Here is a 72,089-nt window from a genome sequence, read left to right on the forward strand (position 1 = left end):
AATACTCAGGAACCATCTCATACCCTCCTCATGCGCGCAATAACATCTCACTCTGGTATACCCATTCTGAAAGATCTTCCGCGAATCCGAAACTATTTCTCCCATTTTTCTAATAGTGCCCCGCAGACTCGATGATAACATAGAAAATTCCCCCAAGTATTCTTCACACTTTGCTGCAAAATCCTGGTCCCCAGCCACATAACGAACTCATTAGAACCACTGTTTAGAGTCACCCACTCTGACTTGGTCCCGAATATAAGACAAACTCTAGTGCGTTGTCGGCACATGAACACTCCCAAAGAAGCAACCGGATGAATTATTTTCCTTATACATCACATCCACAAAAAGCATAAACTCTGAGTCTTCCCAAAACCTACGCAAGATTCGATAAAGCAAAATATGGCACACATTCATCAAGTCCTTTGCTCGAATTACCCCTGACGTTTTCTTTTCTTAGTCATAAATAATCAACCAATGCACCGATAACCAGAAGCTTCACAAGCAGACAACCACGCGATCCAATCGTAGACGGTGGGCTCCCCCACTTAACTTTAAGCTACAATTACACAAATCTAAAACCCACAAAGATTCCTCCTTCTCAATCACCATAATCTCGCATCGTTAACCCGCCAAATTCTCGAAACCTCTTATTAAACTTTTCATTAAACATCCCGAATTATTAGCGATAATTGCCGATTCAGCATCCCGCTGGATAGTAAGTAGAACTCCTTGTAGAAGCTTCATCAGAAATCATGCAACCGCTGACCTGCTCACAGGAGATAGCCCACTTGTGAAATTCCATACCGACATCTTCCAACGACGCTGCATTGGGTGCAACTACCACGAAATCAGTAAACCCTCCTGAGCCCATGCTCGTCCACCAACTGTAAGAGTCTATTCATTCCCCATTAACATTAACCAAAAGTCTTACAATATATTCCAAAATCGAAGTCACATCGCATCCCATAACGATAATAAAGCTTTTACAACCCTAAACACCCCAAGTAAACTTCTCTCCGTCATGTTCAACCTCCTCAGCACAGTGGACACCATTCCAAATAAAATATGTAGACCTAGTCACTGCCCACCATGATTCCCAAATTGCTCTAAACTCTTCTCAAGGCGCGTGGCTCTCCTACCACAGAATCCGTATGCTACTCTGCCACTCCCACTTTGGTTAAACCATCTCCTTAAGAACCTTCTTGGCCTCTGCTATTCATAATTGACATGCTAGCGATTCAATCACTGCGAGACATCTCCCACCATGTCCTTCCTCATCCTTCGCTGCCCAAAATACTATCTCAAATCATAATCCATCTTTGTATCACCCAAACGGGTAAATTGCCACCAACTCTGAAACTCCATAAAGATCCTCCATCTCGAGCCATCAACGTTAGAAACATCGATTCGACTCTGAAGCCGCATTGCATCACTATCTCTGGTAATCGCTACTTAGGCACCATTCCACAACAACAACGCATGATAACAAAGCACGAACATCATAACAATCTGCGCACAACCTCAAAATCATAGGCAGTACTGATACAATGCTGAAATGAGAGAACACACTTCCGCAAGGCAATGATAATAGCGTGTCCGAATACACAGGGAGAAACATCATGCACCATGTCTGCAGTACCATTACAACTCCTCGATGTCAAATTGAAACGAGCATTCAACATCTTATAATAATGAGTAGGAAGGGAATGGAGGCATAAGCTTCAATGGAAATTAAATCGCACGACGAGGAATCAAGAAGGGAAGTGCTCCTAACAGCCATGTAGCCTCTCGAAGATAAGTACAGACATCTCTGTACCGATCCGCAAGACTCTACTAGACTTGCTCATGACTCGTGAGACCCAAGTGAACCTAGAGCTCTGATATAAAGCTGTCACGACCCAAAATCCACTATAGGTCGTGATGGCGCCTAACGCCACCGTCAGGAAAGCCAATAGTGATTAATCAAGTTAGTTACTCATTTTATTATTTTCGAAATCATGAATCCCATTAAATAAGTAGAGTAAAATCTAGTACTCGTAGAAAACCCATGATTTTATATTCTAATTTCCATATAAAATATAAATTACAAGGTGAAATGATAATGATTACATAGACTACAATAATGAACATCCAGTAGGAACCCCCAAAACCTGGTGTCACAAGTGCATGGGCATCTACATGGAATGCAGCTCACTGTAAAGTCCCCGCAACATATATATATATATATATATATATATATATATATATATATATATATATATATATATATATATATATATATATATATATATATATATATATATATATATATATATATATATATATATATATATATATATATATATATATATATATAATAAGTGCAGAAAGTGTAGCATGAGTACGTAAATCAACGCGTACCTAGTAAGTATCTAGTCTAACCCCGGAGAAGTAGTGACGAGGGGTCGGTGTCGACACTTACTAGAGGTCCAATAAAATAGTATGTTAAATCCTAAAAAGATATGAAATACAACAGTAATAGTAGGATGAAACGGTAGCCAGCATAATCTTCCAAAATTTCTTTTAGCGATATAAACTTCTCAATCTCGTATCCTATCTCAACAGCTCGGGAAATATCAAGTGCCAATATCAAATGACTAAGAAACACCATATAAAGTGCAAGACATCAGTGGAACAAAAATCTCGTGAATATTCGGACCGCTAGCGATATTATGCATGATTATGCCGAGGTCGTACGACCCTACCTCATAAGGAATATGATACTGCCGAGGTGAACGGTCCGATCTCATAATAATGTGTACACTGCAGAGGGTCGAGCGGCACAAACCATAGATGCATCTATTCTAGTGCCGAGGCAAATGACCCCCTCCCATAAGAGTGTGGTGCAAAATCCGGCCAAGGCGAACGGTCGGATCCCATTAGAACAAGAAACTTTAACGGTTCCTTGACCCCACTCATGAATATATGTGTGAGTTATGAAATTTAGGGAAAACTTTGCAATTAGTATGCACAACGCGGGAGAAATTCATAAGGGATGCACAAATTATTCCACGGATTATCAATTAGCTCGTCACATCTCTACAATAGCGAGTATATCACCCTATGCAAGTCTAATCTCAAGTCGTAATGCGAAATAAAGGAATTAAACAAGCAAAGATGACTCAAATAGTACAATTATATCATGGCGTGAACCTAAGTCTACCCGGACATAATCAAGAATTCTAGCATACGCACGAACACTCGTCACCTCATACGTGCATAGCTCCCACAACATGTAGCACATAAGAATATAACACCTACGTGGTAAATTTTCCCTCACAGGGTTATACATGAGACTTACCTCTCTTTGAAGTTCTATAATCGGCTCCAATGCCACTCTAACACCTCAAACCGACACCCGTCGCTCTAAAACTAGTCAAACAATGTGCAAATCAATTAAAAAAAACTCTAATACTCGTCATAAATCAATTTATAAAAATTTCCAACTCCGCTCGAAAAGTTAATAAAGTCAACTCCCGAGCTCACGTGCCCAGAACCTCACAAAACTCACAAAATCCGACAACCCATTCAATTACGAGTCAAACCGTACTAGTTTCACTCAAATTCGACTCCGAATCGGCGTTCAAAACTCAAAATTTTACTCTATGAAACTTTAGACAAAACCCCCAATTACTCTTTTTAAATCATCAACCAAATGCCAAAAATAAGGATAGATTCATGAAATATAATCAAAACCGAGTAGAGAACACTTACCCCAATCCATATGGCGAAAATCACTTCAATCTGAGCTCCATAGCTCCAAATATGATAAAATGGCCGGAAATATAGCTTCCGCCCAGGTATTTACCCTTTGTGATCGCGGAAAATGCTTCACAATCAAAAAGCACAACTTTTCTCAGCTCAAAATTGCCCTTCGCGATCGCGGAAAACAAATCGCGGTCGCGAAGAACAAGCTGCCCAACTCCTCCAGACATCCTCTAGTATAATTCTCATAACCTTTGGTACAAAACCCCAAATGAAAAATGGTTCACCTTTCCAAAAACTAGACACCAAGGGCTAAAACTTTCATTTTTGGCTCATCTCCAAATTCCTTAGTTGCAAGATATGAGCTTCCAAATTCAGCCCTATGCAACAGAAATTTCTTCTTCGCGAACGTGAATTTGTCTCCGTGAACGCGATTCACAGACCCCTTTCTCCCATTTTGCACTTCGCAAACGCGATCCAATGTCCACGATCGCGATGCACACTGCTGTAGCCAAAAACCAACAAGTACAAACCAACAAGCACATATCGATTACAAATAGCCTAGAAATGGTCCGAAACCACCCCGAAACTCATCTGAGCCCCTTGGGACCCCATCCGAACATACCAACACGTCCCAATACCTTATACAAACTTATCGAAAGGCTTGAAATGCCACAAATATCATAGAAATCATGAATCAACGATAACAATCTTTCTTTTAACTTTCAAACTTCCAATCTTCGATGAATGCATCCGAATCATATCAAAACATTCCGGAATGACGCCAAACTTTATGCACAAGTCACAAATCATGATACGAACCTAGTCCAAGGCTCGGAACCCCAAATAGACATAGATATCACCAAAGTCTACCTCAAACCAAACTTAGAAAATTCTAAAACCTTCAAAATGCCAACTTTCCACAATAGCGCTGAAATGCTCCCAGGTGACTCTATACGCAACCCGAACATACACCCAAGTCCGAAATCATCATACGAACCTATTGGAGCCTTCAAATCCTGATTCCAAGTTCGTTTACTCAAAAGTCAAACCTTAATCAATTCTTCCAACTTGAAGCTTCTGAAATTAAAATTTTCCATCCGAATCAACTCTGAACTTCCCAAAATTTGATTCCAACTACGCGTATAAGTCATAAAATATGAAGTGAAGCTACCCAAGGCCTCAAACTGCTGAGCAATGCGCTAGAGCTCAAAATGACCGATCAGATCGTTACATAGAAGTTTCTAACCGGGAGATAAATAGTATCTTATCCAAAACGGTGAATGATAATCGTACATATTGGTCCAAGAAGCTTGATGATGCATTATAGGATTATTGGATGGCTTACAAAACACCTATCAGAATGTTGACATACCGGTTGGTGTTCGGAAAATCTTGTCATCTTCCGATGGAACTAGAGCACAGGGTCATGTGGGCTCTAAAGAAGTTGAATCTTGATTGGGATGTAGCCGCTAACTTTGAGGGTTGCATATTTGAATGCATTGGATGAGTTCTGGTACCATGCTTACGCAAGTTCATCCTTGTACAAAGGGAAGATGAAAAATCTTCATGACAAATACATTTGAAACAAAGAGTTCAAGGTGGGCGATCTTGTATTATTGTTTAACTCAAGGTTGAGGATGTTTTCCGGGAAGCTAAAATTTAAATGGAGTGGTCCTTTTGAAATTGTGGGTGTGACACCTTTTGGTGCATTAGACTTGAAGAACAAAAATAATGAAGTATTCTAAGACAATGGTAACAGGGTGAAGCACTATTTGGGAAAGGTTGGAGATAGCCATGTCATGGCGGTCATTCATTTGAATTGATAGTATTATGCGTCGTGTCGTGACGTTAAATCGGGTGCTTCTTGGGAGGCAACCCATGTTTCTTTTCCTTTACTCTTTTGTAGTTAGGTGCTATTTTTTTGCTAACTTTATTTGAAGTGTGCTACAGGGCTGAGTGTGACTTATAAGAATTGTGGACAGAAATCTGGCTAAGTGTTGCAAGAATTGCGGACCGCAGTTGACTGTGCGGAGCGCATATTTATGGTTGCTACAGCAAAAGTGCAATGCAGCCGCACAATTATCTTGCGGACCGAATGAATGAAAGGTTGAAAATGTCAACTCTCTGAAGTTTAGTATATCAGAGAAAAGGTCAATGTGCGACCGCAAAAGGAAATCTGCGGCTGCAACATGAAATTAGCGGCCGCACACAAAGTTGTGCGGACCGCATATGAGACATTGAGTAATGGTCACCAGGTAACAGAGTGCGGACCGCACATGAAATTGTGCGGCCACACTCGCTCCTCCTTCCTTTAGACATCTAACTCGTATAAATAGATGAACATGGGCATTTATCACGTTTTCACTCTTTGAGCATAGAAATAGTGCCCTCTTGAAATTTCTTGATGATTCCATCTGTCCACACACACAACATCCTTGATCAGTCACTCATTACACTCATTCATCTGGTATGCTTAAATTTCGTGTTAATCATTTTCTTTTAATTTGTAGATTTTTAGTTATTTTTAGGCCATTTGTCATTAGAATTCAACTGTGCATCCATGTGGTGGTAAATCTGTAATGGGTTAATTTATACATGCTCTATGGGGATTGGGTTAACATATTTGCATGCTTCTATGATGTTGCCATGTCAAATTATGCACAAAACTGAAAAACCTAGAATGAAACAACTGAACTATATGTAGTTTTTGACTTCTGCGGCCGCACCTGAATTTGTACGGTCCGCAGAAACGGATTTTAGGGTAACATTAGTGAAGAAGGGATCTACGGCCGCAAGGTAAAATGTGCGGACCGCAGAATTCCCATTGCGGCCGTAGAAATGCACTTTTACTATCATTAGAGAGTCCATACTTTGAGACTCTAATGTGCGGCTACAAGTTTAATTGTGTGGACCACAAAAAATGTGATGCGGCCGCACATAAGCCAATTCCATGTCATCAGAGAGTTGGCATTTGTTGGGTCTCATAGGTGCATCCACAAGTGGAATTGTGTGGACCGCTCTCGACTTTTGAGGCTGCAGAAAAAAATTATGTGGTCTGCAAGTCATCATTTGTGACTGCAAGAAAATTGTGCGGACCACAAATCAGGTTTCCTGCAAGTATTCTTTGACTGTGTACCCTCGTGGTGTCTTCTGGTTTATAACCTACTTGCATATCTCCTTTGAATATCTGAACATTGAATTGCAACTAACAATCGATTTTGCTTGATACAGACAATGGTTCGATGTAGAGGATGCAGCGACACATCTAAAGGGAGAGGTGAACCTTCTCGGGGTCGAGGCAAGAGTACCTTACCCCTTGGACAACAAAAGACAATTACAAAGAAAGCTACAGCCAATAGATGGAGAGGTGCAGATCTCTCCGAGACGAGCTCATATGTCCCGTCTAGGGAAGCATCAGAGGGTAACTCAGCCTCTGTTCAAGAGCAGTCGGCCGTACAGTCGAGGCTGCAAGGGTGATACCAACTCAGGGATGAGCCGACCTTATCTCATAACACTTCCGAGGATTCAGAAACTGCTAGTCAGTCTTCTAATCCATCAGCTACACCTGTCCCTAAGGCACATGATACACTAGTTCAAGATATCCTCGATGATGGTAGAGGGGGAGATGCTACAGCTGCCGTCCTTGAATGGTCGAAGAAGAAAGAGGTTTGGGAGAACCAATTTGTCAGCTTGGCTTCCTTCACCAGCCTTCGTACATGGTGTCCAGTGAGGTCACTAACTCTCGAGCGACACTTTCTATTGAAAGATTTGGAGAGGTATAACCCAACAGTGTTAAGGCAGTTCAGGGAACGCAAGGGGTGGATGTGGTTCACTCAAAGTGTAGTAGACGCCAAAGAGTACCTGGTCCATGAATTCAATGCAAATGTGGCTCTTATAAAAGAAGGGACAAAAGTGACTAAAGTATATAATCTAAAAGTGAGATTTGATCAGCATACACTCAACACGTACTTGGGCTTCGAAGATGTTGAGCCAAAGGAATATTCGAAGAAGTATGCATTGGGAGACTCATCCTGATCTTGGTTAGCAGGGGTTCTAGCAGCACCAGGGACACCACCACCATGGATTGCCGCAAGGTTTCATATCCACCGGAGCACTCTGAGTTTCGAGGAGAAGGGGTGGGAAACCTTTGTCTGCAGCAGACTGGATTCGAGCCAAAATGAGACTTACCTTCCGATTCCTCGGGCTTCTATTATGGCCGGATACCCTATCAATGTGGGTGCCGTGGTGTCGGCCAACATCTCAGTGATTGCTCGGCAAGATGACTCGTCCTACCCGTATCCCAACACTATTAAAGAATATCTCACAGATGCAAGGGTAGAGCCGAGGGATTATGACACAAATGTGAGGCGGAAGAATCCTTTTACTTGGTATTCACTGATGGATGCGAACAATCCAAATAAGAAAGTTCAGCCTCCTACTATCGGGGGCCAGTCTGATGAGCCAGCTATGGTAGCTGAGGTAGTTGATGTTCCATCCACTTCAGCTGAGCCTTCCTCCAGTGCCTCAGCTATGCCTCTGCCTTCCTACACAACCCCTACTGCAGCTCCTACCACAGCTCCCACCTCGGATTTGAAGCCAGTGCCTATGCCTACTGCCCCACTTTCTGCGCGGCGAGTCTGCCAGACATTGGTGAGCCTCAACAACTAGATGCAGACAGCCACTGGAAAGATGTCTGACTTATCCAGTACTGTTGCAGTGTAGTCTTCTATTCAGGCACCTCAGTTTTCCCTGACAGTTGAAGAGACATTGAAGAAGCTCCTGGAGAACCAAAACACTATTATGGCTCCCTTGGTACAACATGTGTCAGTGATCGAAGAGCTGGGAAAAGAAGTAAGGAATATGAGAAAGTCCTAGGCCATCAAGAAGTCAGTGGACAAGCTCCGGAGACAGGTGATCAGGCTTGCTACAATCGTAGATATTCCCTTTGACATGCTGCTTGACCCAGACCATTTCATCCCAGATCCTATATCACCATCTGCACAGGCGGCACCAGGTGGCTAGTCTGAAGAGCCAGACGTTGCTGCCAACACTGTTGAGGCAGTGCGTCAGATGTTCGCCAACCCAGCCACACCCAGAGTTGAGGATGATGAGATTTTGTTGGCTGAGCCTGAGGGCGATGACACTTCTGGGGACACAGATATGTCCAAGGAGCCATAGGGAGTTTTCTTCACTCTTTCCCTCTTTTACTCTTATTTTTCTAAGCATTGGGGACAATGCTTATTTTTATTTAGGGGTGGAGTTTTTTTGACACATTTATTATATTTGATACATTCTGAGACATTTGGATTGTAATAACTTGATACATTTGGAGTTTATATATATATATATTCTCTCTCTTTCTCTCATAATGTATATTCATTCTATCTTCAGTAGTTTTTACTTATTAGCTTATTAATTTTTGTTTCTTTATTTGATTTAGTAGCTCCGTTGTTTGATTTAGTAGCTTCTTTTTATGTTTAAGTAGATAATAAGCCTTTGGTTTTCTTAATGCCACGGTTCTTTCCAAAGGTAGTTATTGTATGAACCAGGTGACTCGTCCCAATGATGGATGGCGTGACAACCATCTTAAGGGAATGAGTCAGTTTTTTGTGTGTTTAGGTAACAATAGTAGTAGTAATGAATAAAAAGACCTAATTAATTCATGCTCGAAGAGTCAACCATGCTTCAATTGGCACCAACACACTTAACTACTTGCTTATGGTTAGAAACAAGGTTTTTGAAAGAAATAACTCTAGTTAGTGACTTTGTTACTCTTGTGTTGAATTTGGCAATCATCGAGTGGTTTAATTGGACCGTAGTGATCTTTAAACTTAAATGTGGTCATTGTGGGCCCTCAACTCTGTCCTCTTTTACAATTCGGTTGCCTGAGGGGTGAGGTGAATTGTTGCTAGTCCAAGTATCCGTGCGAAGGATCGAGAACTTGCCCCGAATGTGTTTCAAGGCGAAATCCTAAGTTTTGCTTGGTTTGAGAAGTGATTGTAGGCTCTCCTTGGCCCGTTTGAGTTATCTATTTCCAACCAATGTCATTATCCCTAGTCAACCCCTTTGAGCCTCTAGCCTTTATTGTTTGATAACCATGTTACAAGCCTTTACTCGTTTGGTCGTGACCCTCTCTTGGCACCCGAGCTTTCCTTAAAACTATTGTGAAACAAATGGCTTAAAACATAAGTTTGGGGGAGAGATGAGGAACTTGAAAAAGGTATCAAGGCACACTAAGAGAAAATAAATAATCTCTATGAGAAGAAAAGACAAGAAAAGAAAAGAACAAAAAGAAAGATGCAAAAAGTGAATAAGTGGAAGGGTTAAAGGGATTCAACAAGAGGTAATGATCCCAAACATTGGAAAATCAAAAAGGGAGAAAACGAATGAAATGATCAAGAAAGAGTGATGGTAAGTCTCTCTGGTCCCTAATGAAAAGCAAGTGCCTTTAAGAATTGGCTAAATGTGACCCGAGAAATGAAAGATGGAGTGATTAAGGAAAGGTGTAAGCACTTACCCATACGTTATACTACCCTAACCCAAAAGAAGTCCTACTTGATTTCAAACTGAGTGAGCTTATGTTAGTGGCGACCTATATGAGGGGCAAACCTATGGTACTTGAGGTTGTACTTGTGACATTCTCTTGAGAGAGATGAGTGAACCATTCATAAATCTTTGGATTGAGTGCTAAATTTCTTAATTGAGCCAAGCGAATGGAAAGTAGAGGAGGAAGAGTTTGGGGTCCACCATGACCTACATGATAGAGAAAGAATCCTTGATGAGTAAAGTCAATGGCTGAAGCTCAAATGTCACATTAGAACTACATGTGCATGGATGTTTAACTTGTCGCATTATTGATAATACATGAGTAGTGTGGGTAATTGTAGGTTCCAACTGATGTGCGGATGGCTCACCTTTGCCTCGCTGAAATGACCCTTAACTTTTGGAGGTGGGAACTAATTTATTTGCTTGAGATAAGAAAAGACTTAAGTTTGGGGGAGTTGATAACTGGGGATTTTTACTGCTTATTAGCACCTTTTAGCTTTGGTTTTAGTCCAAAAGTATTGAATTGTGTTCCGGAAACTAATGAAATTGTGAAAATTGCTGGAATGCTGGAAGTTTGGTCTCCCGAGATGAAATCCGACTAAAAAAGGAGTGTTCCGAAGCATAAGAAAATAAAGGGCGCAGAAGCATAATTGTGCGATCCACAGAAGAAATTGTGGACCGCAAAATTCTATCTGCGGCCGCAAACCAAGAAGAAATTCCCAACAAGACTTTCAGCAATGTGCGGACCGCATATGAATTGTGCGGCCGCAGAACTGGGAGTATGCAAAAAGACCAAGTCTAGGAGCGTTTGTGAAGTGCAGACCATACAAGAATTGTACGGCCATAGAAGATTGCCTCGCAGCCATAGAAGATTGCCTCACAGTCGCAATCCATAAATTTATGGCCGCAGAACTCACCTTCTTGCCAACTGAAGAAATTTGTGGACCGCACATGGAATTGTGCTGCCGCAAAACCTCCCGAGGGACATTTGTGTCCATGATTTTGAGCCCTGTATAAATAGATGAGTTTCACAAAATAAGGTCAAGTTTGAACATACACAGTTGTTGTAGCCATTTTTCTTTGCTATTTTAGGAAGATTTAGCTTATTTGAGTATTTTTAACGTTAGAGTTCACCATTTTAATCTTCCATTAAGATTTAATTAGCTCTTCATCTTTATTTTCTTCAAATCCCATTATGAGAAGCTAGATTTTTACTAGAGTTGTGTCCCAACCCTAGTATGTAAACCTTATGGGTGATTAATTTTATGCTTGTTTATGATTGTGTGTTGATTATTTAGCTTAGTTCATGCTTCAATTTTAGAATTAATGGTTGCAAACATTGATTCATGCCCATTTGACTTAGTCTCTACTTAAGAAAAAGGAACTTAATCTAAGATAACTTAGCTAACAAGGAATTGGGTTAATTAAAAGATTGATTAACCTAATTAAAGGGTTCAAACTAGAGATAGTAAGAACCCGATTTGAGCTCTTATCAATTGTTTTGATTGATACTCATTTGGACTTGAGAAAATCAATTTGGGCAAAATCACTCTCTGACCGAGAGGTATTGAGTGGATAACATAGAGTTGAGAGCTATAATACACCCCAATCAATCAAACGAGTATAAACATCTTTATCCCATTAGGCAAACACCTAGGTTATGGTCACAACCCTATGCCTTTAATCCAATTGGAAAAACCTCAAAAACATTTATCTATAATCTGTTTTCTTTAGCTTATATTCATTAGAGTAACAATAGAAATAGAAACAAAACCTTGTTGTGGAAGTGCAATCTTAGATTATTGATGGTAGGCTATAATCTTGTGTTTTAGTCGCTTATTGTACTTTAATTTACTGCACTTTATTCGTGTTGAGCCTAAATTGATAGTGTTTTGCACTAATTGCGTGTTTTATGCCTTGTAGGAGTGATTCCAAGCTATGTAGATGTTATAGAATGAATTCGATCTATTTGGAGCTTTGAAGTCTGAGTAAAATCCCAAGAGATTAAGCCGGGATCGTGTTCGGGGGTCAAGAACCACATCTGGATATCAAAAAGTCAAGAAAAATCCGTACTCTGAGAAAGCAACACATCCGCGGCGCGTGCCGTGCCGCGCCTTCACAATAGTCTTGCTGCATGTCAGAAACAACTCTTTGGATTTCTCCACCAATGCCCTGCATGGTGCGTCGCCCCATGCGACATGCCTGTGTAATGTTTGCTCTACAGAGCAATTGTCCTATTTCGCGTAGGAAAATGTGTTTTTGTTTGAACCCGATCCTACTTGGTATAAATACATGGAAAAATGTTATTTCCTGGAATTTTGATACATCTAAGACCTAAGGAGGGTAAGGAGGAGTTGGAGAAGCAAAAGCATAAGGAGTTCATCAATCCTCACTCAAGACATGAGTTTCGATCGTTTTATGTTGTCCTTTACTTTAAACATATTTGTGATGAATTCCATATTTATGGAGTAGTTCCCTTTAGGGCTTGATGGATTTGGTGTATTGATATTTGTTTGTGAATTAGAACTCTAGTTTTTTTGTATTGATTTGTTTTGGATGTTTTAATCGGTGCATCTATATTTACCTGTTCATGTAATCGAGAGAGGCATAACCTGTGATATATTTGCATTATATTTTATTGGTTGAATTCATTAAATCTTCTTAGTAATCGAAAGAGGCTAGTTGAATTATTGATTAAACTTAGTTAGGAGGATAGTCGAAAGAGGTTCTCTTAAATATCAGTCCACTACGAATTCTTACATATCTTCATCTAGCTTAACTTAGTTCATCTTGTGAGGTTGAGACTTAATCGAGAGAGGAGTTTCTACTAAGCGTTTGAACTAATAATTGAGTGAATTTGAGAGACCCATTTGAACGTTAGAAGTGAAATAATAAGAGTTAAATCCCAGACATTTATCTTGCGCCTATCCAATCAATCCCTATTTTCTCTCATTCATATCTTCCTTGCTTACTTTTGTTTCGATTTTCATTCGTCAATTAGCTTTAGATTCTTAGTTAATTTTAGTTTTTAATCACATAATTCTAAACGGTTGATTATCTTGGATAGCAATCTAGCTACAAACTATGATAATACTATTTAACTCCAATCCATGTGGATACAATATTATATTATACTATATTCGACTAGCGAGCATATTTATGTGTATGTTTTTTGCTCGTTAAATTTTGGCGTTGTTGCCAGGGATTGGCAATCAATAGCGCTTGAAGTTGTTTGTACTGCTAATTTAGGAATTTTTCTTTTTTTATTTTATTTTATTTTTCCTTTTTTATGGTTGGAGTTCTTTAACTATGTGCAAGCTACAGGTTAGATTGGTGCATGACTCGATTTTTTGGGAAGGAAGTGCTACCATACGAACAAGAGATAGAAAAACAACTGCGACAGCTGAGGAAGGAAAGAAATTTCCCCGAGAATATAGAGAATGTTGGGCAATCTTCAACCAAAGAAATTATGGATGGAGATGATGATAATGTGGATTTATCTGCAAGAGAGGCAGCCCAACAATGAGAAACAGTTGCACGAGATGCTGAGGAAGCAGATATTCGAAATGCACAACTTGTCTATGAATAGGAGAGGGCTCGGAGAGTTGCTTAGAATCAACCCTTGGGTGTAGACCAGTTCAGAATAATACCTCACGGGACTGGGAGACCACCTGGTGATTATGCTAGACCGGTTTACAACCAAGGATTATCAAGTATTAGACCACCTCTAGTTGCAACTAACAATTTCGAGTTAAAGCAAGGGTTACTCCAAACCCTTCAAAATTGTTGTGTCTTCATAGGGAAGATGCACAAATATCCAAACACAATCTGATGGACTTCAAGGAGATTATGAACACTTTTTAATATAATGATGTGTCACAAGATGCGGTGTACTTAAGGGCATTCCCCTTCACACTGAAAGATGATGCTAAGCAGTGGCTTCGGAGCTTGCCAACAGGATCAATTAGAACAAGGGAGAAAAATGACTAGAAAATTTCTTGATAAATATTTCTGCTCAGCTAAGACGGGAAAGTTTAGAAGAGAAATCCATAAATTTTGTCAGAAAGATACTGAAATTGTGATTGAAGCTTGGGAGAGGTTTAAGAAATTAGTTCGAAAGTGTCAACATAGCGGAATTGAACTCTGAATGCAACTCTAGGATTTTTGGGATGGATTGACACCGACCTCACGTAGAACATTGAGTAATGCAGCTGGAGGCCCATTGATGAAGAAGACTCCAGAGGAGATAGTCACAATTCTAGATGAGTTGTCCAAAGATACAAACCAGTGGCCTTCTGAAAGTGTTGAAAGAAGAAGATCAATTGGTGTTCACCAAGTTTATGCTAATACATCTATGCAGGTATAGCTTGATGCAATGGCAAAAGAAATATGGAGGCTGACCTTAGCTTCGATACAGAGTGAACCTCATGCAGCATGTGATATTTGTGTAATAGGACACCCTACTCATGAGTGTCAAGCCTCATCTGAGGAAATAAATATTGTGGGAACCTATAATTTCAATGCAATGGCCAAGAAGTACCCCGGTGTTTCATTGAGTTCACCTGGGGGTACTACAAATACATGGCAACAAAACAACCCTAGATTTCAGAGACAAAGAGCTCCAGGCTTCCAAAATCAGCAAAGGCAGCTGTTTCAGCCTCAACAATCCAATCAGCCTGGTCAAGAAGATATGATGAAAGCCTTCATTGTCAAGACAGATGAGAGTTTATATGTTCATGGGGCAACAATTCGAAATCTAGAGAAGTAAGTGGGACAAATTGCAACTATATTGTCTGAGAGAATTCCAGGAACTCTCCCAGTTAATACTGAGAGAAATCCCAAAGAAACAGTGAATGATGTGACCTTGAGAAGCGGGAAAGTGTTGAAAGATCCCACTCCAATCCAAAAAGAGGTGATATCTGAAAGAGAAAGTGGGGAGCAACTGAAATTTGAAGTTGATAAGAAGAAGAAAGGCAAGAAGGCAACTGAGAAAAAGAAGAAGGAAAAGAATTCGAGAAGGGAGAAAGTAGAAGAGAGCAAGCACATGCCTGCTTTACCTTTTCCCTAAAAGCTGTATAGAGAAAAGCTGGACAAGCAATTTGAGAGGTTTCTGGATATGCTGAAATAGGTTAATGTAAATGTGCCATTCACAAAAGTGCTCTCCCAAATGCCAGCTTATACCAAATTCTTGAAGGAGATAGAAGAGACCTCAGTAGTCAAGCTCACAGAGCATTGCAGTGCAATCTTGCGAAACAAACTCCCACAAAAGTGTGGAGATCCAGGGAGTTTTACTATACCTTTCTCTTTAGGCTCTATCGGTTTTGACAAATTATTATGTGATTCTGGTGCATCAATTAATCTAATGCCTCTATCTATTTACAGAAAATTTAAGAAGGAGATTGGAGAGGTAAGGTCGGTGCCAATATCTTTGCAGCTGGCAGACCAAATGACTCTGATACCCGAGGGGATAGTGGAAGATGTTTTAGTTTGGGTAGATAAGTTTATATTTCCTATAGACTTTATAGTGGTGAATATAGAGGAGAACACGGAGGTCCCCCTTATCTTAGGAAGACCATTCTTATCAACGGGTAGAGCAATCTTAGATATACATGAGAGAAGACTCATGCTTAGAGTGGGTGAGGAGACTGTAACTTTCGAGATGAATGTAGAAACAGGGGTTAAAAAGGATAAGACATATGCAAGTGTTGAGTGGAAAGTGAAGAGTTCGAAAGAGAAGGTTACGAAGAGTGGGGAAGATAAGTGTGGGGTGAACTCCAAGAAGGCTGAGAAGAGGCTGTCGGCGTGGATGTGCGCATTGGTTCGAAGGCATGGAATGGATCCCGACTTCGACTCAGACCCCGACTAGATGTTCGAGAAAGTTTTCTTTACCTTATGCTTTTTAATTGTGTGTCATGGGGACATGCCACAACTTAAAATGTGGGGTGGGGGATATTTGTATGTATGTATATTAGTCGTAGTTTTCGTTTGTTAGTTTTAGTAGGTTGATAGAACAAGAATTGAAAAAACCATAAAAAAATTTAAATTTTAAATTTTTTGATTGTTCCCGATGATGGATATCATTCGACGGGTTTCTTAAGGGATTAAAATCGAAAGAAAAATACAAAAAGATTTTCTTTTATTAGGTAGTCTAATAATTTCCCCTTGGTTTTTCTTTGTGCCGCGGTTCTTTTCCAAGGGTTTTGTTGGAACCTGGTATAGTTAGTTTTTATTTTTGTTAGGAGTAGGAAACCTTGTACTATGATTTGAATTGAAAGAAATATCTCTTTATTCTATTATCTCTTGAGAATAGTGAGTGCTTTAGTTGTGACGCTTAAACTTAGTTTTTGACTCTTGTATAAGTTCTTTAAATTGTATGATTTGAACTTTGCTTAACTACTTTGACTAGAGTGTCTTGATAATCCAATATGGAGTGAGTTATGTTCCATGTGAAAGTGAGGTTTTGTATTATTCTGCGCATAGCATTTGATGTCTAGAAATTTCCCTGTGTATTTGCAAAGTGAAATAGTAGTTTTATTCAGTCTTGGAAGTGATATAGACATTTATTTGTTGAGCCAGATATATGTGTTTACCCAGCTAATGTTATGTATCTTAGTTAACCGTATTGAGCCTATAATCTTGTTTCTTTGACAACCACATTACGAACCTTACCCATTTATTCAAATTGACCATCTATTTGAACCTTGTACCTCTAGTGAACACTTGAATTTGGTATGAACTTTGTAAAGGTTGAAGTGTGAGGTGGTTGATTTGGGTTTTTAGTGGAACTAATGAAATAAGGAGAAAGGTGCACTATATTAAAAAAGTGAGAGCCACTTGAATTGAAAGAGAAAAGAAAAAAATTGTTGTATTGTTGTGCAAAATATTTCTTGATAGTGGTAACTCTTGAGGTAATTGTGCTTAAAGAAGTAGGGACTTAATGTATATTGATGTGAAGGTGGAGTTATGGTTTGACATAAGTGTGGGGTTTTGAATTGTTAATGTGTAGGTATTAAAGTACTTAGGGAGGTGTAGTCACTATATCCAAATGTATCCTACCCGTCCCGCATCCTGCATTACAACCAATGAAAGTCCTACTTGATCCTTGACTGAATGAGCTCAATTAGTAGAGTAGTACACTACGGACGAGCCTATGGTGCATCTTTTGTGGAATATGAATGTTATTTCTGAGAGGGAGTGAATTCTTTCTATCTTAAGTTCGTAATTGCTCTTAAATTTTATTGTGTGAGGAACTACTCTTTATTGTGGTGTGAGGGCACTTGATTCATGAAGGAAAAGTAATATCGTTGACCTCTATGTTAGAGTAAGTGAGTGGGTTATAAATAATGCATTGTGCTTTTGAGTCAAATCATGAGGCACTGATGTTACACTATTGTGTTTAGTCTATTTTAAATATTCTTGGTGTGATGAGTTAGGAGAGTTGTTTAAAAAGGTCGTGTCTATAAAAAGTGTAGTTTGATTGATCGAGGAAGAGCAATGGTTTAAGTGTGGGGTGTTGATGGTATGCTATAATCCCGTGTTTTAGTTTCTTGTTGTACTCTAATTTACTGCACTTTATTCGTGTTGAGCCTAAATTGATAGTGTTTTGCACTAATTGCGTGTTTTATGCCTTGTCGAAGTGATTCCGAGCTATGTAGATATTATAGAATGACTTAGAGCTATTTGGAGCTTTGAAGTCTGAGTAAAAGCACAAGGGATTAAGCCGGGATAGTATTCGGGAGTCGAGAACCACATCTGGATATCAAAAAGTCAAGAAATATCCGTACGTAGAGAAAACAACACACCTGCAGCGCATGGGGCGGCGCATGGCGCGCCACGCCTGTACAAAACTCCTGCTGACTATCAGAAACAACTCTCTGGATTTTCCCACTAATGTCCCGCATGGCACGTCGCCCCATGCGGCGCGCCTGTGTAAATTTACAGAGCAATTGTCCAATTTCGCGTAGGAAAAGGTATTTTCGTTTGGGCCTGACCTTACTTGGTATAAATACATGGAAAAATATTATTTCCTGGACTTTTGACACATAAGACCTAAGGAGGCTAAGGAGGAGTTGGAGAAGCAAAAGCACAAGGAGTTCATCATTCAATCCTCGCTCAAGACACGAGTTTGGATTGTTTTATGTTTTTCTTTACTTTAAACATATTTGTGATGAATTACTCCATATCTATGGAGTAGTTCCCTTTAGGGTTTGATGGATTTGGTGTATTGATATTTGTTTGTGGATTACAACTCTAGTTTTTATGTATTGATTTGCTTTAAATGTTTTAATCGGTGCATCTATATTCCCTTGTTCATGTAATCAAGAGAGGCATAACCTGTGATATCTTTGCATTATATTTTATTGGTTGAATTCATTAATTTTTCTTAGTAATCGAAAGAGGCTATTTGAATTGTTGATTAAACCTAGTTAGGAGGATAATCAAAAGAGGTTCTCCTAAAGACCAATCCACTACGAATTATTGCATATGTTCAACGAGCTTAACTTAGTTCACCTTGTGAGGGTGAGACTTAATCGAGAGAGGAGTTTCTACTAAATGTTTGAACTAATAATTGAGTGAATTCGAGTGACTCACTTTAACATTAGAAGTTAATTAATTAGAGTTAAATCCCAGACATTTATCTTGCACCTATCTAATCAATCCTTATGTTCTCCCATTGATATCTTCCTTGCTTACTTTTGTTTCGATTGTCATGCATTCATTAGCTTTAGATTCTTAGTTAATTTTAGTTTTTAATCACATAATTATAAACTGTTGATTATCTTGGATAGCAATCTACCTACAAACTATGATAATACTGTTTAACTCCAATCCATGTAGATATAATATTATATTATACTATATTCGACTAGCGAGCATATTTATGTGTGTGTTTTGCGCTCGTCAATAATCCATTTTCTTGCTTCAAATATATACTCCTAACACCCCCATAACTCCCAATGGAAATCAACCCCGACTCTTGTTGGGTAATTATTATTACATACAACCGTATCATATCTCCTATAGAGGTGTGTTGTGGACGTCATCAATTTTTAGCGTCGTTTTCGAAGCCGATGAGGTCTGATCCCAGCTAGAGGGATCCTAATTTGTGGTGCGAATACCACAGGACGAACGGCCACCAGACTGGGGACTGCCGACATATGCGTGAAGAGGTGGCGACACTACTGAAAAATGGCCATCTCAGGGAATTCTTAAGTGACCGAGGCCAAAAACAATTACGGTCGCAACCGTGATAACACGGAGCCCTCAAAAGCAGGAGAAGATCCCTCGTGCCAGATGATCAACATGATTTTCAGGGAGAACGAGATTAACGGGATTATCTTTTCGGCAGCAAAAAATACGAATGTAACAAGTAACCCACAGCAAGAGGCTCCGAGAAGTCACTGAAGTCGACATCACTTTCACGAAGGAAGATGCAGACGGATTGTTGCTACCGCATAACGACGCATTGGTAATTTCTTTAAATATATTAGATTTTAAAATCAAACGTGTTCTGGTGGATCTAGAGAGTTCGGCCAACATTAAACAATAGAGTGTATTGGAACAAGCCAAACTTACCGGAAGCATTATTACGGCCACCAAACTCCTCGCCGGGTTCAACCTCGCAAGCGTGACAACCCGAGGAGAGATCCTGCTACCCACAAATACCGAGGTGGGTGATGAAGATGACCATTTTCGAGGTTGTGGACGGTGATATGTGTTACAACATTATCCTGGGAAGACCGTGGTTGCACGAGATGAAAGTTGCATCATCGAGGTATCATCAACTGCTGTAATTCCTTACTCCCGAGGGGATTAAACAGATAAAAGGCAACCAACCAGTGACAAGGGAGATGAATGTGATTTCGGTCTCCAGTTGGAAAGGGAAGAAGAATGCGGCATTGCAATTATAGGAACCGGCGCCTTCTCCCGAATTAAGTGAAGTCAACCAGGGGGAAGAGGCATCGGAATCTTATTAGGTGCCAAGCTATTTCCAGGTACCAGAAGAGACGAATGCAACGAAATCCATGACGGAAGATCTTGAACAAGTCGCACTGTTTGAAAAGTTCTTGGAGAGGAAATTCCACTTGGGGACATGACTGCACCCCGAGCTCAGGTTTGGATTTATTGAATTTCTTAAATTTAATGTCGATTGTTTTGCATGGTTGCATGCGGATATGACATGTATCTCGACGGAAATGGCCATACACAAGCTAAGCTTGGATCCCAACATCCCTCCAGTAAGACAAAAGAAATGCCATATTATTGAGACCAGAAATAAATTCGTCAAAGAAGAGGTAAATCTCCTACTTGATATTGGTATGATCCGAGAGGTAAAATATTCGGACTGGCTAGCTAACGTAGCAGTAGTTCCTAAGAAGAACAATAAATTTCGCATGTGCGTAGACTATAAGGACTTGAATAAGGCGTGCCCAAAGGACTCGTTCGCACTGTCAAACATCGATCAAATGATTGATGCAACGGCCAGGCACGGATTAATGAGTTTCCTCGATGCTTATTCCTGGTACAACCAAATTAAGATGAACCCGGAGGATCAGGAAAAAACTTTGTTCATAACGAATTTTGGCACATATTGCTATAATGTGATGCCCTTCAGGCTAAAGAATGTCGGAGCCACTTATCAGCGGCTCGTAAACAAGATGTTTGAAAAACAGATAAGGAAAACCATGTAAGTTTATATAGACGATATGCTAGTTAAGTGTTTGAACACAGGTGACCATCTTAAGCACTTGCAAGAAACTTTTGACATCCTAAGGAAGCATAACATGAAGCTTAACCCCGAGAAATGTGCATTTGGGGTCAGCTCCGGCAAATTCCTAGGATTTCTGGTGTCACAAAGGGGGATTAAGGTAAACCCCGATAAAATCAAAGCCATCAAAGACATCTCGGACTAGTTATCAAGCGTAAAAGAGGTTCAAAGGCTCACATGGAGATTGGCCGCTTTGAGCAGGTTCATTTCCTGGTCATCAGAGAAATTCACCGTTTCTTCATGCTACTCAAAAAGAAGAACGACTTCGAATGGACCTCGGAATGCCAATAGGCTTTGAGGGATTTGAAGAGGTACTTGTCAAGCCCTATATTACTATCGAAGTCGGAGGAAGGCGAAAAATTATTAATCTACCTAGCAGTCTCGGAAGTAGCGATAAGCGCCATTTTAGTCTGTGAAGATGAAGGTACGCAATCTCTCATCTATTACGTTAGTAGAATTTTAACAGGAGCAGAAACTCGCTACCCACATTTGGAGAAGCTGTCCTTAGCTCTCGTAGTCGCCGCTCGATAGTCACCCGATAGCTATGGTGACCACATTTCCCCTGCGGAATATCCTTCATTATCCCGAATGTTTGGGTAGGCTGGCCAAATGGGCCGTCAAAATGAGTGAATTTGACATAGAATATAAACGTAGGACTGCAATTAAGTCACAGGTTTTGGCCGACTTTGTGACCAATTTTAGTCTGATATTGCTGCCTCTGGCAACCGAAGAAGCAGTGATGGTGTCAGAATCGACATCAGGAGTTTGGACCCTATTTATTGATGGAGCTTCCAATGTAAAAGAGTTCGGGCTTGGAATAGTATTAACCACGCCTTCAGCCTGATGGCTTCAGGAGAAACCCTAAGGCATGCCATAAGAACGGTCCATTTGACTAACAACGAAGGAAAGTATGAAGCTTTGATTGCAGGACTCGAATTAGCCCAGGGACTAGATTCTAAGGTCATAGAAATCAAATCCAACTCCCAGATGGTGGTAAATTAGATCTACGAGATCTTTAAAGCCAAAGAGGAGCGCACGCAACAATAAGTAGTGAAGGTTCAGGCTCTGGTTGATCGATTTTGGGAGTGGTCAATTACGCACATCCCGAGGGAAGAAAACTCAGAAGCGGACGCATTAGCTAACCTCGGATCATCAACCGAAATGAAGGGATTAGATTCCGACACGGTAGTACAGCTGATGCACTCAGTTCTGGATGTAGATATCTATTATGAGGTGAATATGACTAATTTGGTCTGGGACTGGAGGAATGAGATCATTGATTATCTCGAACACAGGAAGTTGTCCGAAGACCCAAGGCATCCTGGACTCTACGCGCAAAATCAACACGATATAGCTTTAAAGGAGGCCACTTGTACAAGAAAGCTTTCCATGGCCCGTTGGCTCGATGCGTGGGAGCCTCCGAAGCTAATTATTTTATGCGAGAAGTCCACGAAGGGATATGTGGAAATCATTCGGGCGCAGACTCCTTAGTATTAAAATTGGTAAGGGCAGGATACTATTGGTCCTGAATGGAACAAGACGCCAAATACAAAAAATGCAATAAATGCCAATGCTACACATTACTGGACTACTGGTACATCAACCAGTAGAACTATTACACTCAATTTTGTCTCAATGGCCGTTCATGAAGTGGGGAATGGATACCGTCGGACTACCGCCGCCGACCCCTAGTAAGGTAAATTTTATTTTAATTTTAACTGACTATTTTTCTAAGCAGGTTGAAGCAAGTCATTATCAGAAGATAGGCGAACGTGAAGTGGTAGATTTCTTGTGGGAGAACATAACTTGCAGATTTGGAATGCCAAAAGAGATAGCCTGCGATAATGGGCCACAGTTTATAGGCGTAAAGGTTACAAAGTTCCTTGAAGACTTGAAAATCAAACGGATCACCTTTTCGCCCAATCGTCCGAGCGCAAATGGTCAAGAAAAATCAACAAACAAAGTGATTATACAAAATATCAAAAAGAGATTGGAAACATCTAAAGGTTAATGGCCCGAGGAACTGCCTGGAGTACTATGGGCATACCGAACAATGGCCAAATCGAGCACATGAGAGACTCTTTTCTCCCTTGTGTACGGAGCAGAAGCCTTGATCCCAGTGGAAGTAGAGGAACCTACCTTGAGATATTTCCAGGCAAATGAAGAGGTAAATAACGAAGCAATGTTAGTCAATTTGAAGCTACTCGATGAGTGCAGGGACTTGGCGCATATAAGGATGGTAGCTAAAAAGCAAAGAATAGAAATATATTATAATCGAAGAGCCAACCTCCGTTATTTCAAAGTGAGAGACTTAGTTCTAAGGAAAGTAATTCAAAATACCCGGGAACTCAACGCAGAGAAGTTAGGTCCCACATAGGAAGGCCCCTACCGGGTTTCAGCCGTCACCGGGAAAGGTTCACACGAATTGGAGAATCAATATGGAGAGAAGTTGCCAAGAAACTGGAATGTGACAAACCTCAAGAGATACTATTGCTGAAGAACATCACCTGTACTGAAAGTATGTGCTGCACTCTCTTTCCCTTCGTCCAGTTTTTGTCCCAATTGGTTTTTTCTGGCAAGGTTTATTAACGAGGCATCAACGGAGAGCATACTACGAAGAAGGTTTCAATAATCTTTTGCTCGGTAGCAAAGTTCCCACCGTGAAGTTAAGTTTGCTAATGAACAAAGGTTACCCGACCGTTCACAAGTGCAGACCACTAGGGAATTGTTAGATAGTATTTGGCTCGATAGCATAAATTCCTAAGAGGAAGTGAAGTTTGTTACCGAACTGAAGATTATCTAGCAATTCATTAGTGGAGTCCTCGAAGGTGCAAACTTCTAGTGTTCAAATTCGCATTCTTCGCATTCGATCCATGGGGGGAATGATATGAGGATACGACAACAATAACTGCCATGTCAACCGAAATACGAAAATCGAAAACATATCATGGGGACCGGGGACTGCGCGACCAACCCCGTAGAAATAATTTGTATAAGTTAGCCACAAGAAATGACAATTTCTTTTTAGCATAACGAATGCTTATGTACTTTTTGAAAATGGAAGGAATAAAGTAAAGTCCTTTTATTTCTATCTTGTGTCTTGTCTGAACGATGAATTGATTTTGTCATTTGAAAGTTAAACAAGTACTTCAAATGCTAGTGCCGTAATGAACAACATACGTCCTCTTCAAGAGCACCGTAAATATAAGAAGGATCTCTTTTTTAAAAATCCTCACGATAAACGGTTGATTTCGGAAGAATTTGTGCCCAAAATCAAAATGCATTCAGGGGAAAATACACCCAAAGCCTTGCATAATCAGATGCAAATAGTAAAACTTGCGCAAAATACTTAAGCAAGAAAGAAAGCAAAGATTAAAACTTGTGTAAATGTTCAAACAAAAGAACATAGAAAGACTCACACAATACTTGAGCAAAAGATGTTTCTATTCACAATAAATGTGCCAAAACAGCACAAGTACAAAAGTTGAGAAAAGAAATGAAAAGCTAATCTGGTGCATCTCCGGAACCCGGAGGAAAAAAAGCATCCGTGCCCCCAGGGGAAGTGGATAGATCCGCCGCCGGCTCGATATCTTGACCCTCATCATTTTGGCCCTCAACATCTTCGCCTTTCCATTCCTCTTCAGCTCCCGTGGATTCAGAACTGGAACCAGAAGAAGAAGAAGCATCAGGCCTGGTCGGGAGACCCTTTTTAGCAGTTGACTCGAGTTCACGGGCTTTAGCGATTTAGGCATCAAAGTCAATGACACACGCATTAGCCTCCTCCAAGATTTTTCTTCTCATGCTGTACATAACATATGTTTTCTCAACAATGAGGGAATCCGCTTGGCACTTGAGTTCTTCTTTAAGCAGGTCAACTTCGGCATAAAGATTTTCCCCGGCGGATCTAACCGACTTGAGACTAACGTCGAGTTTGCGGATAGTAGAGCTGAAAAGTCTATTGTGCTCAATGGTCTTCTTATACTTCTCTTTCAATTGGGTATATTTTGCCCCGGAAGTAGCAAGCTCTTCACTTTTGGAGTTCAAGGATGCCTCCAAATTATTTAATATTTCAGCGGAGGCAGCCTCGCGATCGGATGCAGCAAGAACGACATTATGGACTTCAGCCCATTTGGCCCTAGCCTCTTCAAATTGAACCCTCACCAGGGCGATCTCTTGGCTAAGGGTCTCTACTTCTTGCTCACTCTACTGCAAATGAGACTCCAACACAACAACCTTAGTAGTTTTGGCTTCCAGTTCTAAGAGGTGAACAATAGTTTGGTCTCGCTCGGCCAAAAGTTAATCCTGCTCGGAGGTAAGTTCCTCCTTTTTCCGAATCAACCTTTGGAGTCCTTCGGAAGCAAGGAAATTGGCCTGCAAAATAAGAAAGGCAAACTCAAAATACTACTAAATCAAAGAGAGAATAAATGACAAAGGAAATGAAGAGTACACTATTGCGGTGTTGTGCATAGCATTGTTCAACAAGCACTCTACCGAGAGAGCTTGAATCTTTTCCCAATCTTTTTCTGAAGCCAAAGGCTTCAGATAGTTAGCAAGTTCCACCGGCCGGGATAACAAATTGCATCCGAAAGAGACCGAGAGAGTAACACTCCTCCTCCTTTGCGGGTCTTGTGAGGGGGTAACATAATTTTTCTCCAAATTCCCATGAACTAGGGATTGGTGGAGAGAAACATCCTCTTCTAGGACAGATCCGGTCGGTGGAGATGATGTAGCAGTTGCTAGGGGAAGATTTGGTGAAGAAGGAGATTAAGTTGATGGCGTTGAAGGGTGAGAAGTAGCTGCAGCAAATGCAGTGCTGGTTGTTGGTTGCTTGTCAAACGAAGATGGCAAGGACCCGGTACTCAGCCCCACAATATCGGGTGTAGCGACTGGGATCCGAAAACGGGAGTTGGCATTTTCCACCATCTCAAACTCCCCCCCAGATCGTCGAGGCATCATCCTTGGTTGGTGTAATTAACATAATATACTAAGCAGTCTGTTGAGTTGAGGAAGGTCGTCGTCTTCTGTGTAGAGAAGCCTCCTCCTCGCTGGCTTCTCTATCATCGTCAATTATCACAGTATCGATGGCCGTCCCGGGCGGAGGGATCATCACCACGACTTTCGGAGATGACTCAAGGGCAGCATTCTTCGCCCTCTTATTCTTTCCCCCAGCTGCGTAAGAACGCCTTCTTTTTGGTTGGTTGTTCTTCGGCCGGGGAATCCGAGAAGAAGCACTCGCACCAGAAGCAGGCCCGGAGATATCTGTCGGTGAAAAAGCCTTCTGTAGCAGCCTCGCCGCATCATCCAAAACATCTTCCTCGGGGACAACAACCGCGTCCTGGGGTAGAATTGAATTCAATAAAGAGAGAAAGGATTAATTAACTTCCTCACACAAAAAGCAAAGACAGACGAGTCTAAGTTACCATGATTTTTGGCCTTCCACCCGTATTTAAGGGCCAGTTCTTTCCACGTGCGGGTTTCGGATGTAGTGACGTCCAAGATTTTCTATACCCACCAGTCCAATCCCTCAACCCTGGGTCGTACCCATCGAGTTGCTAAAATAGGCAAAAGGAGTGGGGTCAATAATGATATGAGATGATCTCTAATGAAAGAAAGATTAAACAAGGAACTTACGAGTTCGGTTCCCTGATTCCGGAAAGGATGAAGCCGTTGTCGGAATGATATCATTGGGGGCAATTGCAACAAACAGTTCCATCCATCCATGGTCATTGTCATCATCCATGCTAGATAGTCGAGCATGGTGGCCATGTTTGCTGAAGATTACCATTCCCCCGCGGAAGATCTTGGGGGAATAGAGGTTCATCACGTGAGCTAGGGATAGATCCTCTACCGTTTCTTGGCACAGGCACCGAAGACAAGCAATCATCCTCCACACGGAAGGACTTACTTGTGCCAAACACACCTGGTAGCGGAGGCAGAACTCCAAAATGACGGAATCAAGCTCACTACTATGAGAAAATGCCCCCAAAGTGAAGGGATACATATAGAAGTTCGTAAAACCCTTCTTGGGTAAGGTTACCCGCTCCGCCAGATCAAGAGCAATAATGTCTAAATCCTGGCGATGAAAATCTTCCTTCATAGCAGGAATACTGAAAGGACGGATGGACGAAGAGTATCTGCCAACGGCCCATGTACGAGGGTTAGCAGAAGAACATTTCTCTTCGAAGTCTTTAGTTGTGACGAGACTTCTGGGATGATGGTGTTCGCTGTAGGAGGATGAGTTTCATCGTCTTTGCTTTTTTTCTTTGAGGAACTAAGGTTTTTAGAAGAAGAAGCAATTTTATGTTAGAGAAGAAGGAAAAGCTTCTCTATTATGAAGAAAATTAAAGAAAGGTTGAGTTTGAGAGAGTTTGGAGAATTATGAGGTGTGAATAAAGAGGTTGATGCGTATAAGTAAAGGTTTAGGCAGCTAAACTCATGGCCATAATTACCTCGATAGACGGCAAAAATTATGCTGAATCGTGGGATGATGCGTGTTCGGTGCATTAAATGCGGAGAGATATGCGTTTAATCAACCGTCAGAAGCTTTTCAGAGGGAGTCAATATAATTCCCGCCAAAAAGAATATTTCTACCAACTTTCCGATGACACAAAGTTATGCCACCGGAGAGCAGGGGGACTATCTGTATAGGGTAAAATATGTTATATTAAATGATCGCGTAAGAAAGTGGCACGTGGAGCCGAAGGCAGAGGATAGCTGAAACCGAAGGCAACTATTTCGTCTGTTACCGGAAAAAATGATACTCATAAAGATGAAATAAATGTCTGCCACCCGGTAGCATTTAATGAAGAATATTCTATAGTATTTAGTACGCTGCCCATGACAAAGAATATGACATTCATGCCCGTCGTTACACATTCTTTAATGGCCCACATAATTGACAATAAAAGAAGAGCTTGATCCTAGGACCTTGTTCCCTAGGTGTAGCTATAAATAGTGAGCTTTATTATCATTGTAAAGGGTACGAATTTTCTGGCAAACTTACGCTACACTCTATTCAAAACATAATATAATTTTATCTTCTTGCTTTTTGATTTCATTACTGTTGTGTCCGGAAGCCCTGCTCTCGTAACTACTATTTCTGCTATTTCGTCTCCATCTCAAGGTTAACTATTTCATATTTATCTAATTTTTCTATTATTTCATGATCAAATTAATTCACTTGTATAGAAATCATGTATAAATTCAATTTTACCGTTTTAAGGGTAGACAATTTCCTCACTCAACCAAATATAGACAGCCAATTATTGATTTTCGTACCTTATATATATACTTTTTCCAAACAAGAACGTCAATTTTGAAAACAAAATTCAATGACGAAGCATTGAGAGATATGTTGTTAACTTTTTACCTGTAAAGGAAAATGACCAAATACCTGTAAAGGAAAATATATCAAATCGGGCTTCCAAATTTACCGGATTACAGTTTAATTATTTCACTAGTCAATATATTCTATATCAACACTTTTACTAACCACAATCATTATAGGATTATTGTTCAAAAAGATTAAACGACATTGCTTTTACGGATGTGATTATTTCTTAGTTAATGCATAGATAATAATGCTCATTTAATAAATTATAACCGACTTACATATAAAGGTAGAGCAACTGGCTTTGTTAGGTCACCAGGAGTACTCCTTGTTGGGAGGAATAAGGGCCGATGATCTTAGAACGGCGTTTGGACAAACTACTTGAGATTGGATTGTGTAATCTTGATACTGATAGCCTGTTTACTACTATCAGTATTCAGCTTCATCCAGTTACGGTAAATAAGGCTAATAATCACTGATAAATGATGAAAAGTATATGTTTTTGAGTATGTTGGCATATCATTTTGCATGTGAGTTACGGAAGATTACATGCTTATAAACATAAAATGTGTTCATTACATATTTATTGTGTGTAGGAATGAGTTTGGATGGAACTTGGTAAAAATCGGATGATTTGATACAAAAAGAAGTTGAGAGGCAAGAGCTGGGAGCGTGCCACAATTGGTGCATTGCATGAAGGTAAGCGTGAAATGGCCTAGGAAGTGAATCAAAACCAGTGAAATATGACACTTTGGCACTGGACCAGGCACGCGACTCAACTTCTCCTATTCGAGATAGGAGAGATCAAGGCCGCCCCATACAAACCCTAATCGATATAAATACATAAAAAAAATGTCCTTTCGAAGAGGGAGACAATACTTTAGGGTTAGACAATATTCGGGTAGGCAAGAACACGCTAGGAGCAAGGTGGAGAATTCTTCTATGAGTTTTTAACTTTCTTCTTCCTATTTCCATTATTGGTTGTCAATTCTAATATTGTAGTTTGCTTACTATTATGAATAGCTAATTTTCTATCTAGAGTTTTGATGGAACTTCTTGTAGGATGAATTCTTGTTATGTTTTAATATAATTTAACCTTTGGATTTATCTTCGTGTTCAACTATGTGCTTATTTCAGTTGATTGAATGGTCATCGATTGACTGTGCCTATTTATTATGTGTTGCTTGAGAAAGAATACATATTTAGGTGGTTGTTGAACAATGTCACTCCTATTGTATATGAGAGATCAATACGGCGAGTTTAAAAGCGGGATTAGAGATAACGAAGTTTTGACGTGATCCTAGTGAGCGGTGAAGAAGTGCGAGCTAGCGTAATTCGAAAGAATATGATTAGTACATTATTGTAGTTGCTCGAGAGAGAATTACGATAAGTCGAGTGCTTATAGAAAATAATTAGGCAAAATTATAGAAGACATAGCGGGAAAGATTTCGATAACCGGGAAAATCATAACCGTAGACCTCCTTAATTTATTCTCCAACCCTTAATATCTTTATTTTTTAATTTACTACTTTAATTTGTTAGTTAATTAGTTAGACATAAGAATCTTAACCTTTATAACTTTGAAATTGTTCGAGCTTGTCTTCTTAGAGATAGTGAACAGTTGTAGCTAAACCTTAGTTCTCTATGGGATTCGACTCCAGACCCTTAGACCGGATTATATTTGCAGCGACCACTTATCCTTGTTAGAACTAGAGTTAGGCATGATCAAATTTTGGTACCGTTGTTGGGGAACTAACAGTGTAATTGTAGTTGTATATATTGCTACATATTAAGTTTGAACTTCTATTTTGTTTTATTTTATTTTATTTTATTTTATTCTACTTGTTGATTTGAGAAACACGACAACTTGAAAATATGAGAGTTTAGGTGTTGCTAATTCTACTGTTGATCCTCATACATATTGTGAAGAAAATCACCCGTGGTAAAATTATCAAAACATTTTCGAGAGCGAGTTATATGCACCAACTCAAACTTATTTGTGGAATATGTGTGATATGTGTGGTGGTCAAGATGATTACTTTCATGGTTGTACTTATATTTGTTATCCTCCCCCAACTCCTTACTATGATGGTTTTACTTTTTCTTGTAAATTTAATAGGAACAAAGAACCTGAGGATGATGGCCTGAAAGAGATCAAAGATATGCTAAGACACCTTGTGGGAAATAATAATGAGACACAACTGCAGATACAAAGGTAAGAGGAAACTATTCGCAACTTGGAGGCACAAGTGAGTCAACTAGTTGAAACTTTTAGTGCTCAACAAGTTAATCTTATGGATAGAGCCAGGAGCAGTGTGCATTAGAGACATAAATTGAGGTGCCAATGGAGGAGTCCAGAGTAGAACACCAACACTCTAACCAGCTAGAATTTGATGATGTCAATGTTGATGAAATGATACTAGAGTCAGGCAAGGACATTGATGATACAAATTTAGCTGACTCTAGTATAATTTGTATCGAGGAGGATGAAAATCTTAAATTTCAATTATTTGAGTGTGTTCGACCTCATTCCAAACACTTATCTACATTATGTTCGGATGGTGAAATGATAATTGATCCTTATGAATACAAAAAGGAGTCAAGAGAAAAGGTACATGGGCCTTATATTTTGAAATTTTCAAGGCCGTTTAGGCAAAGTGACACTCCTCGGCCGAGATCTAAAAAGTGCATGAGAATTTATTTAATTTTTGGCTCACAAGAATTTGTACCGCCCCAAGAGCATAATCATAAGCTTGAATCAAAACTTGGGGTTTAATTCGTAAGCTCGAGGTAGAGACAGAAAGTAATTCACGTCATGCCGCAACATTAAATCAGGCGTTTGTTTGGAGGCAACCCGACTTTACAGCTTTCATTTATTTTTAATTTTTTTATTTTTTATTTTCTAGGAGAATGGGAGGCAAAGCTATTGGAAGGAAGCAAAAGCAAGTAAGATGGTTAGAACTAAGTGGTGGGTGCTCGCACAAAGAATCAAGTCGGGAGAAGTTTGAGTATCCCATGAGTAGCTAATGTTTCGACATTTGGCCTAACGGGGAGTTTCTTTTAATCTCTTGTATTTGTGAGTGTGCATTGGAAACAATGCATAATTTTAAATATATGGTGAAGAGACAGTTTGAGTGATTTTCTATGCTATATTATGTGTGTTGAAATAAAAAATAATTAGGTATGAATTATTCCTCTTGGTTTTTCATATGGCCACAGTTCTTTTCCAAGGGATGACTACTCTTTGAACTGGGTAGTAGTTTTTTGTAGGTAAAATTTTTAAAAACGCTAAGGACTTTTTGAGACGATGGACTTGCTAGGCAGATTTCTTAACGGTTTAAAGTCTACAGAAAAATACAAAATAATTTTTTTTTCTTTTTCTTTTTAACGGATAATAAAATGGGAAGAACTTGACTATCTATTCTTTTTGACATATTTTATATCGTGGCTTAGAGCTGTAGCATTTACACTAAGTACTTTCTTCTTGATTCCTCTGACTATATGCCTTGAGAATATATATGACTTTCTTTTGACGCTTGGGCTCGTCTGCTGACTCATGTTGTTACTTCCTAGTGTTTGGATTATATGATGATTGTGCTAGTTGCTTTAACTTTAGAGTCAGGTCTGAACTGTTCTAAGCGAATCATGTGCATTGTGAGGTGAGATTTTGATTGTACTTTGTGCCATCCCTTATTAGTCTAGAACTTACCCTGTATGTGAGTCGAAGAGAAATGATTAAATCTTGTGAGTTTAGGAAATGATGTAGGCATTTCTTTGATTTACCCTTCAGCCTATTTGCCTATTAGTGATAACATTATTCGTAATTAGCCCTTTTGAGCCTGTAGACCTTTTTCTTTGGCACCAACATTACGAGTCAATCCCTATTTTGTTCTAAATTATATCTTGTTTATCCTTTACCTCCAAAAGTACTTAAGTCGCTGAAAGAGTAAAGAAAGAGATTGGGTAGCTTTTGAGTGGGACCATAAAAGGGCCGGCAAGGTGCATTTGTGGGTAGAAGTCTTGCTAGCTGGAAATACTAAATAAAGGAGAGTATGAAAAAAAAAGAAAATAAAATAAAATAAAACAATGATAACACCTCCCATATTTTTGTTTGGGCTAGTGAGTATCTATATGTTGATGTGCTTAATGAAGAAGGGCTTAATTGTGTATGGTTTCACGACAAAATATTGAATTGGTCATGATAAGAATGTTCTTGAAAGTATGGTATATTAAAGTGCTTAGGAGGGTTAATCACTATTTTCCTATATATATATATATATATATATATATATATATATATATATACACACACACACACACACACACACCCGTACCTTAGCCTACATTACAACCTATAAAGTCCTACCTTATCCTAGACTTTGCAAGCTTAAATTAGTCGAGTCTTACACTACAGGCAAGCTTATGCTACGAGCTTGGGTGGAATAAGAGTTTCTTCGTGAGAGTGAGCAAATTCTTTCAATATTTTAGTCTTAGACTATACTTGAACTTATATTTGAGTGTGTGGACTATTTTCTCTATGTGATTTGCTGGTAAAGGCACATGATTTGCAAAGGATTGGCGGAGTCCTTGGTTTTTGAGTTGGCACAAGAAGCAAGTCATAGTATGGAATGTATTGGTGTCAATTTTTAAGGCTATGATGTTAGAAGAGTCATACAAATATTTTAAATAGTTTTGGCATTGGTCTAATAATGAGAAAAAGTATGAAGAGTGCATATGTTGGGTTATAAGCATTGATATAAACCATTGTCATTGATATGATGCTTGAGTATGTTTTGGAATTGTGTTACTCGCCGATGTGCTTAATTTTAAGTTGCTCGAGGATGAGCAAGAGTTTAAGTGTGGGGTAGTGATAAATGATGAAAAGTGTATATTTTTAAGTATGTTTGCATATCATTTTGTTTGTGAGTTGCGGGAGATTACATGCTTATAAACATAAAATATGCTCATTACATGTTTATTGTGTGTAAGAATGAGTTTGGATGGAAGTTGGTGAAAATCGGATGATTTGATGCAAAAAGAAGTTGAGAGGCAAGAGCTGGGAGCGTGCCACATTTGGTGCATTGCGTGAAGGTAGGCGCGAAATGGCCTAGGAAGTGAATCAAAACTAGTGAAGTATGGCACTTTGGCACTGGACCTGGCACGAGACTCAATCTCCTTTTCGAGATAGGAGAGCTCAATGCCGCCCTATACAAACCCTAATTGATATAAATACATCATAAAATGTCCTTTTGAAGGGGAGACACTACTTTAGGGTTAGACAATACCCGGGGAGGCAAGAATATGCTAGGAGCAAGGTGCAGAATTCTTTTACGAGATTTCTACTTTCTTCTTCCTTTTTTCATGATTGGTTAGGAATTCTAGAATTGTAGTTTTGCACACTATTATGAATAGCTAATTTGTTATCTCGACTTTTGATGGAACCTCTTGGAGGATGAATTCTTATTATGTTTTAATATAATTTAACCTTGGGATTTATCTACTTGTTCAACTACGTGCTTATTTCAGTTGATTAATTGGTCATCGATTGAATGTGCTTATTTATTATGTGTTATTTGAGAAAGGATATATATTTAGGTGGTTGTTGAACAACGTCACTCCTAAGATATATGAGTGATCAATACTGCGGGTTTAAAAGCGGAATTAGAGATAACGAAGTTTTGATGTGATCTTAGTGAGCGGTGAAGAATTGCGAGCTAGCGTAATTTGAGAAAATTTGACTAGTACATTATTGTGGTTGCTCGAGAGAGAATTACGATAAGTCGAGTGCTCATGATCAATAGAAAATAATTAAGCGAAGTTATAGAATACATAGCGAGAAAGATTCTGACAATTGGGGAAATCATAGCTCTAGACCTCCATAATTTTGTCTCTAACCCTTAGTATCTTTATTTGTTAACTTACCACTTTAATTTGTTAGTTAATTAGTTAGACATAAGAATCTTAATCTTTATAACTTATGAATTATTCGAGCTTGTCTTCTTAGTGATAGTGAACAATTGTATCTAAACCTTAGTTCTCTATGGGATTCGACTCCAGACTCTTAGAGCGGATTATTTTTGCAGCGACCACTTATCATTTTTAGGACTAGAGTTGGGCGTGATCAAATTTTGGCACCGTTCCGGGAGAACTAACGGTGTAGTTGTAGCTGTATATATTGCTAGGTTTCATGTTTGAACTTCTATTTTGTTCTATTTTGTTTTATTTTTTTAATTTTATTTTATTCTACTTGTTGATTTGAGAAACATAACATCTTGGAATTATGAGAGTTTAGGTGTTGCTAATTCTACTTTTGATTCTCATACATATTGTGAAGGAAATAACCCGTGGAAAAATTATCAAAATATTTCCGAGAGCGAGTTATGTGCACCAACTCAATATTATTTGTGTAATGTGTGTGATATGTGTGGTGGTCAAGATGGTTACTTTCATGGTTGTCCTTATATTTCTTATCCTCCTCCAACCCCTTACTATGATGGTATTACTTTTTTTTGTGAAGTTAATTGGAATAAAGAACCGGGGATGATGACCTGAAAGAGATTAAGGATATGCTAAGGCACCTTGTGGGAAATAATAATGAGACACAACTACAGATACAAATGCAAGAGGTAATTATTTGTAACTTGGAGACTCAAGTGAGTCAACTAGTTGAAGCTTTTAGTACTCATCAAGTTAATATTATGGATAGAGCCGAGAGCAGTGTGCATTAGAGACAAAAATTGAGGTGTCAATGGAGGGGTCCAGAGTAGAACACTAACACTCTAACCAGATAGAATTTGATGATGTCAATGTTGAAGAAATGATACTAGAGTCAGGCAAGGACATTGAGGATACAAATTTAGCTAGCTCTAGTATAATTTATATCGAGGAGGCTGAAAATCTTAAATTTCAAATATTTGAGTGTGTTGGACCTCATTCCAAAGACTTCTCTACATTATTTTAGGATGGTGAAATGAGAATTGATTCTTATGAGCACAAAAAGGAGTCAAGGGAAGAGGTAGATGAGCCTTATATGCTGAAATTTTCAAGGCCGTCTAGGCAAGGTGACACTCTTCGGCCGAGATCTAAAAAGTGCATGAGAATTTATTTAATTTTTGGCTCGCAAGAATTTGTACCGCCCCAAGAACATAATCATAAGCTTGAATCAAAACTTGGGGTTCAATTCATAAGCTCGAGGTGGAGGCAGAAAGTAATTCACGTCATGCCGCGACATTAAATCAGGCATTTGTTGGGAGATAACCCGACTTTACAACTTTATTTTATTTTTAATTTCCTTTTAATTTTCTTATTGTATTATTTTTGTAGTATCATTTTTTATTTTCTAGGAGCATGGTAAGCAAAGCTATTGGAAGGAAGAAAAAGCAAGTAAGATTGTTAGAACTAAGTGGCGGGTTCCCGCACAAAGAATCAAGTCGGGAGAAGTCTGAGTACCCCATGAGCTGCAAATGCATCGGCCTTTGGCTTACTGGGGAGTTTATTTTAATCTCTTATATTTATGAGTGTGCTTTGGGAACAATGCACAATTTGAAATGTGGGGTAAAGAGACTATTTGGGTGATTTTCTATGCTATTTTAGTTGTGCTATATTCTGTGTGTTGAAATAAAAAAATAATTAGGTAGGAATAATTCCTCTTGGTTTTTATTATGGCCACGGTTCTTTTCCAAAGAATGACTCTTTTAAGTGGGTAGTAGTTTTTTTGTAGGTAAAGTTTTCAAAAAAGTCTTGGACTTTTCCCGACGAGGGACTTTCTAGACAGTTTTCTTGACGGTTTAAAGTCTATAGAAAAATACAAAATGATTGTTTTTTTTAACAGATAATAAAATGGGAAGAACTTGAGTATCTATTCCTTTTGACATGTTTTATATCAGGGCTTAGAGTTGTAGCATTTACGCTGACTACTTTCTTCTTGATTCTTGTGACTATATGACTTGAGAATATATGTGACTTTCTTTTGACGTTTGGGCTCATTTGTTGACTCCTGTTGATACTTCCTAGTGTTTGGATTATATGATGATTGTGCTAGTTGCTTTAACTTGAAAGTGGATTCCAAACCGTCATAAGTGAGTCATGTGCATTGTGAGGTGAGATTTTGATTGTACTCTGTGCCATCCCTTATTCGTCTAGAACTTTCCCCGTGTGTAAGTCGAAGCGAAATGATCAAGTCTTGTGAGTTTAGAAAATGATATAAGCGTTTCTTTGATTGACCCTTCAACCTATTTGCCTATCAGTGATAACATTATCCGTAGTCAGCCCTTTTGAGCCTATAGACCTTTTTCTTTGGCACCCACATTACGAGCCAACCCCTATTTTGTTCTAAATGATATCTTGTTCACCTTTTACCTCCAAAAGCACTTAAGTCGCTGAAAGAGTAAAGAAAGAGATTGGGTAACTTTTGAGCGGAACCATAAAAAGGCAGGCAATGTGCAATTGTGGGTAGAAGTTTTGCTAGCCGGAAGTACTAAACCTTAGTTCTATGTGGGATTCGACTCAGGGCTCTTAGATTGGATTATATATGCAGCGACCGCTTATCCTTTTTAGGACTAGAATTAGGCATAATCAATCACATACAAAAAATATAGTCCGGTGCATGAAGTATCCGTCGTTCATGCAGGATTGAGGAAAAGACCGCACCCTAGGGAGTGTCATATAGGCAGCCTACCCTATATAAGCATCAGTGACTGATATAGTGCCAATCACATGTGAAAGAAAAATGTTTTCTCCCTCATACTTTGCTAATGACAAAGATTTGTACTCTACTTGTGCCAAAATTTATATTTTTTCACAAAAAATGGTTATGCATCTACTCTAAATTATCTTTTCTTTTTGCATCAAAATAGATGTATCTCTATATATATATAGATAAAGTAATTTTTTTTTTATTTTCTATTTCCGGTGGATTGCGTTTTTAAGGCTTGATATGTAGTTGGGAGATCACTTGGAAAAAGATGTAATAATTATTCGAAAGAGGACCACATTATTACAATATCTCACACGATTATATTATGGAAAATATTTAGTAAATATGCAGCCAAACACTCTAAGCCTATCACGACCCTAACTTCCCTCCGTAGGATATCGTGATGGCATGTAGTCTCTAAGACTAGGTAAGCCTGAAAACATGCGAATAACTGAAATAACAACTTTAAATATCGAAGCATCAACTGAATAAAATGAAAACTACAACTCAATATAGATACAACTCCCAAATCCCGATAAGAAATAAGTCACACTCTCTATCCATAATATAAGAAACAAGGAAAAGACGGAATAGAAGGAGACTCCGAGGCCTACGGACGCGGGCAGGTGTACCTTGAAGTCTCCAATAAGCAAGGCACTCCACACACTAACACCGAGGCTGATAAAATATACCTGGTTCTGCACAAAAACATGTGCAGAAGCATAGTATAAGTATACCACAACGATACCCAGTAAGTGCCAAACCTAACCTCAGTAGAGTAGTGACGAGGTCAGGTCAGGGCCCTACTGGAAATAATAAGAAACAAAGCAGAAGATATAATGATATAATAAAATGACAGGGAAGTGAAACAATAAGAGTTTACGGAAAGTAACAACACGGAATAAAAGAAGGCAATTACAACATGAAAGGAAGTAAGAATCTTACAAGTTAAGGAAGAACAACAACAACAAACTATACAACAAATAGAAAAAATCAACAGGGGCAGTCCCGAGGTACCGCCTCGTAGTCCCAAAAGTAAATATCTCACAATATTTCCTTATACCACCCATACATATCAATAATCACAACGGCACGGTAGAAACCTCGTGCAAACAATAACAACTGCATGGCAGAAACCTCGTGCAATAATAACAACCGCACGGCAGAAACCTCATACCACAATAACAACCATACGGCAAAATCCTCGTGTCACAATAACAACCGCACGACAGAAACCTTATACCACAATAACAACCAATCACCTCGACAAAAATCACAAAAACCAAAACTTAACAACTGAAACAATGATATTTCAAAGATAGCAATTTCAAGTAAAGAATCCTACGTTTCAATAATGATTACGAAATCAAAAAAAACAGGAAATTCAACTAAGCATGTAGTACAAGATGAAAATAAGAGGTAAGGCAAATAGACATGTGAATTTAGGCTAAACATGATAACTCTACATGCTAAGGTAACTCAGTTAAGGTATAAAAAGGAAACTACTTAGCTAAAATTGAAATTTCATCATTTAGCCCGTGTACGCACTCGTCACCTCGCATACACGGCCTTCACATATCACAAATTGTCATAACAATACGAAATCCTAAGGGGATTTCTCCCACACAAGTTTAGACAAGTCACTTACCTCAAACCACACTCAATCTATCAATTAGAAGGCCTTTCCCTCGATTTTCCAACTCCGAACGGCTCGAATCTAGCCAAAATAATTTCATAATATAAATATAACTTTAGGAAACTAATTTCAATGATGAAATAATGATTTTAGCTAAGAATTGAAAATCGCTCCAAAAAGTCAACTCGGGCCCATGTCTCGGAACCCAACAAAAGTTATAAAGTCTGGAAGACCATTCAACCACGAGTCCAACCATACCTAATTTACCAAAATCCGACACCAAATCATTACTCAAATCCCCAATTTAAACTCTCCACATCCCTAGCTTCAAACTCCAAAATTACACTTCAAAACCGCACAATCTAGGTGGAAAATTAATGGGGAAACATAATTATTGAGTAAATTTAATCACAAGTGACTTACCTCAGGAATTCCTTCAAACTCCCTCTCAAAATTCGCCTAATCCCGAGCTTGAAATGTCCAAAATCAAGGAAATCACAAACCCCTCGAACTTAATATTCTGCCCAGCACTTTCGCACTTGCGACTCATGTAGTAGCACTTGCGGTCTCGCAGGTGCGATATATCTTCCGCTTCTGCGGGTTGCCCAAGGCTCCACTACCTTCGCTTGTGCGAGCATAGGGCCGCACCTGCGCGTTCGCGCCTGCGAAAAATGTTTCGCACATGCGACCTTCGTCGTTCCTGCGCATATCCTCACCGAAGCGATTCTGCGGGACTTTGTCCGCATCTACAAGCCCTTGCTTGGGTTTCCTTCACCGCTTCTGCATTCCCTTAAGCGCACGCGCGAGTCCACACATGCGGTTATAACCTCTGCATGTGCGATTACACGAGAAGCTGGGAGCTTCAGCATTTGCACAAGTCCAACAATTGATCCCATATCGATCTGAATCACACCCGGGCTCCCCAGGACCCCGTCCGAATATACCAACTAGTTGGAAAACACATAACGGACTTACTCCAGGACAAAAATCACATCAAACAATGCTAAAAACACGGATTACACCTGGATTCAAGCATAATGAACCTTTGAACTTCTAACTTCCACATCTGGTGCCGAAACCTATCAAATCACGCCCGGTTAACCCCAAATCTTACACACAAGTGACAAATGACACCACGAACCTATTCCAACTCCTGGAACCCCAATCCGAGCCCGGTATACACAAAATCCACTCTCGATAAAACTTCTAAATTTCCAACTTTTGCCATTTCAAGCCTAATTCAACTACAGACCTCCAATTCACAATCCGGATGCTCTCCTAAATCCAAAATCACCTAATGGAGCTAACAGAACCATCAAAACTTCATTCTGGAGTCGTCTATACATAAGTTAATATCCGATCAACCTTTTCAACTTAAACTTCCATTTTAGGGACTATGTGTCACATCTCACTCCAAAACTCACCCGAACCCGACACCAAGCGCCTCAGCAAGTCACATAATCACAAAATGAAGTAAAGGGAGCAATAAATAAGGGATCGGGGATAATACTCTCAAAACGATCGGCAAGGTCGTTACATCCTCCCCATCTTAAAATAAACGTTCGTCCTCGAACGAGTATAGAGACATACCTGAAGTGGTGAAAAGATGAGGATAATGGCTGTGCATATCATGCTAGGTCTCCCAAGTCGCCTCCTCGACTGATGACCCTCCACTGGACCTTAACTGACGCAATGTTCTTCGACCTCAACTTTTGGACTTGCCTGTCCAAAATGGCTACCGGCTCCTCAACATAAGATAGATCCTTGTCCAACTGAACTGAGTTGAAGTCTAACATATAAGACGGATCGCCGTGATACTTCTAGAGCCTAGAAACATGCAATACTGGATGAACTGCAGCTAGACTGGGTGGTAGTGCAAGTCTGTAGGCCACCTCTCCAACCCTCTCAAGAATTTCAAAAGGTCCGATATACTTAGGGCTCAGCTTGCCCTTCTTCCCGAACCTCAAAATACCCTTCATGGGCGAAACCCGGAGCAAGACCAGCTCCCCAACCATGAATTCAACGTCACGAACCTTCCGATCCACATAAATATTCTGTCTAGATTGGGTTGTACGAAATCGATCCTGAATCAATTTAATCTTTTCCAAAGCATCCTGAAGCAAGAGCCTCACCCGGCTCAAACCAACCCACTGGGGACCGACATCGTCTACCATACAAAGCCTCATACAGGCCATCTGAATGCTCGACTGGTAGCTGTTGTTGTATGCAAACTCCGCAAGCGGTAAGAACTGATCCCAAGAACCCCCAAACTCCATCACACACGCATGAAGTATATCCTCCAATATCTGAATAGTGCGCTCGGACTATCTGTCCGTCTGAGGGTGAAATGCTGTGCTCAAATCCACCCGAGTACCCAACTCGTGATGTACGACCCTCTAGAACTTCGATGTAAACTGCGTACCACAGTCGGAGATGATAGATACAGGCACGCCATGAAGCCTGACAATCTCGCGAATGTAAATCTGAGCCAACTGCTCTGAAGAGTAATTGGTCACCACTGAAATGAAATGAGCCAACGTGGTCAGCTTATCCACAATCACCCATACTGCATCGAACTTCCTATGAGTCCGTGGGAGCAAAACAACAAAATCCATAGTAATCCACTCCCGTTTCCACTCCAGAATCTCTAGCTTCTGAAGCAATCCACCTAGCCACTGATGCTCATACTTTACCTACTGACAGATTAGGCACCGAGCTACATATTCCACTATGTTCTTCTTCATCCGCCTCCAACAATAGTGTTGCCTCAAGTCTTGATACATTTTCATGTCACCTAAATAAATGGAGTACTGCAAACTGTGAGCCTCCTAGAGAATTAACTCACGCAAGCTATCTACATTGGGCAAACATAGCATGACCTGCATCCGTAATACACTGCCATCTCTAATAGTGACCTCCTTGGCATCGTCGTGATGAACAATGTCCTTGAGGACGAGCAGATGGGGGTCATTATACTGACGCTCTCTGATATGATCATAAAGAGAAGACCGAGAAACCACTCAAGCCAAAACTCGGCTCGGATTAGAAATATCCAATCTAACAAACTGGCTGGCCAATGCGTGAACATCCAAGGCTAGTGGCCTCTCTGCTACCGGTAGATATGCTAAGATGCCCAAACTCTACGCCTTGCGACTTGACGCATCGACCACCATATTGGCCTTCTCGGGATGATATAGAATGGTGATATCATAGTCCTGAAGAAACTCCAACCACCTCCGTTTTCGCAATTTAAGATCCTTCTGTTTGAACAGATGTTGTAGACTCCAGTGATCGGTGTAGACCTCACAAGGGACACCGTACAAATAGTGTTGCCAGATCATCAAGGCATGAACAATAGCTGCTAACTCGAGGTCATGGACAAGATAGTTCTTCTCATGCACCTTCAGTTGTCTAGACACGTAGGCAATCACCCTACAGTTCTGCATCAACACCGCGCGAAGACCAATGCGTGACACATCACAATACACCGTATAAAACCCCGAACCAGTAGGCAGTACCAACACTAGGGTTGTAGTCAAGGCAGTCTTGAGATTTTGAAATCTCTCCTCACACTCCTCGTTCCACATGAACGGAGCACCCTTCCGGGTTAGCTTGGTCATAGGTGCTGCAATAGACGAGAAACCCTCCACAAATCAACGGTAATATCCCGCCAAACCAAGAAAACTCTGGATCTCCTTAGCTGAGGACAGTCTAGGCCAACTTTGCACTGCTTCAATCTTCTTTGGATCTACCTTGATCCCCTCACTCGATACTACATGACCCAAAAATGCCATTAAATCTAACCAGAATTCACACTTCAAAAAATTTGCATATAACTTCTTTTCTCTCAAGGTTTGAAGCACAGTCCTCAGGTGCTGCTCATGATCCTCCCGGCTCCGGGAGTACACCAGAATGTCGTCAATACACACAATGATGAACGAGTCAAGAGAGGGCTGAAATACACTATTCATCAAGTGCATGAATGTTGGTGGGGCATTGGTCAGCCCAAAAGACATCATAAGGTACTCGTAATGACCATACCGAGTCCTGAAGACAGTCTTCGAAATATCTGGCTCCCCAATATTCAACTGATGATAGCCTGAACGCAAGTCAATCTTGGGAGAAGACTATGGCACTATGTAATTGATCAAATAGGTCATCAATACGAGGAAATAGATACCTGTTCTTCATTGTAACCTTGTTCAACTGGCGATAATTAATACACATGCGCATAGAACCATCCTTCTTCTTTACAAACAAGATTGCAGCACCCCAAGGAGACACACTGGGTCGAATGAAGCCCATATCAAGCAACTCCTCCAACTGATCCTTTAACTCTTTCAACTCTGCTGGGGCCATACGATATGGTGGAATAAAAATGGGTTGAGTGCTCGGTAACAAATCAATACAAAAGTCGATATCCCTGTCGGGCGGCATGCTCTGAAGATCCACCAGAAATATATCTTGATAATCCCTCACTACCAGAACTGACTCCACGGTAGGAGTATCAACACAGATATCCCTCACGAAAGCTAAATAAGAATTACACCCTTTCTCAACCATACACTAAACCTTTAGAAATGAGATAACTGTGGTAGGAACATAATCTGAAGCACCTCTCCACTCTATCCGTAGTAATACTGCCATAGCCAGCATCACGGTCTTGGCGTGACAATCGAGAATAGCATGATAGGGTAAGAACTAGTCCATGCCAAAAAAATATCAAAGTCTACCATACTGAGTAACAATAAATCAGCTTTGGTCTCAAAACCACCGAGAACAACTAAACACGACCGATACACATGGTCAACAACAATAGAATCTCCTAGAGGTGTAGACACATAGAAAGGAGAACTCAAACAACCACGAGATACGCCCAAATATGGAGCAAACTAAGATGGCACATATGAATAAGTGGAGCCTGGGTCAAATAATGCATAGTTGCGGCTAGCTCGGGCCTGATCGGCTAGACTGAGCGCTGAAAGCACCCCGTGCAGGAGGTGCACTAGACAATGGCGATGCATAATAGGGAGCCTGGGGACTAGGAGTGGCCGGAATACTGTTGGTAGCTGGAAGTGCTAAATGAACAGGGCGACTCACATAGCCCCTACCATGACGAGCTGCATTTAGGGCACAAGTACCACTCTCGGGCTATGCTAAATCTCATACTAGGGTTGAGCCCCTCGATAAATCGACGAACCCGCTCTCTAACAGTAGCAACCAAAGCTGGTGCATGCCTAGCCAAATCACTGAACCGGACCGCATACTCCGACACGGTCATAGAACCCTGGCGCAACTGCTCAAACTCTATGAGCCATGCATCTCTGAGAATCTTGAGAACATACTCTATCAAGAACATATTTGAGAACTGAGTCCAAGTGAGTGAAGCTGCCTCGGACAGACTACCCAACTCATATGCTCAACACTACTGATAAGCCACTCCCCTAAGCTGGAACATAGTGAAAGCAACCTTACTAGACTCTGCAATACCCATAGTATGGAGGATACGGTGGTACTCCTCAAGAAAACCTTGTGTATCCTCTGACGCCAAGCCATTGGAAGTAGGAGAGTGGTACTTTTTGTACCTCTTGAGCCTGAACTACTCCTCCTCAAAAACTACTGCCTAACCTTGGGCTGAACTAGAGCGACCGGCTGAACTGGTATGATCTTTGGGACTCGGTGAACCTGGACCCGCTGCTCTGGGGTACGGGCGGCGGGAGTCTGTGCTCCTCCCTCGGCCTGAGATGTGGCAAGAGCAAGTAGTATCAACCGTGCCTGAGCCAAAGTGTCGAACATGCTCAGATACTAGGCGAGAGTCTACTGAAGAGCTAGTGCAGTAACAGGCATCTCAGGTGCCAGTCCTCCAACTAGAGCTACTGGTGGCTCCATTGTAGCAGCTCATGCGGGTGCTCTGGCAGCACCACGTGGACGTCATCGGCCTCTACCCCTGCCCCGGCCTCTCGCGGCTCTAGCAGGGGGCGCGGGTGTCTGGTCATCTGATCCGGTTGTACGTGTCCTCACCATTTGTGAGAGAATAGAAAGAGAGAAGTTTAGAATCCTAAAGTCAACAATTTCGCATGACAAGGAATCAAATAAGTGAAGCTTATCCTAACAGTTCCATAGCCTCCCGAAGATAAGTACAGACGTTTCCGTACCGATCCGCGAGACTCTACTAAACCTGCTTGTGACTCATAACATCTATGAATTTAGAGCTCAGTTACCAACTTGTCACGATCCCAACTTCCCTCCGTACGATTTCGTGACAGCACCTCATCTCTAAGACTAGGTAAGCCTAACAACATGCGAATAACTGAAATAACTACTTTAAATCTCGAAGCATCAACTGAATAAAATGAAAAATACAACTCAATATAAGTAGAACTCCCAAAACCGGATAAGAAATAAGTCACAAGCTCTAGATACAATGCTGCACAATCATGTACATCACTCTCTATCCATAACATAAGAAACAAGGAAAAGATAGAATAGATGGGGACTCCGAGACCTGCGGATGCAGGCAGGTGTACCTTGAAGTCTCCAAAAAGCAAGTCACTCCACACACTAACACCGAGGCTGATAAAATGTACCTGGATCTGCACAAAAATATGTGCAGAAGCGTAGTAGGGCTATACCACTACGGTACCTAGTAAGTGCCAAGTCTAATCTCGGTAGAGTAGTAATGAGGTCAGGTCAGGGCCCTACTGGAAATAATAAGAAACAAGGCAGAAGATATAATGATAAAATAAAATGACAGGGAAGTGAAACAATAAGAGTTTACGGAAGGTAACAACACGGAATCAAAGAAAACAATTACAACATGAAAGGAAGCAAGAATCTTACAAGTTAAGGAACAACAACAAACAATACAACAAATAGAGAAAATCAACAGGGGCCCTCCCGAGGTACCGCCTCTTAGTCCCAAAAGTAAATATCTCACAATTGTTCCTTATACCACCCATACATATCAATAATCACAACGACACGGCATAAACCTCGTGCAAAACAATAACATCCGTACGGTAGAAACCTCGTGCAATAATAACAACTGCACCGCAGAAACCTCATGCCACAGTAACAACCGCACGACAGAAATCTCGTACCACAATAACAACCGCACGGCATAAACCTCATGCCACAATAACAACCAATCACCTAGACAAAAATCACGAAAACCAAAACTTAACAACTGAAACAATGATATTTCAAAGATAGCAATTTCACTCAAATTTCCAATTTAAACTCTCCACAACCCTAGCCTCAAACTCTAAAACTACACCTCAAAACCACACAATCTTGGTGAAAATTCAATGGGGAAACATAATTATTGAGTAAATTTAACCACAAGCGACTTACCACAAGAATCCCTTCGAAATCCCTCTCAAAAATCGCCTAATCCCGAGCTTGAAATGTCCAAAATGAATGAAATCATGAAACCCTCGAACTTAATATTCTGCCCAGCACTTTCCCACATGCGACTCATTTAGTCGTACCTATGGTCTCTCGGGTGTGAAATATCTTTCGCTTCTGCGGATTGCCCAAGGCTCCACTGCCTCCGCTTATGCGAGCATAGGGCCGCGCCTACGACAAATGTTTCACACCTGTGGCCTTCGTCATTGCTGCGCATATCCTCGCCACAAAAGCGAAGCCGCTTCTACGGGACTTTGTCTGCATCTGTGAGCCCTTGCCTAGGCTGCCTTCACCGCTTCTGTGTTCCCTCAAGCGCATGTGCTAGTCTCCACCTGCGGCCATAACCTCCGCAGGTGCGATTACACCAGAAGCTAGGAGCTTCAGCATTTGCACAAGTCTAACAATTGATCCGATATCGATCTGAATCACACTTGGGGCCCCCGGGACCCCGTCCGAGTATATCAACTAGTTGCAAAACACATAACGGACCTACTCTAAGCAAAAAACCACATCAAACAACGCTAAAAATTCGTATTGCGTCTCGATTCAAGCCTAATGAGCTTTTGAACTTCTAACTTCCACATTCGATACCGGAACCTATCAAATCACGTCCGATTGACCCCAAAATTTACACACAAATGACACCATGGACCTACTCCAACTCCCGGAACCCCAATCCGAGCCCCGTATCCACAAAATCTACTCTCGGTCAAACTTCTAAATTTCCAACTTTCGTCATTTCAAGCCAATTCAACTACGGACCTCCAATTCACAATCCGCATGCGCTCCTAAGTCCAAAATCACCCAACGGAGCTAACGAAACCATCAAAACTCTATTCCGGAGTCGTCTACACATAAGTCAATATCTAGTCAACCTTTTCAACTTAAACTTCCATTTTAGGGACTATGTGTCCCATCTCACTCCGAAACTCATCCGAACCCGACACTAAGCGCCCCTGCAAGTCACATAACCACTAAATGAAGTAAAGGGAGTAATAAATAGGGGATCGGGACTAATACTTTCAAAACGACCGATCGGATCGCTACAAAGCCATCCTAATTTACCACTGCCGAATTTTCCAAAGCTTGAAAACAAAAATGCTAAATTCCTAGATAGTCCCTCAAACTTAGCACTATTTCTAAGTTAAACATTCCAATTTAATGCGTAGGATAGAAGTTTCAATTCGACAAAAGTGTCTGACAGGTCAAACTACTGTATCTCAAAGTTAATTTTGAGCGCGCGACAGTCTTACTTTTATCCTTATTACCTTTTCATTTCCTAGAATTTCGTATTACAATTTCCTAAAATTTCAATATATTTCCTAAAATTTCCTTAAGAAATCCTACAATTTCAATTTATTTCCCTCTCATCTCCGGCGAGCACCTGACTGGAAAAGAAGCACAAACACTTCGTCAAAGCTTTCTCTTCCTAAATTTGTCGTGGCTAAAATTATTTAATCAAATTATTTTGCAACAGAATTGAACCATTGGGGGCCGAAAACAAACAACAGCCCTTTAAAATAAACAAGAAAAAGGAAAAACGAAAACTGTCAACCAATATTATTTGGAGGTTTTCTGGGGTGTTTGTCCATCACCAACTTAGCGATGATTTATATTGTGTCTCTTCGTTGAATATTTACTTTAGGAAAAAGGGTAAAATATATCTATCTATTTTTCGATATTGTCTATATTTAATCTTCGATATAACATCCGGCCAAATTTACCCCCGTCGTTATATTATCCGGCCAAATTTATCTTTATCATCTGTAAACTTTTAAAATTACCCCTTAATCTGTTAAGTAATCCAAAATTTTCCAACTTCCTTTTATTTAAATTAATTGTTGTTCTTCTTGCTCCACTATTTTCAAAAATTACTACTAATGTGAATGCTAAAGATACTAGACTATACAAATTATTCATGGATATTTTTAATTACCAATGCACCCACTTTTCTTCTTGTGATAATCTATGTGGAATTGGTTTAAAATTTTATTTATTTTTCAATCATATACACACCGTAAAATTCAGTGGGTCTATTTATTGTGTATTATATGCAGCTCATCATCATGTATGTACATGCATATTCAAATATATTTTGTTATTGTCTGGTTAGTATAGAGTTCGATCGACTAACTTAAGAGAGCACAATGCGCAGACATTTGATTAAATCAAAGTTGAATTCGATAATATAAAGTCTCCAAGGACTTTCAACTTCTATCACTAATACATGCAAAGTCTCCATACATTTGGTGCAACAGATTCATTAAAGTTGAGACGTTGTAAATACTTTTGAAATTTAGACAAGCTACGTAATTTAGATTCTTCAATTTACTAACCGTTGTATTATTCTTTTGAATTAAGAAAGCAGGTAAATGCCAATTATTTCAAAAATTGTGGATTAAGAAGAAGAATAAGTGACTTAACTAAAATAATTTGGGAGATTTTGGGTCACATGACGGACTGGGAGGTAATTTTTAAGAGTTTGCTGATGGTAGTAAATTTGTCCGGATAGTATAACGGTAGGGGTAAATTTGGCTGGATAGTATAACTGATGTTAAATGTAGACAATATCCGAAGTAGTGAGGTATATTTGATCTTTTTCCTTACTTTATTTATGTGTTATCTCCATCTTCAAGAATAACTACTACTACGGATAAAATGAGAAAAATATAATTAATTTTTTATTGAACTTCTAAAATGATAAATAATTTGAAACAACTATTTTTAGAAATCATGGAAGATAATTTGAGCCCGAGGGGGTAATTTGTTTCTTTGCATTATAGTTGTTCACTTTACTCATTCTTGGCAAATGTGTTTCACGCACCTCGTCTTATGGGCACAGGTGTACGTTCACAACACACACTTAGAGGTGTTTAATGTGGTGTTTAATCATCACATGTCCTTAGTCATCACATTACCAAAATATTTGTCAAAGTGATTTACTTGTAATTCCTACTTAGTTTAGTTAAAAATATTGTGTAGAAAATCTTTGTAAATTCATAAACCATGTGTTTGTGTCTTGGCTAGAGGTAGTCGAGTTGTAAACTTTGTAATAGAGTTATTACAAAAGGGCTTGTAATAGAGTTATTACAAGTTAGTGAGGGATTAAGAGGTTAATTCCTAGGGTAAGGTTTGCGTACCCTAAGAGCCGAGGTTGTGAGTTCGAGTCACCCCAAGAGCAAGGTGGGAGTTCTTGGAGGGAGGGAGCAGAGGGTCTATCGAAAACAGCCTCTCTACCCTAGGGTAGGGGTAAGGTCTGCGTACACACTACCCTCCCCAGACCCCACTAGTGAAATTATATTGAGTTGTTGTTGTTGTTGTTGTAAGAGGTTAATTCCTAGGTTACAATAATTTGTAATCTGAAGTTTGCTCAGTAGTGAAGTTGAAATCCTACAACGGTAGATCATGATTTTTAATACCGTGAGTTGAGAGTTTTTCACGTAAAACTCTATTGTGTTATGTACTTACAGTTGTGTGAGTGTGTTCTGTAGTACCTAATAGAGAATCCGATTCTCTATATAAGTTTGGTGGACCCTTAGTTCCTATCAATTAAGAGAAATATTTTTGGTATAATACGTAAATATATACACTCATTGTTGAAATATAACCTTATAATAGGTTTAAATGATTAATGAATTGGAGTAGGAGCGCACAGTTACGCTGTAGATCTCTTTTCGTAGGCTTATCTAACCTACACTTAGCTTCAGAAGAATCTCCGGAAAATGCATTGATGATGAGGGTAACTAATTCAACTGTTTTTTTCATTTCAATTGTGCCGATTATCAAATACTACTATCTCAATCACCACCAATCGTTTCTTTTCATCATATCTTTACATCGTTATAAATATGTGAATATTCTACCACTGGCTTAGTGTTACTGCACATAATGGAAGTACATTTATGTATAAATGTAGAAATTTATGCATCTAAACATGAGTGAAAGACTTCAATTATCATAGCTAACGTTATACCATAAATTTTCAAATTTGTTTTGAAAAATCTGATTTGGATGAAGTTTGCTTTGAAGATGATAATGTGTTTGGACATCAGTTTTCAAAACATATTTCACTTTTTATTTTTGAAAAAACATGAAATATGACTTATACCCACAAGTTCTAAAAATTATCACAAATACCCAACAATACGAATATCAATAACATTCATTATATTATCACAAACTATAGTCCTGAACATAAATAAATATAGTACAAAATTATCATTTTTATAATGAATTACATAATACACTATCACATGACTTTAGAAGATAAAACAGCATTGTTACAAAATAATAAATGGTGGGCTCTTTTATAAATTATAAAAGTTTGAAGCAAGTTTTTAAAAATGTAATAGTAATATTTTGGGCCAAAACCAGCTCTTGGGTTTTGGATTTTGGGAATTTGCCAAAACATGGATAAAATCTAGAACAAACATGTATTTGCCAAAAAAAAAAAAAAAATTTGGCAAAATGTATTGCCAAACGGGTCCTTATTTTCTAGATGTTGTTACTGCTTTTCTTTACATGGATTCTTCTTTCTACTCGTATTTTGTGAGCCGAGTATCTATCGAAAACAACCTCTCTATCTTCACGTACACATTATTCTCCCTGGATCCACAAGTTGTTGTTGAACATGGCTAAATGATATTCACCATTCAAATCACCATTACAAATGGAATATAAATTATCTGTGAGGATTTAATCCCTCGAGTGAAACCTTTTTCTGCATTAATAAATAGTTGGGTTTATTCGGCCTAACTTCCCATATCGAGAAGCATTTAATCTCTTCAATGTCAACCATACAGGACATTCTTCTAGAGACCATCTTCACCAACTCTTACATGCCTTTTCTTCTTCTTATTGTTCTCAGATTACCATCTACATATAGCCAAGCTTGGCCAAAAATAAAAAGGTAGGTTCAAGCTGCTGCTCCGAATATCCGACCTCATCTCATCAACCACTAAAAGAAAAAGGAAATCTCCATTTTGGATAAGCTGCAAACTAAAATGGGGATAACAATATTTCCCACAGTTGAGAAGTGCACATCAGAAGGAAGAGAAAAACATACAGTAGTAGCAGACTTGGATGGAACTTTACTCCGAAGTTGTAACTCTTTCCCATATTTCGCCCTGGTTGCTTTTGATGTTTCTGGGGTTTTAAGGTTACTCTTTCTTCTCTTAGTCTTACCTCTTGCCGGAATTCTTTACTATTTAGTCTCAGAGTCAGCTGGAATCCAAGTTATTATCTTTACAACTTTTGTGGGGATGAAAGTTTCCGACATAGAATCGGCAGCACGTGCTGTGCTGCCAAAGTTCTATTCAGAGGATCTTCATCCTGAGTCTTGGAGAGTTTTTTCGTCGTGTGGAAAACGTTGCGTTTTGACAGCCACCCCTAGGATTATGGTGGAAGCATTTTTAAAGGACTATATAGGCGTGGACATAGTTTTAGGGACAGAGATTGAAACATATAAAGGTAGGGCAACTGGTTTTGTTAAGTCACCAGGGGTTCTTATTGGGAAGAAAAAGGCTGAGATTCTCCAATCGACGTTCGGAGAAACTCAACCTGAGATTGGATTGGGTGATCGTCATACTGATATTCCTTTTATGACATTGTGTAAAGAGAGCTACTCTGTGCCACCAAATCCAAAAGTAAAGGCTGTAACTTTAGATAAGCTTCCTAAACCTATTATTTTCCACGACGGCCGCCTTGTCCAAAAGCCAACACCACTAACTGCTCTTTATATTATTCTTTGGATCCCTTTCGGTTTCCTCCTTTCTTGCCTGCGAGTTATTAGTGCTTCACTCCTCCCGACCCCTCTTCACTACTACGCATTTCGGGCCCTTGGCGCCCGTCTCACCATTAAAGGAAACCCACCACCCCCTAAGAAATCCAAAGACCATTCTGGTGTTCTATTCGTTTGCTGTCATAGGACACTTCTTGATCCTGTTTTTCTCTCCGCAGTTTTAGGTCGCCCTATTCCAACTGTTACATACTCTCTTTCACGATTTTCTGAGCTTATTGCACCCCTTAAAACAATCAGACTCACTCGAGATCGTGCCTCTGACGCTTTCGTGATCAAGAAACTATTAGAAGAGGGTGATCTCACAATTTGCCCAGAGGGGACTACAAGTCGTGAACCATTTCTTCTTAGGTTTTCGTCATTATTTGCTGAGTTAACTGATGAGCTCGTGCCCGTGGCAATGGTGAATAAGATGAGTATGTTTTATGGCACAACAGCTAGGGGATGGAAATGGATGGACTCGTTTTTCTTTCTCATGAACCCACGTCCCAGTTATGAAATTACATTCTTGAAAAAGTTGCCGTATGAGTTCACTTGCAAGTCTGGGAAATCAAGCCATGAAGTCGCTAACTACATACAAAAAGTTATTGCTGAAAATCTTTCTTACAAGTGCACTACTTTAACGAGGAAAGATAAGTATATTGCTCTTGCTGGAAATGATGGCACTGTTATGAAGAAGCCTTGAATCAAGGTCTAAAGTATAATGGTTTGTTTACGTAGATAGAGTATCCTTTCAACAATTATGTAAAAGGTTGCTTGCTAAAAATATTTTGGAAATAATGGTTACCCAAATGTGTGAAATTCGAACTGCACATGCATGCAATATGCCAACTTCAGCATTTGGGTTTGAAGACTCAACTTGAGAACCGTATGTCTGAAGTTTGAAACTTCAAACTCACGATTTTCTATTTTAGTTTCCCGGGGTTTGAATATTTTGATGATTTTGAGACAGTTAAACTTTAATTGCTTTATAAACTTTGACTATATTTTAAATAAGGGTCCTAAAATACGGCTATTTGTGCACTTCTCCAAATCATATCTTACGACGCTTCCTTAAGTAAGTAAGACCAAGAACTTAGAGAAAAAGAAGTATTTCTCCATGCTGATCATCTACTCACAATTTCAAATAAGTTGTGTGGCAATTTAGGCTACTTGTTAGTCCAGTCCATTAACAACTTTTTATCCAAAACCATTCCCAATTCAAAAGATTGATCAGTCACTTTTTTATGCGAGATTAGTTTATTTAAGTGGAATTATGTTCCTACTTACTTATTATAAATTTAAACTAAAAAAGACAACATTTAAATCTATTGTTTTCATTAATCAAATACTTAGTTGGTGGATAATAAAAGAAAATTAAAAAGGGGGGAAAATCTCCCAAAATCATCGAGCATGGGAATGATAACAAAGTCGATGGATATATGGTGTATTAAATTTTAGGTCTCTTCTTTCATAATAAAAAAAAATGAAAATATTTCATTTTAGGATCCATTCTACAGTGAAGAAGAAAATATATACTTTGTACTCAAAGAAAATGCAGGATTTACAATTTGCTGACAACGTGAATTTTGACGGTGAAGGTAAGCTTCAACCTGGACTTTATGCAATTTACTAATTTTAAGTGTGCATGTTTTTTTAATAGAAAACTTAATCTAATTTATTTATATGGTGTATTAATTTACGAATGTATAGATGGCCCGTGCCTTTAATTTTTACTTAAATCCTAAATTCAAGATTTTCAATTTAAATTATTTTTTTATGTATGAGATAGTAGACCTAATAATATAATGAAAGAATATTTGCCGGTTTTGTTAAAGTTCCCCATGGTTGCCGATTTCGGGAGATTTTTTTCCCTTTTTAATTTTCTTTTATTATCCACCAACCAAGCATCTGATTAGGGAAAAAAATAGACTTAAAGGTTGCCTTTTCTTAGTTTAACTTTTATAATAAGTAGGAACATAATTTTCCTTTTTCCCTTTTTAATTTTCTTTTATTATCCACCAACCAAGCATCTGATTAGGAAAAAAAAATAGACTTAAAGGTTGCCTTTTTTTTAGTTTAACTTTTATAATAAGTAGGAACATAAGTCTACTTATCAAGAAATAAATTAGCCCTGCATAAGTAATGTTGATTGTGTGACTCACATAGTAAAAGTAAAATTTCTCCTTAAGAAAGACCAAAAAGACTCCAAGAACTCATAGAAAAAGAAGTATTTCTCTATGCTAATCATCTACTCACAATTTAAAATAAGTTGTGTGGCAATTTAGGCTACTTCTTAGTCCAGTCCATTAACAACTTTTCATCCAAAACCGTTCCCAATTCAAAAGATTGATCCATCATTTTTCAAGAATTTTCATTGGGTGTTCTTTTTAAAGATTGGTATTTAATTTTTGTCCCTGTTAATACAAGTAGTGTAAATATAGACACCCGCCTTGCCCTTTTTCCCTTCCTTCTTCCTCCTTCTCTATCGTCTTATTCTCCTTCTTTCTCCTTCTCCTTTTTGCAACAATTATGAGTACACATCAAAATTGAAAAATAATATGATACGTCTTGTAGAAGATTGAAAATCCATTGCTTTATTTTGTTGTCTTTTTGTTTGGTAATCTCAGGTTGTAAAAAAAAAAATAGAAAACTTTTGAAAGAGATACTAATTTAGAAAATGAATCCAGTGTATTTTATAAGGTACACGTAGCTATATCAACTATAAGGCTGCATTAAATATTACTGGAGCCTGGAGGTATCTCAGCCCTAGATAGATGGTCCACGTTGAATATAAACTCAAACTGAAGGCAAGCTCATTAGACTTCCGTACTTCATTATCGAAATAGATTTGTACTTTCCTTGCTCCGAAATTAATTATTTTTTTCAGGAGTGTGTTTACAAATTATCTTCCTCTTTTTTTCATTTCAAAATAGATTTATTTCTATGTATTATGATAGAGTACTATTCATCATTTTCTCATATCGATATACAATTTCCACATTTATCCGTGTTTTGCATTAGCGTTCATAATTAAGCTGAAGTGCTACGAGATCTGGATTGCATTTTTAAGGCTTGATGTTTACAATTGAGAGGATTTGGAAACTTGATAACTAAAAGACTTAATCATTTTGAAAGAGGACCACATTAACACAATATCTCACGCGATTGTATTATCGCAAACATTTAGTAATTATGCTGCCAAACAATCTAACCTAGCCTACTTTGCAGCTGCCGAATTCTCCAAAGCTTGAAAAAAGAGCTAAACCTAATGTCTCTGCTACTTATCCTACTCTTAATGATAAACTGCAAGTCCAACGTTCAAATTATTTTTCTTCTTATTTTTGTTTCATTCTTATGAGGTTGCAATCAAGTGAAAACCTCTCTTCAAACTCCATTCATTTTCATTCCTAGTGTTTACCCTTAAAAATGGATAACAATTGATTTTATACGCGGTTTTAAGGATATGTGAACTAATTTAATACAAATAATTAATAACGTTAAATAAGTGAACTAAAAATAGAATAAATAACCAAACCAGTTGTGATGTTAGGTTCGAGCTCGGATCTGAGCTTAGAGATTGTTATGCCCTCGATTCGAAGCCAAATACCTATGAAGGACTATGAGCCAAAGTAAGAACTTTGAATAACTTTAGAAGCAGAGAAAATAAGTATATATTGCCTTGATATGCGCGTTAAAATGTGTCTATTGAACAATAAAGTTTCCCTTTATATAGTAGGGGAGTTTTACCCTAACTACAATTCTAAAAAAGGTAAAAATCTTCTTTTTCGTCAATCACTGATCCACTGTCGATACAGGACGAGATCCACGCTGGGATATCCGGTTGGGTGCGGATATCACGGCCCTTCATTAGTCGTGTACAACCATTTGGTTATGCCTTCTGAGGTCTTGGAGCCTGAACCGGATTCGGGGGGCGTTGTCTCGATGGCCCTAGTGGTAAGCACATCGTTTGGGCTTGGTACGAGAGGTTCCTGGCTTCGATCCCAATTTCATGTAGTTATGTCCTTAATTCGTTTGCCCCACCGAGAAGTCGGGGTGCTCACTAGCCCCAATTTTACTCGTATACAGATAGTCCCCCTCGTTTTTCAGAGAGTAGATTTGCCGAAACGATAGATGAACCTCGGTTCCTTCCTTCATACGTCACGACCGAAACGATAAAGAAGTCGGAACGTCCCAACAGTCGTGTCGTTCTGACTTCGGACACGTGTCAACCACCGACCGGTTGTCTTCGAATTCAAAGCGTCGTGTTCTTCACCTACAAAAGCTTCTATCCTCTATGCGTTTTCCACTTTCCGATCAAGCTTCCACCTTCGAATTTTTTAGCTATCACCAACTTCTTTTAAACCTTCATATCTTCAACCTCGATCTTCAAACTCTCATAATTGTTCTTAGGTTCTTACCCAGATTTTCTTCAAATCTTCATATTCTAATCTTCAGCCCTCTAACTTGTTCCTTCAAACCTTCGTATTTTTTCTTTAAATTTTCAAACTTTTTCAGATAGCAATGGCTAAAACGTCTAAATCAGTTCCTCAACAGGCAGCCTCTTCATCTTCATACTCGGCCACAAATGCTGAGGTGGCTGATCCCGAGGTGACTGTTTCTGAAGTGGCCGCTCCCGAGGTGGCTGCCTCCGGGACATCTCCCCTCGAGCCTGCCTTCGAGCCTCATATGAAAAGATTTATACCCGGGGGTTGCTCAATCACTGACGACTTCAAAGTCGAGGAACCCTTATCCAAACAGGACCGGGGTAAAGGAGCATCGAGGTATATATGCTTCATTACCGAAGATGACCTTCCCGTGGTCCGAGTGGACTGTAAATGGGAAGGCAAGGACGTAGTATTACCCGAGCCTAAGGAGGCTATTACTACCCACGTGGAGGGGTATTTAAGTGTTTACACTTACGCACTTTACATTGGGCCCGGTAGACCTAGTTGTTTTGGATTTTTGCAAGAGATACGAGGTATGCCTTGGGCTAATCCACCCATCTCTCTGGAGGATCGTGATCCTCCTCCGTTATTTTGTGAATAATACCGAGTCTCGTCAGTTCACCATCGACCACCTGCTCTATCTATACGGTCCCTGAAATTTCCAAGGGGAATTAATCAAGCTCACTCGCCGGGCCACCAAGGCCCCCTTTTCGAGTATTGACGAAGACCGAGATCGAGGCTGGCCGGGGTGCTTTATTCGGGTGAAGACTGAAGACTTGATCCCTCCCGAGTTCATGCCATTCCCCGAGAAGTGGAAAGCATCTCATAAGTGCTACCTTTCCTTAAGTGTTAATGTTTCTTCATTTACTTTCTCATCATTCGTATTTATGATTGTGTAGCTGTTGCCCAGGTTCCAAATACGGTCCCCGGCTCAAGGAGTGGATCGAAGGCATCTGCAAACAAATGTGGTACTTCGAGCGCTCATGTCGCAATCTTTTGAAGGGCCGATGGGAGGCTCGTTCCCATGGTAAAGTTCTCCTTCAAACAACTATTACCGTGCTCTTAACCCACATCATACTGACCCCTCTTCTTCCTATTATAGATTTGCCTAAGACAACCAAACTTAGGCCTTTAGAAGGGGATAAGGACGTGTCCTTGTCCATTGATCCTTCCATTAGGAGAAAAGAAGAGAAGGAAAAGGAAATCTTCGGGCTCCCCGGGTGCTGAGGTAAAGCTAAAGAAGAGGCTGGCTCATAAGCCCAAGAAGAGTACCAGCTCCTGGGTGTCGGATTCTGACTCGCTTCTGTGGCTCAGGGATGAGTCGGAAGAAGATAACATTTTTGTTGCCCACGGATCGACCCCTCCTAGGGAGCAGGCGGGAGCTGAAGGGAAGATTCGTAAGGCCGAACTCCCTCAAACTCAAGAGAATGATATAGAGACGGGGGCTGGGACCCCCGAGAAGATGGCTCCGCTCCGAAGGAAGCGACTGGTGTCATATACATTATGGAGATGCCATACTACAATGAGTCCATGCTTGAGGAGGCCCAAGCAGGAAAATAGAAGTCTAGTGAAGGGGTTCATGGCGCAGACGAACCCCTTCATTCTTTCTTCGATGGTGTGGACTCGTCCACTTTGGAGGATTTGTTCGGGCTGCGAAACCTAGAAGTCCCAAAGAAGTACATATTTTTGAAAACTGGTTGGCCGAGTTCGAGCCCAAAATTGATTAATCAGTTTTTCGCTCTGAGTGTGGACCCCTGTCGCAAGAGAGCGGTTATTCTTACTGTCCCGGAGGATACTTGAGTTCTATCTGCTCTCATGGGTGTAGCCATCTACCTCCGATGCTTGGTGACCGAGGAGGACCAGGCAAAAATAAATGAGGTGGACGTGCCGTGTCTTTTCAGTGAGGCGCAGCAGGTGCTGAACCGGGTAAGGCATCATTACGTCCTCTTAACTTTTACTTAGGTTTTCATATCTCTCACGACTTTCATTGTTCTGCAATCCTTGATACTTTACCACGAGAGCTTCCTCCGGTGCCGTTGCGAGGTCAATCAGCTTGAGCTCGAGCTCAAGGAGAAAGGTTGAAAGAGGGATATGTACAAGCCCCTCAGCGAGCAACAAGATAGGGCCATCAAGCACCTTCAACCGAGCTGGATAGGGATCAAAAGGAAGCTACGACCCTGAGGCGGGAACATGCCGACCTGGTCAAAAAGGTAAAGGTCTTTGAAGTTAGAAATGAGGAAGTAGTCATAGTGGCTAACGACAAAACCTCACAGGTCATACAAAAGATCAACCAACTCCGAATCGAGATGAACGAGATCCAAGTCATGGCCGATGGGTGGAAGAGAAAAATGGACTTGTTGGCTTCGAAGAAGGAAACAACCCCGGCAAAGCTGGCATCTGTCGAGGTTCAACTTTGATGGCGAAGGAGAAAGCTGACAAGCAGTCCTAGCTGAATGATGATCTCCGAGCATAGTTGAGCTCGGCTGTCACAGAGCGGGACACCCTTGATGGAAAGTATGAGGTAATAAAGTCCAAATTGGAGACAACCTTTGTAGATGCCGAGGAGATGGTGGCCCAATACAAGGCCGATGTCGAAGCAGCTGAGGCCCGCTTGAAGACCAATGCCGAATATATGAGGCAGGTGTCTTGAAGGGAGACCCTCAAAGAGATTCACGCTCGAGTCTTCGACCTGTCGGCCGAGATCGAGGAAGCAATAAAGCTTGAGGCTGAGGCGAAGAAACTTTGCGAGCCTGAAAGTGTTGAAGGCTCTGAGGGTTATGAGGGATCCGAAGGCTCCGAGGGTTCTGGCGACGAGTCAAGCCCCGGTGAAGATCAGGCGTGAATGCCTTAGAACTTTTTTAGTTTTTGTCTTGTGTATGTTTTTTGTTTATTTTGAGGCCATTTTTGTTGGGTCTTCGTAAATACATTCCGGAATATATAAAATTTTCCTTTTTGGCAATTTCGAGTCTCTACTTTTTTAGCATCTTTTCATAATTTCTATTCTTGCAAATATTTTTAACGCTTTAATTCGACTTAAAAATATTTTTCAAACCTTTGAAAAATGAACGACTTATTACTACTTAAAAATAAGATGATGCTTTTGTCGAGGTTAACCTTTAGCAGGTTTTGAATTTTTATGAAGGTCTTATGTTCTGATTACGAGCTTAGGACGTCTCCGAGCCGTTTTTAGGGTGGCCGTAGCCTTTTGTGTTTAGGCACTACCTAATAAGTTTTATGCCTCCAGGGTTTGGTAGCCCGAGTTGCCCGAACGTTTTTCGGATGACAGTTCCCGAGTAGGGGTAGCCCTTGGGCTCGATAGTCCCCGAATAGGGGTAGCGCTTGGGCTTGATAGTCCTCGAATAGGGATAGAGCTTGGGCTCGATAGTCCCCGAATAGGGTAGCCAATGGGACCTTAGGATCGATATTTTAAGAGGCAAAAATGCGTAATAGCAAGGTGGAAAATTTCTTTCATTTATGTCTGTAAAGTACATGATCGAAAGCATGTAAAAGCTTTAGACGATGCTTTTGTCGAGGGTAACCTTTAGCAGGTTTTGAATTTTTATGAAGGTCTTATGTTCTGACTACGAGCTTAAGACGTCTCCGAGCCGTTTTTAGGGTGGCCGTAGCCTTTTGTGTTTAGGCACTACCTAATAAATTTTGTGCCTCCAGGGTTTGGTAGCCCGAGTTGCCCGAACATTTTTCGGATGACAGTTCCCGAGTAGGGGTAGCCCTTGGGCTTGATAGTCCCCGAATAGGGGTAGCGCTTGGGCTTGATAGTCCTCGAATAGGGATAGAGCTTGGGCTCGATAGTCCCCGAATAGGGTAGCCAATGGGACCTTAGGATCGATATTTTAAGAGGCAAAAATGCGTAATAGCAAGGTGGAAAATTTCTTTCATTTATGTCTGTAAAGTACATGATCGAAAGCATGTAAAAGCTTTAGACGATGCTTTTGTCGAGGGTAACCTTTAGCAGGTTTTGAATTTTTATGAAGGTCTTATGTTCTAATTACGATCTTAAGACGTCTCCGAGCCGTTTTTAGGGTGGCCGTAGCCTTTTGTGTTTAGGCACTACCTAATAAATTTTGTGCCTCCAGGGTTTGGTAGCCCGAGTTGCCCGAACATTTTTTGGATGACAGTTCCCGAGTAGGGGTAGCCCTTGGGCTTGATAGTCCCCGAATAGGGGTAGCGCTTGGGCTTGATAGTCCTCGAATAGGGATAGAGCTTGGGCTCGATAGTCCCCGAATAGGGTAGCCAATGGGACCTTAGGATCGATATTTTAAGAGGCAAAAATGCGTAATAGCAAGGTGGAAAATTTCTTTCATTTATGTCTGTAAAGTACATGATCGAAAGCATGTAAAAGCTTTAGACGATGCTTAGGTGGCCTATGTGGGAACGGTTCACTTGACCGTTTGGCCCTTACAATAAATCCTAACCACTGAGCCTAAACTATTCGAGTACAAAGTTTTCTTCTTTCCTTGCTAAGAACTTTAATCCGAGGGTGATGGCCCCCAATATTCGAGGTCGATCTTGAGAGGGCTCTGATACTGTTGATGCGCCCATTGACTACGATTTAAGACTGGACTTCGAATCTAAGTTAAGCACGATTTACTGTTTTCTATTTAAAAACCTTGCCGAAAAACCCATTAGGGACAAAACCGGTTCAAGGGAAAAAGAGTGCAGCGCGTGCTTGCAGACCTAATAGTCACATTCTCCCTTGGTTATTGTCTGCAAGTATCAGTACGATTCATAATATTATAAAAAAGTAAATGAGTTCATACCTTAGTAGTAGTACCGCTTTAAGTGGGTCACGTTACGGTTGTTCGGTAGTTGTGCACAGTTTTCTGCTTCGAGTTTATACGAGCTTTTATCAGTATTTCCAACGACTCGATATGGTCCTTCCCAATTCGATCCTAGCTTCCCCTCATTGGGGTTTCGAGTATGCAGTGTTACTTTTCTTAACACCAAGTCCCCGATCTTGAAGTGCCGGAGGTTGGCTCTTCGGTTGTAATATCTTTCTATCCGCTGTTTCTGGGCAGCCAACCGGACTAGGGCTGCCTCACGCCTTTCAACCAATAGTTCTAAGCTCGTGAGCATGGTCTCACCATTAGATTCTTTGGTCGCATATTGGAACATGAGGCTCGGTTCTCACACTTCAACCGATATTAATGATTCGACACCGTAGACCAAAGAAAACGGGGTGGCCCAGGTACTAGACTTCGATGTTTTACGGTATGACCACAAGACTTCGAGCAAAATTTACTTCCATTTAACTTTGGCATCGGTCAACCTCTTTTTAGGATTTTGGAGTATGATCTTGTTTGTAGATTCTGCTTGTCCATTCCCACTAGAGTGATAGGGTATTGATAGTATCTTTTTAATCTTATGGTCTTCCAAAAACTTGTTTACCTTGCTGCCGATGAATTGCTTCCCATTATCACACACGATCTCGGTCGGTATCCCAAACCGGCATATTATGTGGTCCCAAATGAAGTCAATGACTTCTTTTCCTATACTTTCTCACACGTTTGAGCTTCGACCCATTCGAAAAAATAATCGGTCATAAATATTATGAATTGAGCCTTACCGGGCGCCCACGACAGGGGACCGACGATGTCCATTCCCCATTTGATAAACAGTCATGGGATAAGACCGAATGGAGTAGATCTTCGGGTTGATGGATCATCGATGCATGTCTCTAACAGCCATCACATCTTCGTACAAAGTACTTTGCATCTTTATCCATGTCGATCCAGTAATAGCCGGTTCTGATTAATTTCCAAACCAAAGATTCTGCCCCTGAATGTTTTCTGTAAGTGCCTTCGTGAACTTCTCTTAAGACATACTCAGTATCTGTCGGCCCCAAACATATGGCGAGCTGGCCGTCGAATATTCTTCTGAACAGAGTCCCTTCGGACAGGCTAAATCTGGTTCCCTTCGTGCGTAGAGCTCTCGATTCTTTACGATCGGAGGGCAGCTTCCAGTTTTCAAATAATCTATGTATTCTTTCCTCCAATCCCAAGTTAAACTTGTCGAGTTTACTTTGGTATGGCCCTCTTCCCCCACTGACTTCATGAGATATACGACTGTTCTGGAATTCGTCATCATCAACGGACGATCCTAAGTTAGCCAGGGCATCGTTCTTAATCTCGAGGCACGTATTGCAGGGTCCATGTACGTTCATCAAGTGGGGAATGGACATCGTGGGACTCCTCCCAGCAGGACGAGGTAATATACGATTCCTTTTGGTTTTAACTGACTATTTCTCTAAATGGGTAGAAGCAGGAGCGTTCGCCTAGATACACGAACAAGAGGTAACCACCTTTATTTGGAGAAATATCATCTACCGATTCGGCCTACCCAAGGAGATCAGTTGGGACAACGGACCCTAGTTCGCGGGAAAGAAAACTACCAAATTCTTCAAGAAATGGCATATTAATAGGATATTATCAACCCCATATCACCCAGCATATAACGGGCAGGCAGAATTCTCCAACAAGACCATATTAAACATCATGAAGAAAAACCTCGAAGACGCCATGGGACTGTGGCTAGAGATACTCCCAGAAATATATGGCATATAGAACCATCCTGAAGATGAGCACATGAGAGACACCCTACTCTCTATTCTATGGGACCGCAGCAGTCATACCAGTAAAAGTCAGAGAACCCAGCCTAAGGTACTCCCATGAAAGGTGTACAAGTAATGACGAGAGTAGAAGGCAGGAACTCGATGATATCGACAGACGAAGAGATATGGCATACATAAGGATGGTCGCCCAAAAGCAACAAGCAGAAGTTACTACAACAAGAAAGCAAAGGTCCAACCGCTCAAAGTCAGGGGACTGCGTACTCAAAGCCAAAACTCAAGCAAGGAAAGACCCACGGGAAGGCAAACTTGGAACAAAATAGGACGGCTCATACAAAATAATAGCCAAAGCAAACATGGGTTCGTTTCAATTAGAGATGATGAAAGGAAAGCAATTACCAAACAATTGGAACATCACCCACCTCGAATACTTCAACTTCTAAAAGGAAGAAGCGCCCCCAAGTTGTACTCTTTTTCCCTCACTTGAGTTTTGTCCCATTAGGGTTTTCTCAAGTATGTTTTTAATAAGGCGACGAAAGGGACACTTTGAGTCGAAGTATGCGAAGGAATGAATGTTTTCTCTTTCATTGCCCGACTCCTCAATAATCTCCAAGTCGAACAATGAAGAGACTAGATAGACTAGGACTGGGAATGGAATGCCATACAATGCCCAAAGATTGTAACTTTCCCCCATCATGTAATCAGAACAACAACGTCAAAGTAATAAAAACTTACATTTATCAAAACTGCCTTAACAAAAGGTTAAGTTCGACCGAGCTTGAACAACACCTATCGGCCCTCGACCGTACCTTAACAAAAGGTTAAGTTCGACCTAGCTCGAACAACACCTATCGGCCCTCGGTCACACCTCAAAAAAAGGTTATGTTCGACCTAGCTCGAACAACACCTTTCGGCCATCGACCGCATCATAACAAAGGTTAAGTTCGACCCAGCTCGAACAAACACCTATCGGCCCTCTGTCTCATCGTAACAAAGGTTAAGTTCGACCCAACTCAAACAAACACATATCATCCCTCCGCCGCATCTTAACAAAGGTTAAGTTTGACTCATCTCGAACAAACACCTATAGGCCCTCGGCCGCACCTTAACAAGGGTTAAGTTCAACCCAGATCGAACAACACCTACATTTAACAAAAGGTAAAAAAAATCAACCAAGTTTGAACAACACCCATCGGCCCTCGACCACGATTTAACAAGAGGTTAAAATTCAACCAAGTTCAAATGACATCTATCGGCCCTCAGCCATGTTTCAATAAAAGGTTAAACTTAACCAAACGAGAAGCTAAGTCTGACGAATTCCAAACCTAACCGATTGATCCCCAGACATACTCGATCTGTACAAACAATGGAGGGGATCTACCCCATAGCTATTCAATCCAAATCAAGGTGACAACAAAAGAATGAAGGAACAAAACATGCAAGGTACAGAAAAAAATTATAGCAAATACGAAAGACATAGATGAAAGCAAAAACCAACTTTGATATTTATAGACAAACATTTCTTACAAAGTCTCTTGAAGATGCAAGCTAAAATACACAAAATTATAAAAATAAAACTATTGTTGGCCATCGCCATCATGACCCACAACATCCTCACCTGTCCGGTCTTCAACACTATCACCACCCTAATTTTCAGCACCCTTAATGTCCTTTCTCGGAGGGTAAATATAATCGTACCATGCCTCATCCTCAAGATGATATATGGGGTCCTCCCCATCCTCATATTCTCCGCCAAGGGTGAGGCGTAGCCGGGTCGTAGACACAAGCAACCCGAGCCTCGTGAGGCTTACCCCGAGCATCCTCAAAGTCTGTGGCATTAATGGAGCCCGCCACATGCAAATTATGAAGCACATCTGATCGGGCCTTAGCATGAATCCATTCTTCATACAACACAAAGGGGACATTGGGGATGCCAGAAGTCGTTGATGAAGAAGATCGTGCAAGAAGTTTGGCCTTCTCGGCCTTCAGAGCAGCAACTCGATCATACAGATCAGAGGTCTCTTTTTCCAACTCCCCAATCCTTTCATCGATCCGTTCTTATTTAGCCTTCGCCATCGACCAGTCATTTTCTCGATCAGAACGAAGGTTTAGGTTTACCAATTCAAGGAACTCTACAATTCTTCAAGCCTCCGATCGAGTATAATCTACCTTATTAAGCTCCTCTTGCTTCTCGACGACTAAGCCATTGAGAGCCTCCACCTTGAATTTCCACTCTTCAAGTTGACCTCACAGCTGTACCACTTGGGCTTGGAGATCGCTGCATTGAGCCTCTATTCCCTTACAAAGCTCAAGTTCCTCCTTTTTGCTCCTCAGCGTCCCTTCAAGGATGCTACATTTCTCCACCACCTATATTAACTCCTCGTCTCTCTTCTTTAAGTCTTCTCTCAGGACCCGCACATCGCCGCCTTCGCGAAGATGACACTGGAACTCTCGGTACTTCCCAAGGCACGTTGTATACTTATCTTTTAGCTTCACGTAAATTACTTTACGTCTCTTCTCCCGACGAGTGTTCTCAATCTCCAGAACAAACCATCTACAAACTAAAGAAAAAGAGTTAGAACTTGCAAAGAAACTAATGCATAAAGAAAAGAACAGACAATAGTCGTACTTACTCGGAGAGCGAGACCATCAATGTTATTCTAAAATGTTCCATCATTTATTATCTTGAGGGTCGTACCCTCAATCTAAAAAAAAAAGAGGACCGAGGGTAGGGATTACGTCATCGATATTTACAAGCAGATTACAATCCAATGGGATCACAATAGTTCTGGATCCCCTTTACAACCTCACCTCGAGTTGAGTAAGTCCCTCATCGATCATCCTCAACTCGTCCATATCCATATCGAAGTTAGATCCGGCGTCATCTTCAGTAGAAGAGGGGACATCAGCAGAAAAAGGGACATCCACTGCAGCCCTAGAAGACGAAGCCTCATCTTGCCTCAGTAGTGTGAGGCAGTCGTCATACATCCCGCCTTCGACCATCTCCCCCGCAGGATGAATCGATGCACTCATGCTCATCTCCTCCAAGTGCGCGACCTCGGAGCCCAACCCAGTGCTATCTCCAATATGCACTGTGGCTGTCTCTCAAATAACGAAGTCACCCTTTTCGATGTCGACGGCTACTGGCCCTTCTCCTCCCGTATCTATGGCTTTTCTCTTACGCGATATTAGACTAATGTCCTCAGAAGAGACATCATCGTCCTCATCAATCAACAAAAGGAGTTAAGGAGTCGAAGTAGAGGACGAAATGGGGACAGGTTCTGGGACTGCAGCGGCCGAGGGAGGGGTAGGCACAAAAGCAATAGTAGTCGCAATAGGGGCAGAAGCCGAAGGGGTAGAAGCCTTCCTATGAAAGGATGGCACCGGTGCCCAGCTCCTTCGAGAAGACCCCCTGCCTGGGAAAGAAACAAACATTTAAGTTAGCAAAATGAATCGGCGTACAACGAGAAATGAAAATACCACGGGCAAATAGAAAAGGTTATTTGTCAAAGGAAGAGCTGGTCTGAGCTTCTTAATGAAGCACAGCCAGTCGTAGATCCCTACAATGTGGGGGAGGACTTGCTTGACCCAGTAAGAAATACACATGACTAAAAGGGGAGGCTGATTGTTTGCTATAAGGAAAGGGAAAGTCCTTCAATTAATTTCGAGCAAGTAAAGGAACACAAACAAAAAATGAGCACTTACGTGTGTAATTCCAAGCCTCGGGAAAGCCATCGGCGTTAGCCACTACATCTTCTATCTTGACATAGAAAACATTGAGCCAGAACTGGTAATTGGCCTTATCGTCTGTCATCTCAACCAAACATTTGCCTCCACGATGGAGAAGATTCAAAATCATTCCCCTATAGAATCTAGGGGTGAAGAGATGAACCTAATGCTGCAGCGTCAGCTCGACCCCGGCTAGCTCGGCAAATTTGGTCAGCATTCTAATAATTTTATAGACATACGGTGCAAACTGAGGAGGGCAGACGCCGTAGTGATGATAGAATTCCTCCACCAACAGAAGGAGGGGGAACGAATTATAAATGAGGAAGGGATAAGAGTATAGAGCGCAGTACCCAGGGCGATGAACCTGGACCACGTCCTCACCAGTCGGGATCAGTTCGCTTTGGTTTGGAAGGCCGAACATGGCCTTGAGTTATGCCAATTCTTTAGGCATCATCGTCGATTGGAAAATCCCAGGCGCGGTGTCCGGTAACTTGTTACGGTCAGACCTAACATCAGGATTGTGTGGGATTATTTCTTCTATTGACAGGAATGCTTCATCATCAACAATTGCGGAAGCACCCTCCCTATGAGAAGAAAACACAACTGCTAAATGAGCAATGCAGCTCCCTTCACCAATGTTTGATGGTAAGTTAGACATGATGCAAAGTAGTAAAGAAGAATAACAAGCGGGAAATGATGGGGATGAAGCAAGGCAACAGAGTGAGGAAAGGAAGTTTAGAGAAGATAGCAATAAGAATGATGGTGCTCTGGAAAGTTAGGAGAAAAAAACTTCAAACTCAAGTCCAAAAATCTCAATTTATAGAGATCATGACACTAATCCTAAAAATAGTTCGTCATAATTTGCACCAGAATCGAACAGCTGATCCAATCAAGGGTCACGCATGAATCGAGGCAACGTTTCCGGAAAATGCATCACAATGATGCTTGATGTCATGGGTGTCATTCTATTCCATGGACAGGATAACTCCAACAGATCGCCCGAAAAACTTGAGGTATTTGAAATATGCGGCCCACAGAGGGCCACATGGTCTGTTCGACACGATGATTACGACTCTTGCAGCTTACTCGATAAGTTTGATCGAAAGTGAAAGTATCCGCTCATTAAGCTCATCTGCGAGGATGATTTCAATAAGCGGAGGGACTAACTATATGGGTCAAAACTTATCTCTAATATGATTAAAACATGTTAACATTAAGGAGGCATTCACAGACTGCCATGTGTCACCAACACAACTCCAATGAAGACCTGCCTAAGGTCGAAGTGGTTCCAAAAGATGAATGTTGCGGTCGAAGAATCAACAAGGATTAAGGTCGAGAAGTCGTCATATATCAATGCTGAGGTCGAGCATCCTAGACAGAGCTATAACGGCTAGTTTTAAGATAGGACACTAAAGAAAATATTCCAATAGATATTCTCCGTACCTATACTATTAGGGTTTCAAGGAATATGTTTCCTATAAATAGAAAGAGACACAATGATAGGGGACATAAGATATTTACTTGTAAGAAAACACATTGACTCTAAAGAGAGAATCTGGTCATATTACAAGCATACAAAAATAACCTTTTTAGTAGGACTCTTCTCTAGATTTTTCACTCGATCCAAGAACAACCTGGGTGTTCTAAGGCTCATCAATCATTATTAGTTTTCAAAAAGAATATTCACAAATCTCATCCCTTTTTGGGTGACTCACACTTTTATATTTACTTAAATATAATTTATTTCTATTTAATGCTATCTTTCATCTTTTTGAATCATTGAATATTGTTATTAGCGAGTAGACTTCACGCACCACCAGAACATATATACCAAGAAAAGAAGAATTAGTTCTCTTCAACCGAAAAGAATTTAATAATAACTCTCCCAACGACTTGTAATGGCTAACTAAGCGATTAAACTTCACGCACCACCAGATGGACCCGCTGGACGGCGCCATACCAGTGTGTTTGGATGGTCAATCACTCTCTCCTTTGATGGTGAACCAAACTACTGAGGGAATTGTTACAACACAGACCTACTCTACAATAATAACGACATCACCAAGCTCATCAATGATCTCAAGCCGCCATGAGTGTGAATCAGAGATTGCTAGAAATACTACACACAATGGAATGCTGACAGTGATTTTCAAAGCTTCAGACTACTACAAAATTATTGCAGCTAAGTGTAAACTCACAATTGTCGGCATGTTCCTCAAACCAAGGCCCCAAATTGATCGATTTAGGTCTAAGTTAAGGAATTAATTCCGCTTAAGGGTTCGACAAAAATTGGAATTTACGACAACTATAATGTGTTTCTAAATTTTACTAATGAAGATGACTTCAATATTGTTTGGTATAAGCATGTTATTGAAATTTATGGCATGCAAATGTGGCTTCAAAAATGGTCGCCGTATTTCAAGCTGGAAGAAGACTTGCTTTTTGCTCATGTGTGGGTTCTTCTACCCGACTTACCTTTTCATATGCATACTTGAAATTATGTCAAACAGATAGTGAGTTCGGTTGGCACACCACTAGAAATGGATGCTGCTACAAAATGCAAAACTAGGCCTAGTATGGCGAAAGTTAGAGTCGAGATAGACTTGCTAAAGTCACAACCAGAGTCAGTATTTCTAGGTTTGGAAAATGATAACTCTCATCTGAGAGGACATGTTTAGACATTGGAGTATGATAATATCCCTAATTATTGTAAATATTGTAAAAATCTCGAGCATTTAATGATTAATTGCCGGGTCTTGGAAAGCAAAAGGAATGCCGAGACTAAAGCAAATAAAGTTCAAAATAATGCCCCTTCTAAGGTTAATGTTGTTGCAGAAGTTGTAAGTGGAAACATACATACCAATAAAGGATAGGTTAGTAGAACCAACAGGAAAGATTAAAACATACATGTTATGGAGAACAACAAAGATAAACAGATAGCACCTGAGATTGAGGTTGTTGTTAGTTATAATTCCAATAGCAGCAGCAAGGAAGGCAATGATAATGAGGAGATTACTACTACAAAAGCTAGAACTGGAAGAACAAGAAAAAGACTAAAATGGAATTTCCTAAATAGAAACCCAAGGTTATCTTCAAAGCCAAAAAGAAGAACGTTGTTAAAGCCATAGTGAGTGATAATGAATATCTTAAACATGAAGTAGAAAATATTGATATATCAGGAAATGAAGAATACCACCAAGAAGTTGATGTGAAGAGTAGTCATAGGGTACAAAACCAAAAAGAAATGGAAGCCAGCAGTAACAATCAAGATATGGGGAGTAACCCAACACTTGAGACAAAGTTCAAGAATCTAGAAATGTTCAAGAAAAAAAGAAAGCAATAAGATGATCAAAGTTCTTGTAAGGTACAAGACAATAAAAAGCAAGATATTGTTCAAGAATCTACCAATATTCTTGACAAAAAGAGAGAAATAAATATTTCAAGAACTCAACAATACATAGAAGCAACAAATAAATCACAATGCGGAGATGCAAAATGTGAATCAAGAACATTCTGATGAATCCAGCAGCGTCCCTTCAGAAATTAAAGCTCTTCTAGGACTGAACCTTGTGGTTCATCTGAACGTTGAACCTATCCATCTGCACTCTAACATCAATAAGGGTAGGGAACAACCTGGACAAATTATTGAAATGACTTCACCAAATGGTAAAGTCATTACAACATGGTCACCTGTGAGGCAGAATCAAGACCCTCCAGGAAATATTTGAAATGATGATGGCTTCTCCCCAGTTATAAAGGGAAGAAGCAGGAGGAAAAAGAATGGCAAGAAAATACCAGAAAAATATCCCCTTTACTAAAAGAGGTAGAACAAAGTAGCTACTTCTCTTTTATTCCATGATTAGAGCAATGTTTTGGAATATTAGGAGAGCTAAATAAAAAACGGTCATTCATAGGCTCAAACATCTCATTACATATCATAAAGTGGATTTTATTGCTATTTTAGAATCTTTTATAAGTATGAACAAGATTGAAGGCTATATGAAGTATCTGGGATACCAACATTTCATCTCTAATATAAATGGTATGATTTGGTTCCTTTGGAATGGAAATTACCACACTTCAGTTATTGACAACAAGGATCAACAAGTCACCATCAAAATGCAGTATGGGGTTGCTGCCACTGATCGCTATATCAATGCTGTGTATACCAAGTGTACATCGAAAGCTTTGGAGTAGTCTCGAATGGGTTTATTCTCAAATTAATGGTCCTGGTGCATTGGAGGTGAATTCAATGTAATTATAGATCTTGAGGAAAAGGTTGGAGGCAAACCATATATAATGAACAGAAGTTTTGATTTCAGTAACTGCATGGACACATGTAAAGTTATAGATTTAGGATTTGTGGGTCCTAGTTTCACTTGGTGTAATAACAGAAAACCAAGGAAGAGGATCAGGAAAAGGCTTGATAGAGTCTTTATTAATGATCATTGGGCTCAACTTTTCTAGAGTAATATGGTTAAACACTTAGCGAGATCTGGTTCGGACCACAAACCACTCCTCATCACTTGCCAAAAAGATCACTAAAATGGTATTAAATACTTCGGGTTCTTGGATTTTTGGGCAGACCACCCTACCTTCATGCAACTAGTGAATGAGGTTTGAAACTCTCATATCAGTGGAAACTCTATGTGCGTGTTCCAACAAAAATTGAAGCTCCTCAGTAGGAAGTTGTGTCTATGGTCTAGAGAGGTAGTGGGAAATATTTTTGATCAGGTCAATCAGTGGGAGGCCAAGATGTAGAATCTTGAAGATCTAGATCTACTTCACAACAATGAGCAATTTAGAGTAAATTTAAACAAGGGCCAAGATGAATACATTGAATGGCTTGGAATGCAAGAAGCTCTTCTGAAACAAAAAGCTCAAATCAAGTGGACGGAAGAAGGTAATTACAACATTAAATATTTGTATTCCTTTTTAAGGGACAAGAGAAGGAGACTTCAGCTTCACAAAATAAAGAATCACATAGACAAATGGGTTCAAGGTGATAAAATATAGCCAAAGCCGCAATTCATCATTTTGAGCATATTTTCAATCTACAACACCAGTCCATGGAGCATGACATTTTGGATAACATCTCTTGTTCTATCAATAATGAAGAGAGTGACATTTTTACCTCTATTCCTAATTTAAAGGAGATCAGAGAAGCTGTATTTAGCATGAGCTCCTCAAGTTTAGCTAGCCTTGATGGCTATAACGATACTTTTTACCACAAATGTTGGGATATTATTAAGGAGGATGTCAAGAATCAAGGGTAAGAATCTCACTAAGTTCTACTCTCATACTTGTCTTGTACTAATCCCAAAAGTTGAATCACCTTCTAATTTTTGTGACCTTAGTCCTACCAACCTAATTAACTTTTTCAGTAAGATTATTTCCAAAATACTCTCTAGAAGGCTCAAC

The 72,089-nt window shown here is 40.1% G+C and overlaps 1 protein-coding gene across 1 annotated transcript; it reads left to right on the top strand.

Moving 5' to 3' along the window:
* Positions 1–50,848: 50,848 nt before the first annotated feature.
* On the top strand, positions 50,849–52,718 carry LOC107778932 (glycerol-3-phosphate acyltransferase RAM2-like). Its single transcript, XM_016599259.2, has one exon. It carries the CDS (start codon positions 51,133–51,135, stop codon positions 52,609–52,611), a length of 1,479 nt encoding a protein of 492 aa, XP_016454745.2. The 5' UTR covers positions 50,849–51,132; the 3' UTR covers positions 52,612–52,718.
* The last annotated feature ends 19,371 nt before the right edge of the window (positions 52,719–72,089 follow it).

Source organism: Nicotiana tabacum, chromosome 24 (assembly GCF_000715075.1).
Source record: "Nicotiana tabacum cultivar K326 chromosome 24, ASM71507v2, whole genome shotgun sequence".
NCBI classification, from domain to species: Eukaryota; Viridiplantae; Streptophyta; class Magnoliopsida; order Solanales; family Solanaceae; genus Nicotiana; species Nicotiana tabacum.

Coding starts and splice junctions, on each gene's coding strand:
- LOC107778932 (XM_016599259.2), top strand. CDS start 51,133: ATGGGGATAACAATATTTCCCACAGTTGAGAAGTGCACATCAGAAGGA.